Below are 72,089 nucleotides of genomic sequence, written 5' to 3'. Positions count from 1 at the left end.
AATCACGTGCACATAAACCTGTTGACAACCCAAGAAAGCTACCACACGTGACTGGTTGCATTCCAAATAGCAGAATGAACTTCTGATGGAGAGGGGGAAATGGTCACAAGACTAACAGATTGGATCTAAGCTCTGTCGTCCTGCTAAATCCAAGCATAAATGTCGATGGACTATTTAACAATTTACTGGAGGAGAGACCTCTACAAATATCCTCATCCCAAAAATCGGAACAACTCTGTACATCAGTGAAAAAAAAGTCAAGGGTGTGGTGTCTGCACTATCCTCAGCCAGAGTGTTGAGTGGATGATCCAAGTTACATTCATCATGATGCCCACAGACTCACAGATGCTAGTCTTCAAGCAATTTGATCCGCTGCCCGTGACATGAAGAAACAGCTGAACACAGTAGATACGACAATGGCAGTGGGCCCGGACACCATTCCTGCAATTGGACTGAACACTTGTGCTGCACCGCAAAGCGTTTCGCTGGGAAAGCTGTTTCATTCCAGCTCCAACTCTGACATCTCTTGAGCAATGCGGAAAATTACTCATCTTTGTCCAGTCCCCAAAGAGGAGAATAATTACAATCTGATTAATTACCACCCCCTCAGTCCCAACACGATAGTCAAACTGGTGGGAATTCTTTTTGACAGAGCTGTCAAGTAGCACCGAAATAATCAGGTCAGTGTGTTTTCCGATAGTTCCCAATGTGGAGATGGTGCTGTTGTGGAAATACCATTGGATTACTAATCCAGACCACAATAATGCTCTGGCAACTGGTGGAAGTTAAAAATAATTAATAAAATATCGAGACCAAAAATCTGGTGTATTTAATAGTGATCTTGTGTCCAATGTCGATTGTAAACATCGATCCCCTACACCAATATAATTTCAGGAAGTGAATCTCCCGTGCTTTCCTGGTCTGGCCTAAAAGTGACTCCAGACGCACAGGCATTGTGTCTGAATCGGCCAAATAAGACACTCAATTGCATCAAACTGCTCTGAGGTCTTAAAGGATAAAACCGGACAGAACACTTGGCACCAGCCTCGTTATCAGAAAAGGGAATGGGAAACATAGTTCCTGTTGACCCTGCATAGACATCCTTCCTAACATCTGAGAGCTTGCGACAACATTTACACAGCTTTCCCACAGACTGCACAGATATATTGGGAAAGGAGGAGGTCATTCAATACAGTGAGCTTTCCCCATGGTAGTTCATGGCCGAACATCTCCTCAATGCTTTTCCCCATACAATGTTCATATCCCATAATATCTTTAAACATTTTGAAATATAAACCGAGAACAAATGTAGTGCTTTCGGCCCATCAAGTTTGCTCCTCTATTCAATATACAGGCGGTTCTTTGATAATGCTTGTGTATTAAATACGATTTGACTGTTTTCTATAAAGTGAACTATCATCCCTGCTTCCAATCTGTCTCACACTGTCAGAGTTTGATATATTTCAATGATACCTCCACTCATTTTCCTAATCCCTATGAAATACAGGCACAGTCAGCCTAATACTCTGGTCCCATAACAGGCCTGTCATTCCACAGATCAGTCTGGTCATCTTCCACTGCTCTCACTCAATGTCAGGTGTCCGAAACTGTACACAATACTGCACAATGTTCGAGACGGGGTCCCACTAATGACCTGCACAGCTGCAGTAAATGACCCTTACTCCTGTATTCAAATCCCCCTGAAATGAAGGTGAATAAACCATTTATCTGACTACCTGATTTCTGCTCCTGCAATATTTCTTTCATTGACTCGTGTAAAGGGAGATACAGATCGTTTTCAATGTTACAACTCCCCACTTGCTGGGTCTATATACACTGTTCAACGTGCCAATTCCATTCCCAGTAGAAACTTCTGGCTTCAGAACTCACTGCCTTACATGGACTCGGAGGGCTGCACAGAAATAAAACAAAAATGCAGCTAAAGTTCCTTTAGAGATCAACATTTTTCAACTACTCCCTTTGCAAATGATAGGCTGCCATTCTATTGTTCCCATCAAAGTGCACAACACCTCACCTCTCCCATTGCTCTCCATCTACCACGTATTTTCCCAGTCATTCCAATTGTCTCAACTGCATGACCTCACACTCAGAATCCTCTCCAATACTTTGCCCAAAGCTGTAATTCCCAGGATTATTCTTATTCCCTTTCCTGAACAAGGAATTAACATTTGTCGCCCCCCCCCCATGATCTGGCAATACTTCAGTGGACGGTGAGGATGCAAAGATCATCGCTAAAGGCGCCACTTCCTGTGATAACCTCGGGTGCTTCCTGTCTGACCCAGGGGATTTATCTATTGTTATATTTGTACTTCAACCAATCTGCACTCCATCTCGCATTGTCTACTCCCTGCCCAACCAATTGACTGTTTGACAGATTTCCATTTCAGGGCTGCCCTCCTGAGCAAATACAGTTCACAATATCCTGTCAATCACGGAATGGAAAAAAATGTAAAGGCACCAATGACTTCCTGATGAAGGTCTTCTGCCCGTAGTTTTCACTCTCCAGCTCCTCGAGATCCTGTTGCATAACCAACGCCACACTTTTCGACTCTGATCTCCAGCAACTGCAGTCCTAATTTCTCCATTATTGAGGGCTGACTCCTCTGCACACTGAACAGGGAATTAATCACCAGGGATTCATTGTATGTGGAGCTGACTGCTGAGTACTAGAATGTTGCATTTGATGAATTCATTAATTAAAAAAAAGGAATTACAATTCCACAGTTCCAGAGTTACAGTTTGTTTCATGGATTATGCAGCTTGATAACAAACAGTAAACGATTGGTGAACTCCGAGTTACAGTGTATTCCACGTGTAAAATTCCAGGATGATGTTCTTTACCTTAATGTTGCGAATATTATCAGATAGACAGTTGTGATAATGGAACAAGGTGACATCTGGAAGTGTTACATTTTTTGACATCACAGAGACGTGTCTGAGGAAGGTCAGGGCTGAATACTCAATATTCTGTGGTACAAAAATGAGAAGCAGGGCAGGAGAGGGAAAAAAGAGGAGGTGGGATTGCATTGTTAATTATGGAGTCAATGACTGCAGGAAGAAGGGACGATACATTGGAAGAATCTTCTAATGACACTTTGCGTGTAGAGCTCAGGATCAAATCCATGACAGACACACTGCTGGGGATATATTATAGAACCCCACACAAAAGAAAATACTGGAGCAGATATAAAACCAATTTACTGAGGTGTGTAAATATAACAATAGGATCATTATATTCATGCATTTCATTTCCAAATATTCATTAGGGCAGTGATAACTTTATAAGGCGGGGAAGATGTCTTGAAATTTAATCCAGAGAGGTTCTCATATCAACATGGAGCATATACAACAATGGGCGGTGATGTGCTAGCAATCACTGTGGGGAATGAAGCCAGTTAGTTATTGTAGGCAGGATTGGGAAAGCATTGTAGCAACAGTGACTGTTACTCATGCATTTTTAGTTTGTTAAGGAAAAGTCCAAAAGAAAAAACGCCGAAAAATAAAAGATTTTTGGACTGCTGAGGCAGATTGTATTAAAAATAAGTCATGATCTGCCCATAGTACAGTTACTTCTGTGTGAAACTGTAGCAGAAGAGCGTGGGGGTGGGGGTCACATTGTCAAAATGGATTCGATGCCAGTGTCACCACAACATGTTACACTGAAGATGAAATTTAGGGAAACAAGACAGGAGTACCTTGAATGTCTACAAATATTCAAAATGGAATTAAAAATTATAGATATGCTTAAAACAGTTCTAACGTGAGCAGTTCAATGGAGATCCCAGAAGAGTAGCGAACGTATAGGGATAAACTCAAGAAAGTAAGTAGAAGAGCAAAAATGGCAATGATAAAAACATTATCTGGCAATATTTTCAAGAATTCAACGACATTTTATCGGTGTATTAAGGGTAATAGGGTAACAAGACAAAGAATGGGGTGTATTAGGGACCGAGGAAGCAGTCTGTGCACAGAGCCAGAGAATATGTTAAACATGTATGACTTATCAGTCTTTGCTTTGGAGAAGCAGTTCCTGGATTCACTGTCAGTTCCTGACAGTGTGTCTTTGAGCAGATTGACACAGATGCTGAGAAAGAATTGGAAGTTGATGCAGGACTAAAAGTGGGCTAATCCCTAGATCTGGATGTACTGCAAATTAGAATAATGTGGAAGATGAGGGAGGAGATTACAGGCTCTTAAATTTTGTGTTTTTTTTTTGTTTTGGCTCTGGCCACCGAGGAGGTGTGATCGAAGAGGACAAAATCTAATGAAAGTTCAACTTCCATGCAGAGTGCTAGAAAATATCCATGGGGACTAAAGATCACCAAGTCTCACATCAATGGGAGGGACACCATTGTGCAAAATTGTGAAGGCTGCTTTGGCTGGATCACTAAATATCTTCAAGGCTGAGATGGACAGATTTTTATCAAGGGTGTCATCTGTTCTTATTAGAACGACAGCAAAGACCAGAGGAATGCGTCAATGCCAATTGGCTGTCAGGGTGAAGATTTGCATCAGCGCAGTCAACACTACTCGAGGGAAGACCTCTGCAACACATCTTCCATGGGCACGCATGAACCTGATGTCAAGGAGTGCTTAAGGCCTAAATATCCCATCACTGGTTTCCCTCGTTTCCTGGCAGGGGAGATAACATGATCAATAAGGTGGCTCTTCCCAAGAAAATTGTAGTATCAAGTGTCTGTTCTTATTAGAATGGCGAATCGTCACAGCTAGTTCAGATCATCGCTGGATTGTGATTGGAGGACCGTTTGGTTGTGCTGACCTGCTCTTGGTGGATCCGCATGCTGGTTTCAACCTAACACCATATTAGGGACATGGCAACCTTGGAGCTATGGCTTTAGCAACCGCTCACAGCCCAGGCCAGGGCATTCACAGCACAGTCAGGGTTACTGTAAAGAAGGTGGAGGAAGGTACACCGGTCGATCGGACTGTGTCCCTCAAGACGATTCTGCTCGAGTACTGCAGGTTTGATGCAGCAAACGTGTACTGCCTGCAGGATTTCCCTTGGGCAGGCTATTTCGATGTCACCTTCGGGAGCGTGAAGCATTACGAGCAGCTCCTGGAGGTGTTTAAAGAGAAGGACTGTGGGGCTCTGTTCTCCATTTAGTCGATTATCCCGTTGTATGTGCTTCCTGCACAGAGGAGTAGGGTTGTTACAATTCATATGTACAACCCCACGTCCCAACAGCTGATGTCCTGACCTTCCTGAGAAGATATATCCAGGTCGAGGAAGAAAGCACCAATGTGGTCAACCATTTCGGGATCTTGACCAGCAAGTCAGCGTAACCCTGAGGGTCGATGCCAGTAGGAACATCCTCCACCCACACTCCAGCTTTGCAATCAGAGGGAGCCGAGGTTACATGATGTACGCAGGGCAGCCGAAAGTGTGCCAAACCTGCAAAAGGTCAGGAAACATGGCGGCAGACTGTAAGGTGACTCTGCGAATATCCACTACACACTCACCTTTAACAAATAAAAAGTTACAGTCTGGGCTACTTGCTTAAAATTTTTTGAGGGATCGGGCCTGGTCCATAACAGATTGGGGGACCTTTGCAGGAATTAGGCAGCGAGTGGCAGGTGTTAGTGTCTCTTATTTTGTGTGTTGATAAACAGAGCTTCAGATAGGAATGGCTCTTGCAGGAACCAAGGATGTTTTGGAGGTGGAAGAATCGACCTTGAGGATTTTACAAAATGCACATAAGTCCAAGCTGCGGGAATTAGTAGACAAGCTGCAGTTGAAGCTGGCTCCTAATGTGAGGAAAAATGATATGATTGCAGCAGTAGCTCTGCATTCAAACTTGCTGGAACCTCCATCATGATCTGTGCAGATGATTAAACTTCGCAAATAAAGCACCTTGTGTTAGAAGCAGAAATGAAGCAGTTTGTGTTGCGACTAAAATTAGAAGAGAAAGAAAGAGGACGAATAGGTCTAATCCATGAAAGCGAAAAAGAAAAAAAAACAAATGTTTAGCAGGAGAAAAAAGAAAAGAGAGCGCGTTTGACTTTCAGAGATAGACATTTAGAATGGAAAGTCAGCTTAAAAAGATGGAAATGAAGGCTGAAGGTACGTTTTGGGATCTGGGGAGTATGAGGATGCAAAGAAAATGCACATGAACTTGTTCCAGAAGCCTATAGACAACATTTAGGAATCGAAGGAGTGGCCCGGGTCAAACGTATATTGAGTTTTAAAGGATCAAACAAAGTAATTTCGATAGATGGATAAGAACTTTAAAAATCAAGCAAACTTACGATGCATTTCGAGAGTAACTATATTAGAGGAGTAGCAAAATTCGCTGCCTGAAGTAATGTAAACTCCTGTGGAAGAGCAGAGAGGTAAAACAGCAAGGTTAGCACCTGAACTGGCTGAAGATTATGAATTGGTCCATAAAACACAGTTTGGCTTCCAGACTCAATTTCAGTCCATGAGGGATGTAAACTGGGGCAAAGAGAAATCCTCATGTGGAAAGCGATATGTAGATATCAGTGAAGATCATAAGGATAACTTGCCACACGTGTAAAAAGGAAACCCGAGAAGAGGGCAAAGTAGTTAATAAACTCTGCTGTCTCCATGGCAATAAATTAGGTCACAGTAAATAACTCTGTTGTTGCGCTCGAAAAAAAAGACAGATGTAGGAAAACAGGATAAACCTGGGAGTTTTGTTGGAGTGGCAACAGAAAACACATTGGAGGCGAGAAATCTAAACAGAGTGTACAAGCTGATCAAAGGTTGGTCAAGGAGGAAGTGCCGAATCTGCTTATAAAATATACCTTCAAAGGGAAAGTTTATTCACGTAGGCGAGAAGTAGCAGGTAGAGATGATGCAATATTAAGGGACACAGGATCCTCTCAGTCTGTGATGCTGAAAGATGCGGAGATATATACTCCTGAGGGACTATTTCCGGAAAAGGTGCTTTTAATGGGAATTCACTGTGAGACAAAAAAAAACACACATAGTTATGTTAAGCGAGGATAGAGTATTCAGTGAAGATTGAAGAAGTATTGTGATAGGAGTACTGGACAAATCTCAGCTCCAGGAATACAAATTGTCCTTGTAAAGTATGTAGCTGTTTCACCAAAGGAGTGCTGCCTTCTTTGGTTAAAATCCAGTGGAGACACAGGCAACTGAAGCATTGCCTTATCCTGGAATCTTTTCTGAATGTGGGGTTACAAGGTCCCAATGTCACGAGTTCAAACATGAGAGATAAAAAATGTAAAGATAAGTAAGGTGAAGTGGCATTTGGAGAGAATCAGATAATTGAGACAAACCAGGAGAAAATAGTTGATCATGCAAACATGTTTAGTTCAGCTGAACTAATTGAGTTACAGCAGAAAGATGAAATTGTTAAGTAGTTCTATCAAAAGGGCATATACATTAGGAATTCTGAATGTATCCCTGCGTGTTATTATCTTAAAAATGGTGTCTGCATGAGGAAATGGAAATTGTCACAGATTCAAGGAAATGAAAAATGTGCAGAAATTCATCAAATTGAATTGCAAATGGGGTACAGAAAGGAGGTACAGCAAGTGAAGCATGAATTACCACGTGGAGGTCATTTAGGAGTGAGAAAAACACAGTCTAAAATAGAAGGCATTTTTACTGGCCTGCATTGCACCAGCATGTCGTTGAATTTTGCCAGACGTCAGGTAATTGGAAAACCACAGGTGTTAATAAACTTGCACCTTTAGTAACTATTACTGCAGTTGAGGAACCCTTTACAAAAGTTTAATTGATTGGCTATGTCCCCTACATCAAACAAAAATAAAGTTAGTTCAGTATTTGTTAACATTGATGGATGTATCTACGAAATTTCCAGAGGCCATTGCATTATGTAACATAACAGCGAAAAGGATTGTAGAGGAAAAACTCTTTTTTTAACTATATACGGACTACCAATAGAGATACAGTGCGATCAAAGTTTCAAATTGACATTCAAACCATTCAAGGAAGTTAAGGTCTGCTCTGTAATAAAGTAATTCAAATCTACTGTGAACAATCTAAAATCGCAGAGAGCACGAGAAAGGTGACATCAAACATTAACGATCATGTTGAATGCTTATGGTAAGCATTATCCAGCTGATTGGGGTAAGAGAATTCCATTTGTGTTTTTTGTGATCAGAGATGCAAAAAATGAATCGACCAAATTCTGTCCATCTTAATTACGTTATTAAGAGCTAGGACCGTTAACATTGATTAAGGAGTAATGAGTAAATCAGAATTAAAAGGCCACACTATTGGACTATGTCTCAAATTTTCCAGAACGAATAAAAAGCGCTGGGGAGTTGGCTAGATGACATTTAAAAGTATTGCAGAATGCACCTAAACAGGAAGTGGACAAGAAATCAAAACTTTGCAGTTTTGCTATCGGGGATAAAGTAAGTATGCTACTTCCACTTATGCGTGAATCTTGAAAAGCAAGTACTGTTGAAACTTATCAAATGAGAAAGAAAATTGAGTAAGGATACCTACTTGGTAGGGATTCCAGACAGAAAGAAATCTCACAGAGTATGTCATGTGAATATGCTCAAAAGGTATTTCGACAGGGAAGGAGAGCAACGGTAATGATTACAGTACAGAAGGAAGATCCAAGTTCAGAGGATTCGGAATTGGACATTCCTCAAATGAAAGTGGACAAGGATGAAGTTGTCTAAAATTTGGATAAATTATAGGAGAGTAGCCTTCCTGCTGAAAAGAAACGAAATGACCTGAAAAAGTTATTAGTATTATATGGGAAGATATGCGGAAATTAAATGGAAATACTACCTAATTGTGCATAATGTAGAGAAAGGACATGCTGTTCCGATTAAGCAGCATTCTTATAGGCATAATCCTCTGAAGTTGGTTCAGGTTCAGAAGGGGATTGAACACATGCTCCAAGATGGCATAATCGACCTGAGTTGCACTGACTGGAACTCACCCAAAGTCATGGTACTGAATACAGATGGTACCCAACGGTTTTGTTTGAATTATCACAGAGTCAATGCTGTTTAAAAGATGCATATCCAATTCCGCAATTGGAAGGCTTCAGAGGGGAGGATGGTGGTGCAAGCAACTTATATTTGGCATGAAAAACGTGCCGGCCACATTCCAGAGACTAACCAATAATTTGCCAGATTTTCCAAAATGTTCTGTACATTGATGACCTGGCGAATTTTAGTCACTCATGGAAGCATTTTTCAGACTTGTTTAATGTATTTTGGAAGGCAGGCTTGGTGGTAAACCGAGCGAAATGTCAATTTGCCCAAGTCAATGTTGCCGTGAGATGTAAAAGTGTAGGAATTTAGGAATTTGGGGAATTTCCCACACAGTCGACAAGAGAAGCTGTCCTGTGCATCCTGCGATTGAGTGGAATTTATCGAAAGTTTGTGCCTAATTTTAGCAGTATGGCTGCTCCACTCACTGAAATGTTCAAGAAAGGCAAGAAACGTCGGGAAACACACTGTGAAAAGGCATTTGACAGCACACAAAATGTGTTAACCACTGTCCAGTATCAGTTAGATCTGATTAAGCAGAGCCTTTCAAGGTGGCTATAAATGCGAGCGATGCTGGAAAACGATGAGAAGATAAAAAGACGTATTGGTATTTATCCAGCAAGTTAACCGTTTATTGGTAGAAATATTCAACAGCTGAGAAAGAGACTTTGAACTTCGTGTTGGCACGACAACATTTCAGTTTTTATATTACCAACAACACATCTGAGACAACTGTAAGTACTGATCACAAGCCATTGAAGCTTTTGAGAAATTTAAGGACAAAAATGCTAGTCTGTTTAGCTCGAGCCTGTAGTTTTAGCCACTCAATTTGAACATTGTGCATGTGGCATGTCTTGAAAACATGATTGCCAAAGCATTGTCGAAACTTGAATGACAGATCGACACACTCAGTGGTAGGTGTATCACACACTTAATTTGGATGTAGGTTTGCATTTTTATACTAAGTGAATGCATATGTGTGCTTTAGTGTACTAACCACTATTTGTGGTGATTTTGAGAACTGAAGACATCTTTGGATGTGAATGATTCAGTTTTATATAGTCCGTTGGTTATGTTGTGCTTGAATTTATTTTCAGAGAGGTTCTAACCGACCCAAGGTTCCAACATGTCTCAATTTTGAACCGCTCATTGGGATCCTTTGGTTTATACCAAACTGGTAATACCTCAAGTAAAAGGCTTTCAAGTCTTAAAAAAAACTGGTATAATCAAGGGGACGTGGCCAGTTCTCTACCTGCGCAGTTCATTCAGTTCGAAGTTTATTTAAGTCAGAATCTCTGTTGAAACTGGGCGCTCTCCCCGTTCTTCTGTCCTCTGAATTCGTAACCTGTAAGCTTGGTTTGTGTAATTTTTAGTCTTTGTGCCAAATGGTTTGTTTATTTGGAATGTGGAAAGCAATTTGGAGTGGGCGGCACGGTGGCACAGTGGTTAGCACTGCTGCCTCACAGCGCCAGAGACCCGGGTTCAATTCCCGCCTCAGGCGACTGACTGTGTGGAGTTTGCACGTTCTCCCCGTGTCTGCGTGGGTTTCCTCCGGGTGCTCCGGTTTCCTCCCACATCACAAAGATGTGCAGGGTCAGGTGAATTGGCCATACTAAATTGCCCGTAGTGCTAGGTAAGGAGTAAATGTAGGGGTATGGGTGGGTTTCGCTTCGGCGGGTCGGTGTGGACTTGTTGGGCCGAAGGGCCTGTTTCCACACTGTAAGCTAATCTAATCTAATTTGGAACAGCATCATTAAGTCAGGAAAACCTGTCAGGTTCGGATCTGATCTGGAATTCTATATTCAGTTCGTTGTGTTTCATTACTTAATGTTTTAAATAAATTCTGTTTGTTTAAAACTCGGCAGTCTGACCAGCTAATTCAATCTGGGGATATCCATTATACACTTACCTTCAACAATTAGCAAATCTATGGTCGGGGTTACCTGCTTAAAATATTTTGAGGGGTCGGGCCTGATCCATAAAAATGTAAAATAATCTTGTTCATCAAAAGTTATGATTTAACGAGTTAGGGAAGGAATGAATATAACACTGGCTATGAGACAGAAAGGATTGGGGCCAGCAACTGAGGAGACCCGAGAGGAGTACAGTAATATCTCCCAGTCATGAGTATTCAACCATCACTCTTTCTGATAAATGGAAGGAAATGCAAGGGAACAGATAACCTGTGGTACTTGGAATGCCGAGCGACAATGTGGATAGATTAGGACAACTCTAAATGTGATATAAGGAGTTATATTTTATATATAGACTATTAAATCACATGTTATACAGGTTGTTAAGGTTGTTTATATCTTGACAGGATATTCAGAATTGGAAACAGACACAGATAATGTGTGGGGTTACAGCGAATTGCAGCAGAGTAAGAGTGAGAATACAGCTCACTCCGAGCTGGTACACAGATGATGGGCAGCGTGACCACCATCCTTGGTGCTATTATTCTGAGAAATATATTGAAAACGTTCAGAGCCTGGGGAGACAAGCTTAGTCATAGAACACGTAGACAATATCATAATTACGAAACTATTCATATTTTATATCAAGTGTAGCTATCTCGAAAATGTCTTTTAAATCAAAATCAAAGTCTCTAAAATGTCTTTTAAATCTCTTGCTGAGATTTGTGCGTTTATTTTCAAAACGTACAGAGGAAACAGTCTCCAGTGTAATACATGTGTTACTGGCACAAGTACAGCTAATGGGAACAGGAATGGAGCATGATGTCCAAATATGACTGGGTTCAACATCCAGAGCAAGGAATAAAAGCAAAATATTAGAGATAGTGAAAATCTGAAATACAATTGCAAAATGATGGAGAAATGCAACAGATGAGGCAGGTTCTGGGCAGAGAAACAGAGTTCACATATCGAGTTTGATATAAACCTGTTCTGAACAAGTCACATTGGACTCAAAAAAGTTAAATGGTTTTTTTTTCTGCTCCAATACTGCCAGAACTGCAGAGTTTCTCTCCAGCACTTTCAGGCAGAGAGTAATAGTGGGCGGTTGCTTTCGGACTGGAGGCTTGTGACCAGCAGTGTTCCACAGAGGTTGGTTCTGGGTTTTCATTGCTTGTCATTTATATAAATTATTTGGATGAGAATATGAAAGGCATGGTTTGTAACTTTGCATATGACACGAAAATTGGTGGCACAGTGGACAGTGAAGGACGTTTCCTCAGATTACGAAAGGATCTTGATCAAATGGATCAATCGGCTGGAAAATAGCATACAGAGTTCAATCTGGATAAATGCGAGGTGCAGGCAGTAGTGTGTATTTGCTGCTGTATGTTGCACCAGGAATGGGATGATTTTATTCCCCATCTCCTGGCTTCAGCACATCGATGTCCTTCGTGATCTTTGAGAGACCTTACTCTCTTCTGGTTAAGTCTTGCTATTAATGTAGTTGCACAATATCTTTGAATTATCATTTAACTTACCTGCCCATGCTATCCCATATCTCTTTTTGACTTTCCTTATTTCTCTCAAAATTGTGACTCACACTCTTGATATTGATTAAGAGATTCAATGCAATAAAGTTGTCTGGATATAAAGTAAGACACTCTTTTATTCTTAAGTGGATCCTCAATAACTTTAGTCATCCATGGTTCTGTAACCTTACCAGCTTGACCCTTCACTCTAACAGGAACTTAATGCCTCTCAACCCACGTCATCAGACTGTTGACTGCCTCCTCCTTGTCAGACATTATTTTACCTGCTAAAAGTCTACTACCATCAAACTTGGACAGTCCTTGTCCCATGCCATTAAAATTTATGGTACTCCAATGAAAAAGATAAAATTAATGGAAGACGTATTATTTTCCACTAATAGTTATGATTACAAGACTCAAAAGTATTGCCCCATGTTTACTTCAGTCGCTTGCCCTGCCTCTTTCACAAAACCAGGTCTCGTTTTGTTCCTTCTCTGTGAGGATGATCCACGTACTGATGAAGAAAATTTTCTTGGGCATATTTGACAAATTCTTCGTGATTCAACCCTTTAACACTATGGTAGTTCCAATCATATTTTTAGAAAATTAAAATCCCCATTAATACCACCTTATTAAGCTTACATATATCCGAGATCTCCTTACATGTCTGATTCTCAATTTCTTTCTAACTGGTGGAGAGCATATGGTGCAATAACATCAACGTACTCTTTCCTTTCTTATTTTTCATTTCTATCAATATATTTTCAATGGACGATTTGTCACAAAGGAGCATATTGTGCAATCTCTTCAAAGGGATCTTTGCTTTCTTATTTTTAACACTACCCTTGTATTTTACCTGATGATATTTGAGAAATAACTTCGCCAGCTACACCATAATTTATCCCTTAATCTAAAACGGCAGGCCTCCCCCTCTACACCCACCGTATGCCACTTTTTCTATCCATTAAATGACACCTCGCACCTGGAACATTGAATTGACAGTCTTGAACATGTCTCAAGCGAAAGTGAGGAGTACAGATGTGGAGATTAGAGTCGAGAGTGTGGTGCTGGAAAAACACAGCAGACGAGGCAGCATCCGAATACAAGGGAATTCAACGTTTTGGGCAAAAGGCCTTCTTCAGCCATTTCCTGATGAGGGCTTTTTGCCCAAAGCGTCGATTTTCCTGCTCCTCGGATGTTGCCTGACCTGCTGTGCTTTTCCAGCAACATACTTTCGACTTGAACAGCTCTCTACCAACTTTCAGTATTAAACATGACATCCCAATCCTATGTTCTTAAACATGCCCTGAGTTCATCAGCCTTCCCTATGAGACCCCTCACATTGGAATAAATGCAATTTAGTGCTTCAGAATTACTGCAAACTTTAACTCTCTCATCTTTCGTTTCTAATGGACGTACTCGACTCACATTCATAACGTCTCCACCCATCCGTCCATTATCACAGATAATTAGAATAACCCTCTTGCCTTCTCTACCAATATAATTTCTCCCAATATGGAGTGAGCAAATCTCCCGGCTATGATATTCGTTTACACTATACGAATCCTTTTTGAACATGTGTTTTCTATTCCAAAACAAATTCCAATTTCTCAAAAATCTAAATCCCTTAACAACAACCCAGCTCTTCAGCCATTGATTTTTCTCCTTTAACCTTTCGTTCCTCCACCGGTTGGGGTTGGCATTGGCAGTAAACCACAAATTACTACTTCTAAAGTTTTATTTTTTATCTACCTCGCCTCATAAATATACCCTGTACTGCTTTAATCTTTTCCCTAAAAATGTCATTCCTACATATATGTACAACAATCTATGACTATTAAATCTCACCTTTAACAATGTACTTGAAACGTTTAGTCATGCTTAAGCCTTGCACAAACGATCCTAAACTCATGCTCACTGCCACAAAATCTCCTGCTGATGCCTCTGACTGAAAATCGCACTGTAGTAATAATTCTACCACATCGTCTCTAACGCTAACTAATATAAAAATCGTTCCAACAATCCAATAACTGACGGCTCTTCCATTTTCCTCAGAAAAACTACGTCCTTCCAAGTTCCAAAAAATGAAAATCATTTGATAGAGGAATAGTCGCCGGAGACTTTGAACTATCTTCTTATCTTTCCTGACAGTCACCATTTATCTGACTGCTTTGCTGGGTAGTATTATTTTTTTCTAAATCTTCTCGCCAATCTCTCTGTGGCCTAAATAACATTATGCCGAGAAGCAGGATTTTTCACAACACGTTATATATATGTTACCTTTCATTAACGATAGATAATAATGTTAAAATGGAAGAAAAAACATATACATATCAAACATATAAAAATTAAATATAATCAACCCTTGGCTAATTAACTCAATATAAATATTCATCTTCAATATACTTCTAGAAGAAAAGTCTTCTCCTGAGCTGAAAACAGTCAGGACTCTCCGGAATGAATGCACAACTCCTTATTATTTTTTAAAAAAACGTTTTATTGTTTCTAAGCAGAAACAAAGTTTTGCAGGGTTAAAAAAGAAACCTTTAAAAACATGTGAAAACAGGAAGTGTTGGTTTGCCAATGCCATTTCTGAGTTTACCATTATTATCTTGCTGTTTTCATCCTCTAAGACGCCAATATTTAATTTTAACATTCTTTTACTTTTTGTCTTCTGGGAGAAATGTTATTTATAAATTCTTACGCTTTCTACTCATTTTGTTTCATAGCCATTTTGAGGAATACAAGATAATGAGAGGCATAGATAGAGTCGATAGCCAGGGACTATTTCCCAGGGCAGAAATGGCTAACACGAGGGGTCATAGTTTTAAGCTGGTGGAAGGAAAGTATAGACGGTATGTCAGAGGCGGGTTCTTTACACAGAGAGTTGTGAGAGCATGGAATGCGTTGCCAGCAGCAGTTGTGGAAGCAAGGTCATTGGGGACATTTCAGAGACTGCTGGACATGCATATGGTCACAGTAATTTGAGGGTGCATACATGAGGATCAATGGTCGGCACAACATCGTGGGCTGAAGAGCCTGTTCTGTGCTGTACTGTTCTATGTTCTCTGTTCTATGATGTTGTTTTTAGTAACCATTTGGTGGCATTTAAAGCGTTTTTCTTGAATTCGTTCATAGGATGAGAGCGTCGCTGGGTTAGACAGCACTCAATAAGCAACCAAATTTGTGTGGGTTTGAAGTCATACTTAGGTGAGATCAAGTAAGAATTATGGTTTCCGTCCTGAAAGGACACTCGTGAAACATATGGCTATTGCCAACAATGAACAATGTTTTCATGTTCATCAATAGACTCTTAATTTCAGGTTCACATTGAATTTATATGCCCCCATCCACGTGACAGCATTTGAACCCGAGTCCCCAGAAGATTATCCGAATGAGCAGTCGGCGATAATACTACCAGGTAATCACTGCCATGTTATTGTTGACTTCCTTGTTAAGCTATGGGTCACTTTTCATCTTTTTACAATTCCTTTTCCACGAAGGAATTACCACTGTTCTTCAACTGTCCTGCCCTTCAATGTTTTTGCCAAGTCCACTTGGGACAATCCCTTCCTCAGGCCAGGAAAGTTATCATTGCCCAAACCTAAACCTCTCGTATGTGACTGACTTCACTGTTTCAAACTGAATGTGAACCTCCAGCATGCTGTGCCACTCTTTCTAAGATGGTCCTTACGACAATATGATTTATCATTCCTTCCTTATTACATAATACCAAGCCGATTCTCTGGTTGGTTCCATGACATGTTAATCGAAGAAGTAATCCCTCATAGATTCGATGAATCATTCTTTGTGTCTCCCCTTGCAAATTGATTTATCCAGACAATATGCATGTTCAAATTATCCATAATCACTCGTGTGCCCTTGTCTCAAGTCATCATTATACCCTGGTTCATGCTATTCCTTACTTTGAAAGTAGTTTGCCGGGATGGGAGTTTGTGGGCTGGAAATGCACCTATGAATGGGTTTCTTTAAATGTGTTTTATTTCGAACCGGACTGAATCATCATTTTTGTCCCACGTATTAATATCATTTCTTAATACAGCCTTGACATTCCCTTAACCTATATAGACTCTCCATCTACTGTTTCTCCTTGTCTGAATATTGTGCACCCGTGGGCATTTAACACCCCAGTCCTGACCTTCCTGTAAGGACGTTTCAGTAACTCCTACCATGCCATATCTATTTATCTCTGTTTGAGCTGTCAGCTCATTCATTTCATTCCAAATACTACACGCTTTTAGTTAAAAGGTTTTTACATATGTTCAATTGATGTGTCTTTCTTTTTTAATACTTTTGTGCACAGGCTCTCTATCCCTATTTATTGATCCCCAGTAATAGTGAGCCTATCATTTACACCAACTTTCTACTCATATTTTTAAATTGTTATGATTCTTTCCCTCTGCATGGTTATTGTACTGGTCCTGCCTGTTTATTCGATCATCCTCTACTTTCTGTTGCGTTTGTGACCTGCTGCTTTGGTTCCCCGACTCCTGTATTATGAGTTTAAATCTACCTGAATTGCATGATCACACCTCATTTCCAGGTTGTTGGGGCCCCTCCAGTTAAGGTGCACACTTTCATTTTTGTACAGTTCCCACCTGACCTGGAAGCAATCCGAATCATCCAGAAACCGTCCTCCCAGACCAGTTCTTTAACTCGACTCGACTATCTTCCTCTTCCTTGTCTCACTTCCAGGTGCACGGGGAGTAATCCCAAGAATACAACCCTGGAGATCCTGCGGTTATACTCACTCCTAAGTCCCGGAACTTTCTTTGCCGGACCTTTCAATCTTTCATTCTTCTTACCGATGTCGTTGATATCAATGTGAACGACGACCGCTGGCTGTTTCCCCTCCTAATTCACTGTGCCCTCAGCATGGTCGGAGACATTCTTGATCCTGGCACCGACTCATCCTGACCCATTCCCCTACTCGATTACTCTGGATTTACCCATGACCAATGCACCTAACCGGCATGTCACTGAACACGATTGGCAAAAAAGTAAACAACCCTGACCCATTCCACTATGCTATGTTAAATCTGATTTCTCACAACAGATACTGCCAAAACTACTGAGCATTTCCAGCAACGTCTGGTTTTGTCACCGATGATGATTGCATATTCATTAAAAAAAATCGTATGCAACTCAGGCTTGAAACAAAGCTGAATTTAAACTCTCAGGAGAAAACTAAATATTTGGTCGTTCGATGACCCAGTAAAGGTTCAATAAATTACTTCTGTTTGTTCCATGAACGTCATTTGTTCACTTTCCCAATCCATGAATAAAGGAGATTTATTTTTTTACATCTTCTTTGATATCAGAAAACTTGGAAACGTTGCACTTTTACTTCTTCATATAGGTATGCGATTACATCTCATTCTTTCGTCTTAGTCCAATTAAAGATGATTATTCACAAAACAAACAGACAGACACACACACAATGTAAGACTTTGTCGAAGAATGCCAGTAACATTGTAAGTAATTGGAATGATAACTGGAAAGAAGGAAATAAGTAAAGAAAAGATGAGAGAAATGGGTCTTTTTTGGAAACAGAAAATACTTTTACGTGAACTAACTAAGTTGATCAAATTTATGAAAAGCTATGCAGGGCAAATAAAAGATATTGTTATGAAGGTGTAGAGGTATACTTTACCGTTAAGGGAGACAAGAAGCTGGCACAAAATGTTCTGAAAGAAGTTAAAATGTAACATTTGACTGTGAAACCAATAGTGATGCTGAGTTGCCATGGAACAAAAACAAATTCAAATTCAGCCAGGCAGTTTAAATTATGCACTAACACACTGAAATCAAATCTAGATTGAAATATAACGTATTTGATGACATCAATATCAATGAAATGATCCGATGCTTTGTGGTATAAAACTGGACATTTTGAACATTTTGGGGAGAACTGCTAAAGACATCCACAAAGACAGCGAGTTGAAAAGCTTCCTGAAGGCACCTGTCTATAAGAAGTTTGCACAGCAGAACATCAAAGCCGACCGTGAGTAAAATCTACAGAGAAAATCTACAAAGGAGAATCGACAAATCTGGCCTGTTTTGAAACATGATATTTTTTTGTAAACCATTATCGGGGTTTTTGTTTCATCAGACCAGTATTGTAGAGTGAGAGGTTGAAGGTACGTTTAACCCAAGGGAGTTCTAAACAGTTGTTTATTTTATTATTCTCTGTTGGACTTAAATAACAACATTGTTAATTTTATTTTAAATAGTGACTCTGTAAATGGATCTTTGCCTGTCGACACTTAAGATATTACGGCATGAGGTGAACCTTTCTGTGAGGCTGATTTAAATTAGGGGAACGGTTAACCCTGTGTTGTAACAGTTTGGGGGCTTTCGTCCGCGATTTGAACAGGTTTAGGCAGATCCAAACTGACATTTGGGTAGATTTGAATAGATTTTAGGTATGAGAAAAAGGACAGTATATTAACACATTTGCACGTTCGTGTCCGAGATCTTCAAATAAAACGACGGTAAGACAACTTGTTCAATTTCGAAGGCTTGTGGTTGGTTAAAGTAAAAGTGAGAGAAATGGTTCTTAAAAAAATTAAGAGGGGTTTGAAGATGATACTCAATTTTTCCAAGAAAGTTTAGAAAGAAAAATAAAGTCCAAGCCTTTAGAATTAACAAAACATAGATTTGCGTTTAACCAAGGACAAAAGTAAAGCTGAAAACGTCAGGGAATTACTGAAACGCTAAGGTGTGTCAGAGAAACAGACAAGTGCAGTAGAGTGAGAAAGACTTAAATTATATTTGAGGAAAATGGAGTTTAAAGATAAACAAAAGAAGAGAGAAAGAGAGAGAGAAGAAATAGAAAGCAAGAGAGAAGAGAGAGAGGGGAAAGGGAAGGAGAAGGTTCGTATCTGAGCAAAGAGAGAAGAAAAGGAGAAAAAAGAGAGAGAAGGATTTTAGTTGAGCAAAAAGAGCGAGAAGTTGAACTTGAAGGTACGATTCAGTCAACAAAGTCAAAGTAACAGGATGGCGATTAAAAGGGAAGGTGGTAATACGTACAGCTATGTCAAAACGCTGCCACATTTTGTTGAGAAAGATTTTGAAGCCTTCTTTGTTTCATTGAAAACTTGGCTAGGCAGTTGGCATGGTCCAAGTAATTATGGGTAATGCTAGTTCAGACTAAACTGGAAGGCAGGGCGAGTGAGGTATTTGCTCGTGTCAGACGAGGGGTCAAGAGACCCTGAAGATGTAAAACAAGCTATTTTAAGTGCTTACGAATTGGTACCAGAGACATGTAGACAGCAGTTCAAAAACAATAAGAAGTAAACAGGTCTGACATATGTTGAGTTTGAAAGAATTAAACACAGGCATTTTGATAGATGGATGTTTGCTTTAAAGATGAATATCTGTAATGGCTGATTATTCTGTAATGGAGATTATTCTGCTGAAGATGTTGAAAAACTCACTTCCAGAGATAATAAGAATTCACATGGAGGAGCGGAAAGTTGAGGAATTGAGAAGGACAGGTGAATTAGCAGATGAATACATTTTGCTGCATAAGACAAACTTCCAACCAAAATTTCGTCCTGCGAGGAATCGAATTTGGGAGTAGTGGAGATGCTACACTATAAAAGGAAGAGTAGAGGATAAGAGTTTACCACAGGTTGAAGAAGATGCCCAAAAGGGTGGGCATAAGGTGAAAGACCTCAAGTGTTTTCACAGCAATTGAGTGGGACACGGAAAATGACAGTGCCGGAGGTTTCAGATGGGCACTAGGAAAAGTTATATCACTGCCATAAATTGAGATCCGTCAGGTCATAGTGCTGGTCGTTAAGGAAGGCACTGTGGGAAAATATGTGGTAAAAGAAGCTAAGTCAGTGGCACTAGTGCAAGTATTAAAGGAAACATTGCGAGTGACTGACAGAGTGTGAGTTCCAGGAGTCCAGTTTGTTCTTGGGAACGATTTAGCAGGATCCAAGTTGGGAGCAACACTGCTTGTTGTGGAAAAGCTTAGGGAAGACCAAGAAACTGAGAAATTAAAACAGAAGTATACTGGTATTTTCCCAGAATGCACAGTTACCAGATCCCACTGTCATACGTCATAGCATGAAGCACACAAACTAAAGACAAAGATGAAGGAGTTGAGGTTTATTTGGCGGACCCCCTGTTTGACGTAATGGTGCAGGGAAAACTTGAACAGGCAGTGGGTCAGACAGAAGTGTTTCATCATGTAAGGCGAAGTGACTTGCAACAGACAGACAAGACGATAAAAGATATATATGTGGATGCATACTCTGAAAAGAAGGCAAAGATATTCCTGAGGGTAATTATCTGAAAGATAGAATCCTAAGACGGAAATGTAGACCATGGCAAGTTACTGCAGAGGAGGAATGTGCTGACGTGCACCCGATTGTTTTGCCACGAACATAGAGAAGGGAAGCGTTAGGGTGGCACATGAACTACCCAGTGGGAGGTCAACTCGGGTAGAAAGATACAGGCTAAGGGACAAAAAATTTTATTAACCTTCAATGCACAAAGATGTGGTTAACTTTTGTCATGTGTGTCATACATAACAAATGGTTGGTTGACCACAGACAGTAATGAAAGTAGCATCTCTATTGCCAATTCCCAGATTCGAAGATCCCTTCATGTGGATTATAAATGAGTGTGTAGGTCCCCTCCTGAAAAGTAGAGGAGATAGAGAACTGGAGAAACAGGTGATAATAACTGACTGACACAGTGGGAAATGAAATCCAAACGTTGCGGATTTTGATATGCCTCAAAATATGTTAAAAATGAAGAAGTCCTTGAGCATTGGGACAGATTCATAAACTATCTGCCTCAGGAGCATAGAACGCAGCTGAAAAGTTTGTTATTGCACTATGAGGACATACGTAAGAATCACATGAGGAGGGCTAATGCTATTGTACACGAAGTAGTCGTAGGGAATACTGTTCTGATAAAACAAAACCCATATCAGTTTAATCCTCTCAAAGCCAGACAGGTCCAAAAGGATATTGAGGCCATGCTGAAGGAGAACATCATCAAACCAAGCCCGACCGAGTACAGCTCGCTGATAGTCTTAGTTCCCAAACTTAACGGTGTTGGCTGATTCCGTGTGGCTTATTGGAAGGGTCTGTTTGCATATTTTATGACTCTCAGGCTCGAAGACACTTTTCCTCATCTTGTATCATTAATTCTACGTTCTCCTCAATTCATTTCCAAGACAAATATCCTCTGTAAATGCTTTCAATGATCTAATTTCCTGAACTTTCTTAAACAGAAAATTCCTGACATTGATGTGGTGCTGTCGAACACAGCAGCAGCAGGACTAAAATTATATTCAACTACAATCTGTAACTTTTTCCTGGGATAATCCACAAATGAGGCCTCACTCTCATGCCCCTGCCTCCCCGATTAACGAATTCAACACGCAGTGAAACATCGAACAATTCTTCCAGCGCCTTCGCCTCCACGCCTACTTCTTCAACCAGGATTCTCGCCCACCCTCTGACGACACCATCTCTCGCCTCCAACACACCCCATCTACCTGGACACCCCGTTTTGGCCTCTTACCCGCCCTCGATCTGTTCATAGCCAACTGCCACCGCGACATTAACCGCCTCAACCTGTCCACCCCTCTCACCCACTCCAAACTATCACCCTCGCAACGTGCAGCCCTCCACTCCCTCTACTCCAACCCCAACCTCACTATCAAACCAGCAGACAAGGAGGCGCAGTGGTAGTTTGGCACACCGATCTTTACATTGCTGAGGCTAAACGCCAGCTCGCAGACCCCTCCTCCTACTGCCCCCTTGACCATGACCCCACATCCCACCACCAAACCATCATCTCCCAGACCATACATAACTTCATCACCTCAGGGGATCTCTCATCCACCGCCTCCAACCTCATCGTTCCACAACCCCGCACCACCCGTTTCTACCTCCTGCCCAAAATCCACAAACCTGACTGCACCGGCCGACCCATTGTCTCAGCCTGCTCCTGCCCCACCGAACTCATCTCTGCATACCTCGACACGGTCCTGTCCCCCTTAGTCCAAGAACTCCCCACCTACATTCGCGACACCACCCATGCTCTCCACCTCCTCCATGACTTTCGCTTCCCCGGCCCCCAAGGCCTTATCTTCACCATGCATATCCAGTTCCTATACACCTCCACCCCCATCACGAAGGCCTCAAAGCTCTCCGCTTCTTCCTTTCCAGCTGACCAACCAGTAGCCTTCCACTGACACCCTCCTTCGACTGACTGAACTGTTCCTCACTCTGAACAACTTCTCTTTCCAATCCTCCCACTTCCACCAAACCTAAGGTGTAGCCACGGGCACCCGCATGGGCCCCAACTATGCCTGCCTCTTTGTGGGATAGGTGGAACAGTCCATCTTCCACAGCTAAACTGGCACCACCCCCCACCTTTTCAACCGCTACATCGAAGACTGTATCGGCGCAACCTCGTGTTCCCATGAGGAGTTGGAACAGTTCATCCACTTTACTAACACCTTCCACCCCGACCCCAAATTTGCCTGGAGCGTCTCAGACTCCTCCCTCCCCTTCCTAGACCTCTCTATTTCTATCTCGGGCGACCGACTCAACACGGACATTTACTATAAACCGACCGACTCCAACAGCTACTTAGGCTTCACCTCCTCCCACCCTGCCCACTATAGAAACGCCATCCCATATTCCCAATTCCTTCGCCTCCGCAGCGTCTGCTCCCAGAAGGACCAATTCCAATACCAAACAACCCAGATGGCCTCCTTCTTCAAAGACCGCAATTTCCCCTCAGATGTGGTTGACGATGCTCTCCACTGCATCTCCTCCACTTCCTGCTCCTCCTCACTTGAACCTCGCCCCTCCAATCGCCACCAGGACAGAACCCCACTGGTCCTCACCAACCACCCCACCAATCTTCAGATACATCGAATCATCCTTCGTCATTTCCGCCACCTCCAAACAGACTCCATCACCAAGGATATATTTCCCTCCCCTCCCCTATCAGCGTTCCAGAAAGACCACTCTATCTGCGACTTCCTCGTCAGGTCCACAAAACCCACCAACCCAATCTCCACTTCTGGCACCGTCCCCTACAACCGCAAAAACTTGCGCCCACACCTCCCCCCCTCACTTCCCTCCAAGGCCCAAAGGGATCCTTCCATATCCGTCACAAATTCAACTGCACCTCCACAGACATCGTTTACTGCATCCGCTGCACCCGATGTGGCCTCCTCTACATTGGGGCCGCCTACCTGCGGAATGTTTCAGAGAGCACCTCTGGGACACCCGCGCCATCCAACCCAACCGCCCTGTGGTTGAACACTTTAACTCTCCCTCCCACTCCGCCAAGGACGTGCAGGTCCTTGACCTCCTCCATCGCCAGACCATGGCAACAGGACGCCTGGAAGAAGAGCGACTCATCTTCTGCCGAGGAACCCTCCAACCACAAGGGATGAACTCAGATTTCTCTAGCTTCCTCATTTCCCCTCCCCCACCTTATCTCAGTCCCAACCCTTGGACTCAGCATCGCCTTCTTGACCTGCAATCTTCTTCCCGACCTCTCCACCCCCACCCCCTCTCCGGCATATCGCCCTCACCTTAACCTTCTGCCACCCATCGCATTCTCAACGCCCCTCCCATAAGTCCCTCCTTCCTACCTTTTATCTTAACCTGCTTGGCACACCTAGCTCTTTCGTGAAGAAGGGCATATGCCCGAAAAGTCGATTCTCCTGCTCCTTTGATGATGCCTGACCTGCTGCGCTTTTCCAGCAAGACATTTTTCAGCTCTCACCTGGAATAATCCATGAGACTGCCATTACAACCAAGCCAATCTATGTTTCAGTGCTGTACGAGTGAACATGCCAGTTTCAGAACCATGTGTGCCTAAACCTGATGGCAACCCGCTGAAACTACCACAACTGACTGCATGCACTCCAAACAGTAGAACTGACATCTGATAGACAGGGTGCAATACACCCGTGGCCAACTGACCAAAGGTCCTGCCACATTCAGTCATAAATATCGATGGACCATGAAACAGCTCACTGTCGGAGAGGGCTCCACAAATATCACCATCCTAAATAATGGAACAGCCCCGTACATCAATGTAAAAGACAAGGATGCAGTATCTGCACCATCCCCAGCCAGAAGTGTTGAGTGGATGATCTACCTCACCCTCATCATGATGCCAAAAGAATCGCACATGCCAGTCTTCAATTAGTTTGATTCACTCTACGTGGCATGAAGAAACAGCTGAACACAGTAGATATGCGAAAGGCAATGGGCCGTGAGGCCATTCCTGTAATAGGACTGAAGACTTGTGCTGCACAACAGGCCGTGTCCCTGTGGAAGCTGTTTCATTCCAGCTCCAACTCTGACATCTCCCTAGCATTGTGGAGTTTTTCTCAGCTCTGTCCAGTCCTCTAATGGGGAATACATACAATCTGACCAATTATCACCCCCTCAGTGCCATCACGACTGTCAAATGGTGGGAGTTCTTTTGACACAGCTGTCAAGCAGCACAGAAATAACCTGCTCAGTGTGGTTTCCGATAGATCCCCATGTGGAGATGGTGCCTTTGTGGAAATGGCACGGGATTGCTAATCTAGACCAGGCTAATGCTCTGGCAGATGGTGGATGTTAAAAACAACTAATAAAATATCGAGATTTGAAATCTGGTGTCAGTAACAGTGACCCTGAAATCAATGTCCATTGTAAACTTCAATTTGCTTCCCCAATGTACTTTATGGAAGTGAATTCTGTTCTGGTGAATTCTATGCTTTCCTGGCCTGGCCTAAAAGTGACTCCAGATACACAGACATGTGATAAACTGTTCAATGGTCTCAAAACCGGTCAAGAAAGACACTAAATTGTACTGATGTGCTTCGAGGTTTGGAAGGGTAAAACCGACAGAACATCCAGCTGCAGCCTCAGTGTCGGAAAAGGGAATGGAAAACACAGTCCTGTTGACCTCGCAGAAACTTCCTTCCTAATATCTCTGAGCTTGTGACAGCCGTACCCCAGCTGTCTCCTGATCCTTTTAGTGTCTAGAAATCCATATTTATAGCCCGTGCTTTGGCTTCCACAGCCAGATGCGGTAGAGGATTTCCCAGGGTCACCGGTCTCTGAGGGCACCATTCTCATCTCAGTACAGAGCGGCCTGCCTGCACCTAATACTGTGACCTCTTGTTTTAGACAACCCAGCCAGGGGAATTATCATCCTTGCTTCCAATCTGTCTCGCCATGTCAGTGTTTTAAATATTTCATTGAGATCTCCACTCATTTTCCTAAATCCAAAAGAATACAGGTCCAGTCGCGACAAACTCTGCTCCCTCAACAAATCTCTCATCCCAGAAATCAGTCTGGTCATCCTTCGTTGCACTCCCTCAATGTCAGGTTTTTCCTTTATAAAGTAAGGAGACCAACATTGCACGCAATACAGCAAAATGTTCGAGATGGGCGTCTCCCCAAGGGCCTGTAGAGTTGCAGTAAGACAACCTTACTCCTGTGTTCAAATCCCCCTGAAATGATGGTCAACACAGCCTTTACCTTCCTACGTGTTTTGTGTTTCTGCAATATTGTTTTCATGACTGTTGTACGGGGAGATCCTGAACATTTTGCAATGCTGCAGCAAGCTACTTGTTGGGTCTGTGTACGCTGGTTAGTGTGCCAATATCATTCCCAGTATTGACTTCTGGCTTCAGAACTTACTGCCCTGAACTGACCATGGAGGTCTGCGCAGAAGAAACCAAAAAGGCATAAATCCCTTTAAAGATCAAAATGTTTCGCCCAATCCATTTTCAAATTATAGGTTGCTGTTCTATTGTTTCCACCAAAATACACACTGTCACATCCACCTCCATTGCTCTTCATCTGCCACGTATTTGCCCATTCACTCTACTTGTCTCAATCACTTTGGAGTTTTTCTTTTTAAATATACTCCTCGCCCACTCACTATCCGACATCATTTAGCGCCATCAACAGACTAGGTTATACTGCATTTGATTCTCTCAAACAAATGTTTGTGATGGATTGGGAATAGCTGGAGCCAAAGCACCGATCCCTGCGACACCCAAAGATCCTTGCACTTCAAAACAACATGTTCTATTCCTGTTCACTGTTTCCTGTCAGCTCTACCATTTTAGCCCCGACCCTATAACATTTGAATTTGCACACAAGGCCAGAGGTTTTACCAAAATCTTTCTGAAAATCCAAATGCACTGCATCCATTGCTTCACCGTATGTATAGACCAGTTAGTTTCTCAAATAAAGTTCCCATTTCATGTTGACCCATTACATAAGAACAAGGAAAATTAAGAAGAACATGGCTGATCATTTCATGGCCTCAGCTCTACTTGCCCGTCCGCTCACCATAACCATTATTTCCATTACTGCTCAAAACGTTATCTAATTGATCTTCAAACACATCCAATGACAAAGCTTCAACTATTTCACTCAGCAGGAAATTCCACCAATTCACAAACTTCTTGATCAAGACATTCCTTCTGAATTCAGTCCCGAATCTGCTCTACCTAATTTTGAGACTTTGCCCTCTTGTCCTAGCTTCACCTACTACTGGAAACATCCCCTCTAATTCTATCTGATCTATATTCTTCATAAATATATGTTTCTATCAGATCCTCCCTCATTCTTTCAAATTCCAATCTATATATAATTCCAGTCTACTCCTAATAGGCGAACCCCTTCAACTCCGGAACCAACCTAGTGAACCTCCTCTGTATCCACCGCAGTGACAGGACATCATTTCTCAAGTGAGGAGACCACAACTGCACACAATACTCCAGGTGTGGTCTCACCAGCACTTTGTACAGCTGCAACATAACCTCCTGCTTTTAAATCAATCCTTTTAGCAATTCTATTTGTCTCGTTAATTACCTGTTGCAGCTGCAGACCAAATTCTGTGATTCATGGACAAGGACACCCAAGTCCCTCTGCACAGAAACATGCTGCATGTGTTTTAGCATGCAAGTAATAGTCCTTTTCACTGGTATTCCGATCAAAATGGATGACTTCGCATTTATTATAATTGTACTCCATCTGCCAGAACTTTGCCCACTCACTTAAACTATTTATGTTCCTTCGTAAAGTTTCGCATTCCTCTACACACTTTGCTCTGACACTCATTTTAGTATCATCTGCAATCTTTGAAACACTACACGTGATGTCCAACTACAAATCGTCCATGTAAGCTGTGAATAGTTGCAGTCCTCGCACTGATCCCTGAGGCATACCACTAGTCAATGATCAGAAACCAGAAAAAAATACTCATTTCTTCCCACTCATTGCTTCTTGTTAGTTAACCTATCCTCTATCCATGTTAATGCATTACCCGTAATGCCACACATCTTTACCTTGTGCAACAGCTGTTTTGGCGACACTGTGTCGAATGCCTTTTGTAAATCTTGGTACACCGCATCTACTGGGTCTCCGTGTCCCAGTCTTCATAGATTTCCAGTAATTTAGTTAAGCATGACTTTCCTTTCATGAACTGATGCTGCGTCAGCCCATTGGGACGATTCCTGTCGAGGTGCATTGCTATTTATTCCATGAGTACACATTGATGTATTTTCCCCACTACACTTAATGGCTAACTGGTCTACAGTTCCCCACCTTTGTCTATATCTCTTTTTAAACAGTGGTTCCTGTTTTCCAATCTGCTGGAACTGCACCAGTGTCAAATGAATTTTGAAAAATTTCCACAAATGCATTTACTATTTCTCCCACTAACTTTGTTAGTAAATTGTGATGCATTCCATCAGAGCCTGGAGACGTATCTTCCTTTAGCTCCGTTAGCTTGCTCAACACCATCTCTTTCGTGGGAATGATTGTTTCCAAGTCCTCACCTACCTTTATCGCTTTGACAATTACTGGCATGTTACTAATGCATTTCACAGACAAGATCGACATCATATGTGCTCAAATCCTCGGCTATTTCCTCATACCCCATTACTGAATCGCACTTCTCACCCTCGAAAGGAAAATTGCTTACCTTAGCCACTGTTTTAGTTTTATATACTTGTAGAATCTTTTGGTAGCTGTCTTTATATTTTGAGGTAGTTTACTCTCATAATCTATCTTATGTTTTTTTCATAGCTTTTTTGTTGCTTTCTTTTGACGTTAATATTTTTCCAAATCTTTTAGTTTCCCAGTGGTCTTTGTCATTATTTATGCCAGCTATTTGATAGCTTCCCTTATTTCCTGAGACATCCACAACAGATTACCCTTTTCCTACAGTCCTTCCATTTCCCCGTTATATACTGTTGCTGAGCACTTTGAAAAATCGCATTGACAGCCAGCCAGTGTTCATCAACGGTTTCAACTTTAAGTCTTTGCTTCCAGCCAACTTTAGCCAACTCCTCCCTCATCCTATTGTAGTCTCCTTTGTTTAAGCACAGTACTCTGGTATTGGATTTTATCTTCTTACCTTCCATCTGTATGCTGAGTGCAACCATACTTTAAGTCACAATAATTTCTCCCAATGCAATTATTTATTAATCTCATTCTATATCTCTCGAGACTAAGGCTTCCCAGTCTTGCTGGGAAGATTTGACTTGTTTGTTTTTTTTTTGCTTCTGTGAAGACAGAACTAATGTATTTGTTTCATAGTTCTGTCACTTCCTTGTTGTAATGCTGTATTCTCTGTAACGAATTTGCACTTGTTTTCTCTTATCTTTTCCTTTGACAGTTCACGCTTATAATTCTTGTTAATAATCTCTTCAGAAACCCACCAATTCATGTTCACACCATGCAATCACAGGAGCATAGACTCTGTTCTGTCAGAAATTTTAATTAGAAAAGGACATCAGATCTGTATACAATACTCCAGGTACATTCTCTCCAACACTCTGTGTAACTCGTGCAGAATGTCTTTACTTCTGGTCAGAATGAATTACTGTAGAAGCTTCAATCTGTACTGAAACCAACACGTGGTAGATATCACAGTGAGTCAGTCCGTGGAAAGAGAGCATGGAGCTCTACACCGCCTATATACTGATTCTCTTTAAACAAAATCAAACCTAAATTTTACCTTGCTCAATTTGCGTATGTTTCTCTCAATACACTTTTTTTTCTCTGTTAACATACTGCATGAGTTCTTGAAAATCCTCCTGAGTGTCCAACTATACCATATTCACTGGTTTTCTATTATTTTCATTCACAAGGGTTATCTTTAAGCAAACAGTTTGCAAATTTTGACTACCCTTTCAGAAATCTAGAATCATTCTCTTGACGTTTGCTATTGATCTCTAAGTGTCCAATATCAGATTCTTTACAATAAATTTCAACAGATTCCCTACTGTGGGTAACAGGTTAGCCGGTCTGTAGGTCACCACTCTCCCTCCTCTTCCCTTCTTAAATCCTTGGAATGCATTCATAATCTTCCAAACTGGAAATGGAAACATACAATGATCCTCAATGCAATCAATCTGTGCATTGCTGCTTTCTCTAAAATTTCAGTATGAATTGGATCTAGTCTGTTAGAATTATGAATCCTCAATCCACATATGTTTTCAAATACTACCTCATCTCTGATATGGATGATTTTAGCGTTTAGTTACACAAGTCCCATGATCACTTGGTATTTCCTCCATGAAGACTGATACTAAGTAACTGGTTAGTTTCCCCGTCATTTTTTCTGTTCTCTACAATAACTACCACCTTCTGATCACACAACACCATTTCAAAACAGTCTGACCTCTAGCTCGGTGCTCAACATACTGTTAAAGCAACCCATCTCACACACCCTCATGAAATCCATTTCCACAGCATTAAAATTCATTTGGGTTAACACTGTTCAGATGTAACTTGAAGCTGTCCATTTTTATTGTAGTATCCACAAACCTGGATATGTAATTTCCTGTTTTGTAATATAAACAGTATTTGTATCACAATTTTGGCTTTGAGATATAACTCCCATCAATGTTTCCTTCTGCTTGCTGTTTCTGTGCTCCACCTTACCAGATTCTGTGGAATCTGAGTGACATGGGTTCTGGGGAGAATAATGGCAGATTCAGGCGAGATGTTTAGTGAGACATATCCCAACATTGATGTCATCTCACCACATCTTACCCATTTCTCTCAAGTGTCATTATGACATTTTCACCAGATGTCCCGCTATGCTGTTGGAGTGAAGAAGGACAATGATCTTTCAACAATGCTATGTATTCTCTCAAACAGCTAAGACTGCTCTAACCTGGTTGGGAACCTTACAGCAGGCTGGTGAAGTGTTGCTGCTGATGTACAGGATCTCAGTGAGATCACATCTGGAGTAGTTTGTACAGAATTAATCTCCTCACTGGGGAAATTGGCATTAACCAGAGATTATTCCCTCAACTGATTTGTGCAATGACGGTGTGAAAAGTAGAATTCCTACAATGTGGAAGCAGGCAATTTGAACCATCGACAGCACACTAATCCTCCGAAGACCATCACATTTAAATCCCACTATTCCCCCTGCCCCTAATCCAATCTCTATAACTTGGCATGTTCTTTGACTAATGCACCTTACCTGCATATTCTGGGACTGTGGAAGGAAACTGGAGTACCTGATAGAAACCTTTGCAGGCACAGGGAGAATGTGAGACAATGACTCGAGACTGAAGTTCAGCCTGGATGCCTGATGCTGTGAGGCATCAGTGCTAACCACTGAGCTACCCACTGTGGGCAACACAACATGCCTGCGCAATTCAGCCCTAGAAATGTGACTTAACAGCAGGGAGATTCCGTAAGTCCCGAAACCTGTCACTGAGCAACAGAAGGAGGACATTGAGACCTTGAGCGGCTTGGTCAGGAACAGGAGCAAGACATGCAAGCCTTCGAGACAATACTGTAGGAACACCAGGTGGACATTCAGCCCATCAAGTGTATAAAGCAGGAACATAATGAGCCCATTCAGCCACGCATGCTTCTTACACAGCAATTGGAGGAGATCATTTACAACCTTGTGAATTGAAAGGGAATGTTGAGGTTATGGAAAGGGAAGAACTTCGAACAGCCAACTTCACTAGGGAATGGAAAGGGATGAACAAACTATTGGGAATGGAAGACAAATTGTTAGAATCAGTAATTAAGGAATTATTAACCGGGAATGTTCAAATCAAACCTCAATCCATCGCAGTCAACATGATTTACTGAAGGATAAATCAGGTTTGAATTTTTTGACCTATGTTATAAAAAATATCTGACAAACAAGGTGGATTAAGGGGATCCTGTAGATGTCTTAGTCCTGGATTATGAAGGCATTGCATAACATGCCTCACAAACGAGCAAAAGCAAATTGGATAAGGAAAATGTATTTTGTTGAAGAGGCGCTAAGAAATAAAAGCCATGATATGGAGGTGTTGGTTGGGACTGGGTTGGACAACGTCAGAAATGGCAAGATACCAGGTTATAGTCCAACAGTTTGATTTTGAAAAACACAAGCTTTGTTCCCGCTGTTCGTTCATCAGGTGTTAGTGAGAGCAGAAGACCTTAGACATATAATTTATAAGGGAAAGATCAGAGGGTTGTACAGAACATGAACATGCATTTAACACATCGATGATGTCACCCAAATCTTTTATCAGTTCGAATGGAGGTGCGGGCTTTGATTGATTAATATGCAAACCTGAGAATTTATATCAAATCACTGCCTGGAGATAACTTAAGGTATTAACAACGTAAAAGAAGGGACTCCTCCGGACTGACTAGGTTATTGAGACGTGAGGTCTTGTTTCGAGTCTATCTTTGTCTTCTCCTGGAGTCAGACTGATTTTATTTCCAAAGCATGAGTTTATAAAATACCGCATTGACGGACTGTATATGAATTGTATATTGTTGACAAATATGATATATTGATATGAGAGAGGAGAGTGTGTGAACGTACAAGTGAGAGACGGCGAGTGTGAGTTTGCGTGGGGAGGAGAGGAGGAGGTGCATGGGTGTATGTAGGGGGAGAGCGAGAGTGGGTATCTACCTACGTTAAGACACAGACGGATTTGGCAGATCCCTTTCCCCACACACTCACTCCGTGGTTTCAGAGCTTCTCCTCTCTGAATATCTGCTCATTTTTTGTTGTTCATGTTACAGACCCAGATGCTGTAACTACAGTCCCTATGCTCCATCCAGATTTTGGTCACCAAATCATCAGGTCTCTCTGAAGGTGAGAGGCAGCTCACAGCACGACCTCCAGCAAACCATCCCCAGCCCATCCACTAACGTTTCAATAACAGGAGACAGTCAGAATCTTCTCAGTTACAAGTTAGATGCCTCGTCCTTTATAATGATAGTCGAGGGATTCCCTCGTGTTACTGACTGCACGGTCAGCTGAGAGCGACAAACACAGGCGTTCAGTGGACACGCACGTCTCTCAAAGCTACTGGAGCCTCCTGTCCAACATGGATAAGTACATGGGACATATCAGGAAGTGAACAACAGCCCAATACACACAATTTCATTGTTTCAGAGCTTCACAATTCCAGCATTCGATAGACTCAGAAGCCAAAAATAAAACACCAGGGAACGATACAGAAGAACAAACAATTAATTAACTGATAACATGTTGTGAAAATATGAATAAGGAGACAGGGGAGTGAGAGTAACTGGAGAAGTGAGACAATGGTGGGTCCAATCACAAAAATGAGAACATCAAAGGAAAACATTGGCAGATCAGTTGAAATGCTTCGTTACATCAAAATCTGAATCTGCCTCACAGAACCAACCCAGGCACCATAAGCAGGGACAAGATACCAGCCGGAATGGAGAGCTGTGCAGACCATGCTAGTGGAGTACTCCATAAACTGGACTACATGTCCAGCAAGAGGACCATTGCAAACCTTTGCCACTATACTGCTACTATACTTGCACTACAGAAATTCTTTAGACGGGAAGATTTGCAACCCATGCATCAATATAAGACAAGTGATTTTGTGTGTGTGTGTGTGTGTGTGTGTGTGTGTGTGTGTGTGTGTGTGTGTGTGTGTGTGTGAATGTGTATGTGTGTGAGAGAGAGAGAGAGAGTGAGAGCGAGAAAGAGAGAGTGTGTGTTTTGGTGGCAATAAATATGAAAATTGTTGTTTGAGAGAGAACACACGTGGAGGAAATCAGTTTAAATGAGAACAACTGACAAGGGTTCGGGAAATCAATATAGAGACACTGAGGATTGTGCCACAGACAGAGGAAACGATGTGCTTCAAAATATTAAATTAAAGGCATTACCAGACCCAGCAACAATATAAATCGATCCTCACAGAAGTGATGGGATTTTGGCGTGAGGTGAGAACCGAGCCATGGAATATCGACACAGTTTTTTAGGTTTGAATTTGGGAGTGTCAGCAAAAGATTATTGGGATCATTAAGACTACATTTCATAGGTCAGGCTTCAAATAGCATATAGAATAAGCCAGTGAAGTATATTCAGGAGATGCTAATCCCCCGAAGAGGTGAGAGGCCACTCTAGATTTGGTGCTCGGAAACGAGCCAGGGCAGGTATCAGATCTTGTGGTGGGAGAGCATGTTGGTTATAGTGATCATAACTGCCTCACATTCTACATAGGTATGGAGAAAGAGTGGATTACGCAAAATAGGAAGATATTTAAATGGAGAAGAGGAAACTATGATCCGATTAGACATGAGTTAGGAAGCATGGACTGGAAACAATTGTTCCATGGTAAAGGTACAATAGTCGTGTGGAGACTGTTTAAGGAACAATTGTTGTGAGTGATGAATAAATATGTCCCTCTGAGACAGGCAAGAAGGGGTAAGATAAAGGAACCTTGGATGACGAGAGCGGTGGAGCTTCTCCTCTAAAGAAAGAAGGCAGCTTACATAAGGTGGAGGAAGCTAGGGTCAAGCTCAGCTCTAGAGGATTGCAGGCAGGCGAGGAAGGAGCTCAAAAATGGTCTGAGGAGAGCCAGGAGGGGGCACGAGAAAGGCTTGGCAAAACGGATTAGGGAGAACATAACGGCATTTTACACTTACGTGAGGAATAAGAGAATGGTCAAAGAAAGAGTAGGGTCGATCAGGGATAGCATAGGGAACTTGTGTGTGGAGTCTGAGGAGGTAGCGAAAGCCCTAAATGAGTTTTGTGCTTCTGTCTTTACGAAAAAAACGAACTTTGTAGTGAATGAAACCTTTGAAAAGCAGGTGTGCATGCTGGAGTGGATAGAGATAGAAGAAGCTGATGTGCTGAACATTTTGTCAAACATTAAGATTGACAAGTCGCCAGGCCCGGACCAGATTTGTCCTCGGCTGCTTTGGGAAACGAGAAATGCAATTGCTTCACCACTTGTGAAGATCTTTGCATCCTCGCTCTCCACTGGAGTCATACCTGAGGACTGGAGAGAGGCAAATGTAATTCCTCTCTTCAAGAAAGGAAATAGGGAAATCCGCAGCAATTACGGACTCGTAAGTCTCACGTCTTTCGACTGCAAGGTGTTAGAAAGTATTCTCAGGGACAGGATTTATGACTATCTGGAAGAGCATGGCTTGATTAAATGCAGTCAACATGGCTTTGTGAGGGGTAGGTCAAACCTTATCGAGTTCTTTGAAGATGTGACTAGAAAAATTGATGAGAGTCGAGCTGTGGATATGGTGTATATGGGCTTCAGCAAGGCATTTGATAAGGTTCCCAAATGTAGGCTCATTCAGAGGGTCAAGAGGAATGGGATACAGGGGAACTTAGCTGTCTGGATACAGAATTGGCTGACCAACAGAAGACAGCGAGTGGTCGTAGAAGGAAAATATTCTGCCTGGAAGTCAGTGGTGAGTGGTGTTCCACAGGGCTCTGTCCTTTGGCCTCTACTGTTTGTAATTTTTATTAATGACTTGGATGAGGGGATTGAAGGATGGATCAGCAAGTTTGCAGATGACACAAAGGTTGTTGTAGGCTAGAGCGGGACATTGAAAGGATGCATAGATAGGCTGAGAGGTGGCAGATGGAGATCAACCTGGATAAATGCGAGGTGATGCATTTTGGAAGATTGAATTTTAAAGCTGAGTACAGGATACGATTCTTGGCAGTGTGGAGGAACAGAGGAATCTTGGTGTGCAGATACATAGATCCCTTAAAATGGCCACCCAAGTGGACAGGGTTGTGAAGAAAGCATATGGTGTTTTGGCTTTCATTAATAGGGAGATGGAGTTTAAGAGTCGTGAGATCTTGTTGCAGCTCTATAAAACTTTGGTTAGACTGCACTTGGAATACTGCGTCCAGTTCTGGTCCCCCTATTATAGGAAAGATGTGGATGCTTTGGAGAGGGTTCAGAGGAGGTTTACCAGGATGCTATCTGGACTGGAGGGCTTATCTTATGAAGAGAGGTTGACTGAGCTCGGACTTTCTTTCATTGGAGAAAAGGAGGAGGAGAGGGGACCTAATTGAGGTATTCACGATAAGCAGAGGCATAGATAGAGTTGATTGTCAGAGACTATTTCCCATGGCAGTAATGACTAACACGAGAGGTCATAGTTTTAAGCTGGTTGGAGGAAAGTATAGAGGGGATGTCAGAGGCGGGTTCTTTACACAGAGATTTGTGAGAGCATGGAATGCGTTGCCAGCAGCAGTTATGGAAGCAAGGTCATTCAGGACATTTCAGAGACTGCTGTACATGCATATGGTCACAGAAATTAGAGGCTGCATACATGAGGATCAGTGGTCGGCACAACATCGTGTGCTGAAGGGCCTGTTCTGTGCTGTACTCTTCTATGTTCTATGTTCTATTACAAATAGGAATGGTTAAGCTATGGGTCAAGAATCAGCTCATGGCCAAAGGGGTCAACATAGTTGTGCCTCGACTGTTTCAGCCTCAGATAATGGCCAGGGATGGAATGAAGTCAGAGGAACGAAATGGTGGTTGTAAACAGAACAGAAGACAGTGATCTCCAAGCGTTCAATATTTAAATATTGAATTGTGGTTCATAGCTGAAACTGAGTAGGTCAACCGACAAGGCACAGTGCCAGAACGAAAGAAGGAGAGAAAGAATGAACAAGTTCACAATTGTTGTTCATGGTGGTTGGACAGTGAATATTTACAGAGTAGAGTAAATAAAAATAACAATAATACAGTCACACGTGATTAATGCAAATAATAAATGGACAGTGAAACTTACTACCAACAATAGCCAGGGTAGGATAATAAAAACATTGAATAATGTCAAGTGCATATTCGATCCGCCATGGAAATGGCCACAAACGATATGTAGAAATAATCCATACATAATAAGATAACGTCCTGTCCATTGTTGTTACATTCCAAACTAATGTTCTCAGATTCAGATCTCCCATTCTCCTGTCTCTGTAGCTGCTGATCCCTGCTAGTGCTGTTGGTGATACACCCACTCATACTATGGGATAACACATTGAACGGTGCCTATTTTATCATTAAAATATGTAAACCTTCCACTGGGATATGTATAATCTATGGAGACTGACATTAATCACAGTCACCAAACAAACAGGTTTAGTTAACCAGTTCCTCACATCCCGATAAAAGGGAATATTTACTCAGTCTGGATTGAGTGGATGACGGTTGCTGAGGGGTAGATCATAAAATCTTCAATCTTTTTAATCTTTCTTCCTTGTATGTAGGAATATTGCTGGAACATTGCAGGGTTGTATGTGTTCCACCCTGTTTATAAAAGCAGACAGGGGTAGAATAACAGACCAGATGCATAAAATGCCTGGTACGTAATTTTCTCGATTCCTTGAGTAATGCTGCTCGTAGTTTGAAATGCCCTGGCATCAAACCATTTCATAAGCTCGAGGCAACATTCAGTGCATTGAAATTGCTGCTCAGGAACAGGGAGAAACAATTCTGTCCCCATGTGCCTGCTATAGAGATATAGGAAGACATAGGCCTTTCGGCCTATTACAGAGGGACAGGAGGAACTGATCAGCCTCTCGAACCTGTTATTCGTTCACCTTCTCAGACCTGTATAACAAAAGGAGAGTCAGTCAGCATGATTGCTCAATTACTGAGAAAAAGAAATATCAATGTAACATTCTGACTTTGATGCTATTTTACAGAAACAGCAAAAAGATTTCAGTCAATATGAACCGAATGGAATGTGAACAGGCCATTCAGCCCTTCAGTTCCATTGCATAGGAGCAGCAGGAGAGCACAGAGCTATTGGAGCCTGTTATTCGTGAGCAGCAGGAGGAGAGCACACAGCTATTGGAGTCTGTTACCCAATGGCAGCAGGTGGAGAGCACACAGCTATTGGAGCCTGTTACTCAGGATCAGCAAGAGAAGAGCACACGCTATTGGAGCCGTTACTCTGGGGCAGCAGGAGGAGAGCACACAGGTATTGGAGCCTGTTACTCAGGAGCAGCAGGAGGATAGCACAAAGGCATTGGAGCCTGTTACCCAGGAGCAGTAGGATAGCACATAGCTATTGGAGCTTGTTACTGTATCAACATACAGTATGTGGAACAGTTTCATCAATGGAATGAAGGAAGAAATAGCGAAAAACGTAAACGACACATGTATTACCTGGGACACAGGAAAGCTGAATTTTATAGAACAACATGTGATACATGCTGAAAAATTGCTTACCCAAGAGGAGGATAAGCGGAAACTAAAGATGAAACTGCAAGCACATAAAGTTCAGCTTACTATGATGCAAATGGTCGCCCAACCGTTGGAGGCATGTGCTACAGGAAGAGAGAGAGGCAGAGGTGGAGGTCACAGAAGACAAAGAGTTCGTGGAAGAAGCGCGGCCAGAGGTAGATCTGGCGGGTAATTTGTTTGCAGAGCAATGGACCACTGGGCGAGCCAGAGCCCACACAGACAGCCTCAATCGGCCCTGGAAGCTGGACAGCAGGGTGATTGACAGGGGAAGGCTGAGGTGGAGGTGGGCAGCCCACTAACGGGGAAACTTGCCAATTCTCCTTCTTGTTATTGGAATTTTATCCTTTAAATCTGATAGCTCGTGACTCGTAGGAAAACTGGGGTTGAACTTGATCAGTACTCCGACAGGCTTGCAGGTAATTCAATGGAAAGATTTACCAGTGCAGGCTGTAAAATATGACCCACAACCCCTGATGTATGTCTATGAGTGCGATTTAGCCAGAGAGCAATAAGTTCAGTGAGCAGTTCATTCACTCTGGAAGAAAACAACCATGTTGATCCTATTAACACCGATTTTCTTGCTAGATATATGCTGCACGGCACAGTACACATACACCGTGATGGCCCTGACAAACCATATGAGAAGGATTTGTTCAGGAGATTGGTTAGGGTTGTTACTTTGCGATTTTTATTGGAGTGATCACAAATGTGCAGTCAGTGTGAACTTATCTAAGGTATCTGTAACAGCAAGTAGACCCTACCTTTTTGATGTGGAAGGCGCCGCTCCTCACTGGCGAAGGCGTCTGGTGACATGTGGCAGGATTTGGCAGCATGGATGCCAAAGGCACAAATAATGAAAGATTGGTTCTTCAGGGACGATTTGGGTGTTTGGTTTAATGCAGATATGCGGACATATAAGAAGAAACTAAATTGGCTAACTCAGGCAGATAGGACAGTCCAGGAAAACTCCACTAGCCCTGCAAAGCCTCGGGAGATCACCTGGCGTTTCCCTCCGATGGAAATCTCAGAACCAAGATTAAAAGTGGCCCCTACAGAGTTGTGGGCAAAGTACAAACATGATGTGGGGCGAATACCGGGCTGTGAGCTCATAACGATAAGCCCGAAGTCTGAGTATCGTCTTGCAGAGCACAATACCTGTTAAAACCTGAAGCCATAGAAGGAATTACTGCAGTGTTTGAATCCCTCCTAAAGCCTGCAGTGATAATTCCTTGTAAAAACTCACAGGTGAGAACCCCCATTTTTCCCGTCAAAAAGGCAAACACTCCCGGTGAACTGGAGGAATGGAGGTTTGTTCAAGACCTTCAGGCTGTCAATAACGCTGTTGTTCCGCGCGCCCCACATGTTCCCAAATCCGATACAATATTGGCTCAAATTCCACCGGACAGCAAATGGTTCTTTGATGTGGATATCGCAAATGCCTTGAGTTCTGCAGGCTGATCCCTCGGGGCAAGAATGAAGACAGCCTGTGGCCCAGAACACTGCTTCTGTAAGGACCTTGGGGAGTAGTTGCGGCGTTGCTAGTTGTACTATACAGTGCTTTGTCTTAGTGTGTCTTGTTTTGTTTCGTTGTTTATAGGTCATTGTTTACGATTCCGGGTTGAGGCGATCGGTTTGCGAGTATCTATGGGACTGACTGAAGCGCCAGCCCCCAGGACAGTTCGATCCTGTTCCGTTGTGCAGGCCGTACCCCGTCTTTTCCCCCCGCAGGGGCCATCGTGAAGCTTCATGGTAAACAAGCAGCACACCCCCAACCCCAAAAACCTTCTGAACATTTACAGATGGATTTTATTAAACAAACACTCAGCGAAGGGAAAATGTATTGTCTGATAATAGTTGATATGTTTTCCAAATGGGTGGAAGCGTTCCCCACGTCTAAACAGGATGCCAGTGCAGTAGCCAATGCGTAGCTAACTGAGACAATTCCGAGATGGGACATCCCTGAAAGGCTTAGTTGTGACAATGGGACACAATTTGTCAATAATGCCTTACAGCAGATCAGTGATTATTTGGGAATAAACATGGGACAGCACTGTGCCGACCAGTCAGCGAGCAGTGGGGCAGTGTAAAAAGAAAATGCTGCCTTGAAAAAAATGACAAAATGTTGAGGAACTCGGGGTGACATGGAGAAAGGCACTTCCAATTGTGCTAATGTATATGAGATCTAGGAGGAGAGGAAGAGCTAATCTGAGCTCGTTTGAGACTGTGTTCGGCAGGCCGCCCAACACAGGAATTGGCACAAGACGAAAGGTAAGACAGGAAACAGGCCACTGTGAGGACGAGATGTTATGTTACTGTATAAAACTCTCTGCACGTTTGTCTGAAATACAGAATCAAGTGAAAGCAGCACTACCCCAACCAGCAGGAGGGAAGCTGCATGATCTAGAACTTGAAGACTGGATAGTGGTGAAAGACCTCAGGAGGAAAAAAAAATGGAAGATGAAGAGATAGCTGGGACCGTTTCAAGTGCTCCTCACAACACAGACAGCAGTTAGGATCGCAGATAGAGACACATGGATACGCACCCGCCATTGCAAGCGTGTAGCTGGGTCTGAGGAGACATCAGACACCACCGGAACTAATGAAGTGCAAGTAGTGATTCGAAGCCTCATACGAATATGGGCCTGCTCCAGCTCATACTTTTAGCAAACACCCTGGTAGGACTATTCGTAAGGGCTTTGCGTGGACCCCAGCCTACCATGGTTTTAACGAATGTGACGTGTGAACAAGGGCTGTGTACGGGGCATAACAGAGCAAGTGTTGAAAGCACCACCAAGGTGTGTTTCGGGTAGATAGTGTCTGAGGAAAGGCCTGGTGTTTCCTAAACATTTTCTGATGTATAGTTATTCTGGCTCTTTTTTTAATGTTGCTGTATTTGTCCTTGTTGTCATAAAATGACAAAAATGGGAAAATGTAATGGAAAATTATCCACTTACTGAGAAATTTGACAGAGAATGCTTTTCTTTAAATCAATGCTGTACTGAACCTTGTAAACGATGTTTAGATGAAGGTTTGCAGTTAGCTGATCTCTGTTTGGATTCTGAAAACATTCAACTCGACCTTGCAATAGTCGAACTCTGTGAAAGCTGAAGAACTGTTATGTCTAGAACCAGGGGATGAGAGGATAACAACTTGAGTTTCACCAGTCTTTGCCCTTGAGAGTGTGATAAGGAACGCTATAAGGCAGGCGTCTGTATAATGTTTTAGTATTCCTTGCATTGAGTCATCTGACTTAGTATAATGAGTCAAAATCCTGCAGGATTTTTAATAAAGACCCTTTCCTTGTTCTTGCTAATAATTGAGTCAAGTCGATTTAATTTCCATGACACGGGAATGGCCACAGAAATGAAAAGCCTAACGTATGAAGTCTCTGGGATTAAACTCACTGAAGTTGCGAAGGATCGGGGGTTCTAATTGAATCATACAAAGTACTAAATGCCTGGTCAGAGTGTATGTCAGAAAGATGCTTCCATTATTAGGAGGGAAAGGACCCAATGACATAGTCTTAAAGTTAAGGGAAGATATTTTATATGGGAGATAAGTAGAAAGGCCTTCAGCCAGAGAGTGATGAATCTATGGTAAGGATGGAAGTTTCCTTCCTTAAAGGACATTAGTGAACCACATGAGTTTTATCTTACAATCGATTCATGATCACTATCAGTCTCTTAATTCCACATTTGGTCTCAAGTTCCATAATCTATCATGGCAGAATTCAAATCCAGGTCATCAGAACATTACCTGGGTCTCTCGCTTAACAGTTCAGCGATAACACCACGAGGTCTGTGCCTTGCCTCGTCCTCCAGAGTGTGACTAATCTGTGTAATATGATTTTCCCGAGATTTTTCCATCATGCTCTTATTGATTTACTTGTCAAATCATGGATGACTTTTTTCCAATCCGCAATTCCTCTTCCTCTCACCAATATATTTTAATTGAGAGGTTATTTAATATCTCCTTGCGTCATGCCTTTTTTTTATCTGTCTTGCCCTTCATTTTTTTTTTCCTGGCCAGTCTACACAAGCCAACTCCTTCCTTTGCTCAATATAGTTATCATTGCCCAAAATAATAATCATTGCCCAATATAATTATCATTGCTCAAAACTAAAACCGTCATATGTGACTCTGTCCTCATTCATTCATTACAGCATGTTGCAGTTACTGCTTACAAGAGGATCCTAAACTGCAAGATCTTTTATCAATCCTTCCTTGTCACATAAAATCAAATCTGAAGTAACCCGTTCTCTGGTTGAATCCATGAAATGTTGCTCTCAGAAACATTCCTTCATACCATCTATGAATTGTTCTTCGAGGCTACCTTTGCCAAGTTGATTAATTGAGTCAATATGCATGTTCATCCCACTGTTGTGCCCTTGTCACCAGCCGTCATTATTTCCGACCTCAGAAATACTTAGGGGGGACAGTAGCAAAACATTATTCTTCCCAAGAGGTATCTTCTCTTGCTTTTTATTTACGCCTGGACTGATTAACATACCGTTCCCTCGTTCAATATCATTTCCTAATGCAGTCTTGATATCATCCTTAACCAATACATCAATTCCATCTCCTGCTCCTTCATTACTAACCTTCTGGAATAGTGAGTGCCCTCGGACATGTCACAGCCCAGTCATGATCTCCCTGTAACCATGTTTCTGTAATCCGCACCAGGTCATACCCACTTGTCTCTGTATCTATTGTCAGCTCATCGATATTTTTTCCAAATACTGTGTTCTTTTAGGTACAAAGTTTTAAATACGTTTTCTTTGGTTTGTCTTTCCCTTCTTATAGCTTTTTGATCTCACACACGTCACTACCTCGCAATCTCCACACTGTCTAACCTTATTTGTTAATCCCTGAAAATTTTGCGCCTCATCCCTATCATTTATTCCAATGTCCAACTCACATTTTGTATTGACATGATCCATCCTTCATCGTGGTCATGAGACTGGCTATGTCTGATGTCTTATTCACCTCTAGCTTCTGCTCAGTTTCTGACCTGCTGCTTTGGTTGCCAACCTCCTGGTTTATTAGTTTAAATCTATCCAATTTCCACTTGCAAACCTCACTACAAGGATTTTGGTGCTCCTCCAGTTTAGATGCAACCTGTCCATTTTTGGAAGCCCCCACCTGTCCTGGAACAGATCCCAATGATCCAAAAATTGTCACCCTCACCCTGTACGAGCTCTTTAACCACATGTTAAACTATACTACCTTCCTAATCATTACCTCTTTTCCACGTCGGACTGGGAGTAATTCTGACATTACAACGGATTGTTCTCTCTCTCTCTCTCTCTCTCTCTCTCTCTCTCTCTCTCACACACACACACACACACACACACACAAACAAACACACATCACATTACTTTGTACAAGAATACCAGTAACCTTATAAATAATCAGAATGACAACTGGAATGAACGATTTAGTTAAAGGTAGGTTGTGAACAATTAAGGTTACTCTTCATTAAGCAGAACGGACAAAGTTGTGAACTTATTGCAGTGTTCAAAATTATGGAAAACATTACAGGTTAAAATACGAATCCTCTGTTTCTGTTCATTGGCATTATAGCGTCTAGCAGTCGGAGTTTCAAGATTGTCAGCACAAGAGCTAGAAGTGAGATAAGGAAAAACTTCTTTATTGAGAGAGTTATTAGCATTTAGAATGCTCTGTCTGGGAGAGTTGTGAATGAAGATTCAAAAGGGAACTGGATATATATTTGTAAGTTACGAATGTAAAGGGCTGCAGAGACCAGGTGGCAAATGGGAGGAATTTGGAAGACATTTCCGGAGCTGATGCATACACAGTGCCCCAGTAGCCTTCTTCTGTCCATTAAAGTTTTGTACTCTATCATATACAGATGCAAGTCAACATTAGTATCTGATTATTTCCTGTTGCAAATGCTGGCAAATAACTGACCACATTTGCTGCAACATAACCATTTAAAATGCAAGTATTGCAAAGTCAGCTTGATGATGAAGAATAATTAGTACTCAGCACATGAATATTTTGAATCTTGTAATCCAATTATTAAAACAAATTATTATTTTCTCTGGCACAAAACACTTTGCAAATGTTTGACTTTTCACTCATTCGGAAATACGTTCATCGTTTTTATTCACTAACCAAATTTTGCATTAAACGCCATTCATTCTTTAAAAATTGCAAGATTTCAAATTATTGTTCTCTGCAATGTAATATCATAAATCATTCATTTACGTTAACATTTACAGTCCATGTTGAATTATTGTCATTTCTCAATTGTTGGTAAATAGCTGAAACACTTACACTTAAGTGAGAAATTAAACTGATTGCTACTTAAATATATAAGAATGCTATTTCTATATGATTGTTCAATCATTTTCTCAATCTGACTCTATAATCGGTCAGACACCAACCACTTTCTAAACGTTGGTGCGACAATGTATTTGTTTGAATACCGACAATGAACATGTAATTGTGATCACGTCTATGTCAGATAACATATTCTTTGTTCAATATAAAACAAAATGTACATTCTTTATTTTTGAATCATAAAATGTTGATAGGCGTTAGTTCCATAAATATGACATCAAGCTAATTGCTTTAAGAGAGGATGCAATTATTGTTCGGTTGAAAGATCATACTTCACATCTCACTTTTGCGCAATTCATGAAACATGGCAAATATCTGATTGTTTTTCGGATCACTGAACTCATCACCTTGCAATCATAGCCTTCGTTGAAAAAAGATTAAGAAGGATCTGAATTTAGGCAGAGTGTTACTGAAATCTTAGTGAGATACTGGCCTGCACTAAATGTATCCAGAACATTACCACGTGGTTCTGGGCAGTCATTCAAGCAATATTTCACAGCAAATCATTTGGAATCCATGTTGGGCCATGTGGAAACTAGCCAACAGGCTATCACTGGGCTCCATGTAAGTACAAGTGCTGTACAAATTAGACATGAATAACTGGCTAGCAACCATGTTTGACAAATTCATTTTCAGTCAGACCCTGGACCAGGGAGCAGATGTTTGGATATGGAGTGTCAGAAATATAACACGCAAATTACTTAGGGGGATGACATCTGGCCTACCTCCCAGACTCCATACATCTGCAACCTGGACAGGCACTGAGTGGAGATGTGAACAAGGTGAAAGAGAATACAGCAGATGCTGGAGGTTAGAGACGTGAGGGTAGAGCTGGAAAAGCACAGCAGCTCAGGCAGTATCCAAGGAGCAGGAAAAGCAAATTTTCGGGCAAAAACCCTTCATCAGCAATAAGAAAGGGAGCCTTGAGTGTGGAGATTTAAATGGTAGGGAGTGGGGCTCGGTAAAGGTAACTGGCAGTGCGATAGTTGGATGGAGGTGTGGGTATTGGTAATACATCGCAGGGGAGGGTGGAGTGGATAGGTGGGAAGGAAGATGGACTGGTGGGCACGGTGGCTCAGTGGTTAACACTACTGCCTCACAGTGCCTGGGACCAGTTACGATTCCAGCCCCAGGCGACTCTCCGTGTGGAGTTTGCACGTTCTCCCATGTGTCTGCGTGGGTTTCCTCCGCGTGTTCTGGTCTTCTCCCACGTTCCAAAGATGTGTAAGCAGGTGAATTGGTCATTCAAAATTGCCCATAGTTATAGGTGCATTAGTCAGAGGGAAATGGGTTACTCTTCGGAGGTTTGGTGTGGACTTGTTGGGCCAAAGGGCCTGCTTCCACTCTGTAGGGAATATAAAAGAAGTACCCTTTCCCACTTTGAATAAAAAGATGGGACAGGTCGTGAGGGCGGTGCTAAGCTGGAAGATTGGAACTGTGAAAAGGTCGGAGGAGGGGAAATGAGGAAACTGGTGAAATCCACATTGATACCATGGGATTGGAGGGTCCCGGGGTTGAAGATGTGGTAGTAAGGGAGTGGCGATGGATGAAGCCCTGGACCTGCATGTCCTCAGCAGAGTCGGAGGGGAGTTGAATCGATCGGCCACAGGGCAGTGGGGCTGGTTGGTGCGGGTGTCCCTGAGATGTTTTCTGCAGTGCTCTGCGAGTAGATGTCCTTTCTCACCAACGTAGAGAATACCACATTTGGAGCAACAGATACAGTAGCTGACATGTGTGGAACTGTAGTTGAAACCTTGATGGATGGGGAATGATCTTTGAGGCTTTGGGGGGGAGGAGGTGTGTGCACAGACCGTGCAATTCCTTTGGTGGCAGGGAAGGTGCCTGGAGAGGAGGGTGATTTGTTGGGGACCTGACGAGCACATACCTACCTTGTATCCTGTATTCTGCATTCAAAGTCAATCATCCAGAGTAAATCGCTTCACACTTTTCCAGGTTGAAATCCAACTTTCACTTATCAGCCCAGTTCTTCATCCTGTCAATATTCCAGTGCAAACTACTACAGCCCCCACACTATCCACAATTTCCACCAGCATTTCCTTTCCAACGACAAATGTAATAACCCACCGTTGCAGTCCCTCATCCAAATCATTTATAGAAAACACAAACAACAGAGCCCAGAACCGAGCCCAACAGAACACTACTTTTCACCGAGCTCCAGAGTGAATAGATTAAATTGCTTACAGTGAGGAAACAGGACCTTCAGCCCAAGTCCACACGGACCTGCAACCCATCCAGACCCATTCCCCTCCATCTAACACAACAGGCAATTTATCATAGCCAATTCATCTAACCTGCACATATTTGGACTGTTGGAGGAAACCGGAGCACCAAGTGAAAATCCACGCAGACACGGGGAGAACGTGGAAACTCCACACAGTCAGTCGCCTGAGGCGGAAATTTAACCTGGGTCTCTGGCATTATGAGGCAGCAGTGTTAACCACTGTGCCACCGTGCCGCCCACTTCTCACACTTCCCATTACCACCACTTTGTGTCTCTATGGGCCAGCTAATTCTGTATCCAGACAGATAGGTTTCCCTGTATCCTATGCCTCCTTACTTTCTGAATGTACGTACCACGGGGAACGTGATCAAATGCTTTGTTAAAATCCATGCACACCGCATCCACTGCTTTACCTTCTTCAGTGTGCTTGATCCCATTCTCAAAGATCCCATAAGGTTTGTGAGGCATGACTAGCCCCTCACAAAGCTATGCTGACTATTTCTACACAAACTATGATTTTCCAAGTAATCATAAAGTCTATCTCTCAGAACCTCCTCCGCTACTTTGCGCAATACTGATGTAAGACTGACTGGATTGTAATTCTCACGATTATCCTTATTCCCTTGCCTGAACAAGCGTGTAACATTTGTCGCCCTCAATCATTTGGCACTACTCCAATGGAGAGTGAAGACGCAAAGATCATCGCCAAAGGGTCAGAAATATCTTTCTCCTCTTCCTGTAGCAACCTCAGATGTTTCCCCTCTGGCACAGGGGATTTATCTCTCCTCATGTTTGTACTTCAATCAATCTGTACTTCACCTGAAATTGTCTACCACTGTCGAACCAACTGATTGACTGCTTTCCATTTCAGGGCTATATATCGTGCTGCTTCACTGAGCATGTATGTTTCGCAATATCCTGCAAACCATAGAACATACAACATAGAACAGTACAGCACAGACCAGGCCCTTCAGCCCACGATGTTGTGCCGACCACTGATCCTCATGTATGCACCCTCAAATTTCTGTGACAATATGCATGTCCAGTAGTCTCTTAAATGTCCCCAATTACCTTGCTTCCACAACTGCTACTGGCAACGCATTCCACGCTCTCACAACTCTCTGTGTAAGGAACCCACCTCTGACATCCCCTCTATACTTTCCTCCAACCAGCTTAACTATGACCGTGTTAGTCATTTCTGCCCTGGGAAATAGTTTCTGGCTATCGGCTCGATATATGCCTCTCATCATCTTGTGTACCTCAATTAGGTCCCCTCTCCTGTTCCTTTTCTTCAATGAAAAAGGTCCAAGCTCAGTCAACCTCTCTTCATAAGATAAGCCCTCTAGTCCAGGCAGCATCCTGGTAAACCTCCACTGAACCTTTTCCAAAGCATCCACATCTTTCTGAAAATAGGGAGACCTGAACTGGACGCAGTATTCCAAGTGCAGTCTAACCAAAGTTTTATAGAGCTGCAACAAGATCTCACAACTCTTAAACTCAACCCCCCTGTTAATGAAAGCCAAAACACCATATGCTTTCTTAACAACCCTGACCACTTGGGTGGCCACTGTAAGGGTCGATGTCCCTGCACAACAAGATCGCTTTGTTCCTCCACACTGCCAAGAATCCTATCTTTAATCTTGTCAATGTCCTGCTGCAGCCTACAACAGCCCTCTATTCTGTCACACCTCCAAACTTTGTGTGGTCTGGAAACTTGCTGACCCATCCTTCAATCCCCTCATCCAAGTTATGAATAAAATTTACAAGCAGTAGAGGCCCAAGGACAGAGCCCTATGGAACACCACTCACCACAGACTTCCAGGCAGAATATTTTTCTTCTAATACCATTCACTGTCTTCTGTTGGCCAGCCAATTCTGTATCCAGACAGCTAAGTTCCCTGTGTCCCATTCCTCCTGATCTTTTGAATGAGTCTACCATGGGGAACCTTATCAAATGCCTTCCTGAAGTCCATATACACCACATCCGCTGCTCGACTCGCATCAACTTTTCTGGTCACATCCTCAAAGAACTCGGTAAGGTTTGTGAGGCAAGACCAGCCCCTCACAAAGCCGTGTTGACTGCATTTAATCAAGCCATGCTCTTCGAGATTATCGTAATCCTATCCCTCAGAATCCTTTCTTCCACCTTGCAGACGATAGACGTGAGACAAACTGGTCTGTAATTGCCGGGGATTTCCCTATTTCCTTTCTTGAAGAGAGGAATTACATTTGCCTCTCTCCAGTCCTCAGGTATGACTCCTGTGGAGAGTGATGATGCAAAGATCTTTGCAAGTGGCGAAGCAATTGGATTTCTCGTTTCCCAAAGCTGGTCCGGGCCTGGCGACTTGTCAATCTTAATGTTTGCCAACATTTTCAGCACATCAGCTATCAGCTTCCTCGATCTCTAACCATTCCAGCATGCACACCTGCTCTTCAAAGGTTTCATTCGCTACAAAATTCGTTTCTTTCGTAAAGACAGAAGCAAAATACTCATTTAGAACTTCCTCTACCTCCTCAGACTTCACACACAAATTCCCAACGCTATCCCTGAACGGCCCTACACTTTCTTTGACCATTCCCTTATTCCTCACGTAAGTATAAAATGCCTTTGTGTTCTCCCTAATCCGTTCTGCCAAGACTTTCTTGTGCCCCCTCCTGGCTCTCCTCAGACCATTTGTGAGCTCCTTCCTCGCCTGCCTGTAATACTCTAGAGCTGAGTTTGACCCTAGCTTGCTCCACCTTATGTAAGCTACCTTTTTCCTTTTGATGAGAAACTCCACCGCTCTCGTCATCCAAGGTTCCTGTATCCTACCACTTCTTGCCTGTCTCAGAGGGACATATTTATTCATCACTTGCAACAACTGTTCCTTAAACAGTCTCCACATGTCTATAGTGCCTTTACCATGGAACAATTGCTCCCAATCCATGCTTCCTAACTCATGTCTAATCGCATCATAGTTTCATCTTCCCCAATTAAATATACTCCCATTTTGCCTAATCCTCTCCTTCTCCATACCTATGTAGAATGTGAGGCAGTTATGGTCACTATCACCAAAATGCTTTCCCATCACAAGATCTGATACCTGCCCCATGGCATGAAAAATATGGGAAGGCACGAATGCGCTCGTGACGAAGGGGTGAAGCGCAAATCTTTGACTCTCCTGCTCCTCAGATGTTGCCTGACGGACTGTTCGTTTTCAGTGCCACACGTTTCGACTCTGATCTCCAGCATCTGCCGTCCTCATATTCCCTAATACTGACGGTTATCCCACCTGTACACTTTGCAGGGATTAGCAGAAACTCATTGTATGTGGAGCAAACGGCTCAGTTCTGGAAAATTGCATTTGATTTATGCATTTATTAAAAACTAAGTTGCATTTCAACAAATACGAATTCAATCCCAGAATTACAGTTTTGGTTCATGAATTGGGCAACTTCTTACCGAACACTGACTGATTGAAGAACTCCGATGTACAGAGGATTCCAGGTGCTATACTCCAGGGTGAATGTGCTTTACCTTGATGCTGAGGATATTATCGGATAGACAGGTGTGATAAGGGAACAAGGTGATATGTGGAAATGTGACATTTTTGCCATTAAAGAGATATATTTGAGGGAGGTCAGGGCTGACAACTCAATATGCTATGGTACAAGACCTATAGGCAGGACACGAGAGGGGTAAAAGAGGAGGTGGTATTGCATTATTAGTTATGGAGTCAGTTAAACAGTCAGGAGGGATAATATCTTGGAATTATCTAATGAGGCTTTGTGGATAGAGCTCAGGATCAAAAGCATTGCAGAGGCTTTGCTGGGGCTATATTATAGACCCTGGGATAAAAGAAAATACAGGAGCAAATATATAACCAATTTAATGAGATGTGTAAAAACAGTAATAGGATTGTTACATATTGGCATTTAATTTCCAAACATTCATTTGGGCAGTGATAACTTTTCAAGAGGGGACAAATGCATTGACATTTATTCCAGAGATCTTCTTATATCAACATGTAGCAGATACAACAACGGGTGGGTCGATGCTGGGCCTCACTGTGGGGAACGAAGCCAGTCAGGATATTGTAAGCAGAATTGGAAGAGCCTTATACGGCCAGTGACCGTGACATCATATATTTATTTTTGTAAAGGAAAAGATTAAAAAAAAAACACCATCTGGAAAATAAAAGTTTAATGGATTGGGGAGACCCAATCTATGAAAAAAAAATGACAGGAGCTGGCCAAAGTGCAGTGGTTTCTGAGTGAAACTGTAGCAGAACAGCGTGTGGCGGGGGCATGGGAGATAACTTGATCAAAATGGAATTAATGAAAGTCTCCGTCCGACATGTTACACAGAAGATGAAAATTTGGAAAACAAGCCCAGAGAACCTCGGATGAGAACAAACATTCAGAACAGAATTCTAAACGAAAGAGAGACTTAAAGCAGGTACAAAGTGAGCATGTCAATGGATGCACTAAAATAATATAGTAAGTGTAGGGCTAAACTTAAAAAGTCAGTAGAAGAGCAGAAGGGGGATCGGCATAAAACATTAGTGGGTAAGATTAACATGAATCCAAAGACATTTTATCAGTTTATTAAGAAGAAGAGGATAACAACAGAAAGAAGGGGGAGTATTAGAGACCAATTGGGGCAGCCTGTGCACGCACCCACAGAATATGTTAAACACGGCCTTCATATCGGTCTTCAGTTTGAAGAAGCCGTTCCTGGATTCAAGGAGAATGACCGTGTGACCCTTGAACGAATTGATAAAATAGCCAAGGAAGAGTTGGAAGTTTAATCATGGTAAACAGTGGGCAAATCCCCAGATCCGAATAAGCTGCATCTGAGGCTGATGTGGAAGATGAGGGAGAAGATTACAGGCTCTGACATTTTCTTTTTGTTGCCTCTGGCCACAGAGAAGTGTGATAGGACACGATAACATCTAATGTCGTCAGAATTCACAAAGAGTACCAGAAATAATGCACGAGATTAAAAACCACCAAGTCTCCCAACAGTGAAGGGAAACAATTGGAGAAATTCCTGAGGGTTGTTGAGGCTAGATCATTAAATATCTTGAGGGGCTGAGTCGGACTCATTTTTAAACAAGGGTTAGTTATGGGGAAAATGCATGAAAGTAGAATGGGGCATTATCAGAATAAATATAACCGAATTGAAGAGGAAAGCAGACTCAGTGAGCGGCATAATATTGCTCCTACGTCTTTTGTTTTCTTTTTGCAATAGCCCGGTATTCGAACATCAACCTCCCTCCCTTTGGAGTGAGACACAGTTTGGATTGTGTCTCACTCCAAACTTTGGAGTGAGACACAGTATATAGAGGGGCCTATTCGTGAAGGAACAAAATTCCACCTCCTCGTAGGAAATATGATAGAACAGGTGATGAAGGTGATAGTGGGGGAGGACTTTGGAACCAGTGACATTAGTCTTAGTAATTTGCACGCAGTTTGGTACAGCAATAAAACTGGTCCATAGCTTCAAGTTCTAAACTGGGACAAGATGAATTTAGATGGAATTACATAGGTGTTGGGAGATCTTTGTCGGAATAATTTGTTTGCCTGCAAAGGGACCGCTGGCAGGTGGGGGGCCTTTGAACGTGAGATACTAGAGTTCAAGGTGTACTTGTTACTGTGGGGATGAAACGAAAATTGGCAGGAATGGGGAAACCTGAATGACAAGAGGTATTTAGGCTTTGACCGGAATAAAAGGCAGCTCAGTTACAGGCAGCTGGGATCAAATGAATCCCTGGAGGTATATAATCGATACAGGAATTTACTGAAGAAGGAAATAAGTAGGGGAAAAGGGGGGTGCATGAAAGAACCTTGGCTGAGAAGATTAGAATGAATACAAAAAGGTATCTTAAGTATATTATAGGAAAAACAATAAATAGTAAGTAAATAGGATCCCTGAAAGACCAAAGTGGACATGTATGTGTGGAACCATAAGAGATTGGAGATGTCCTCAACGAATATTTCTCTTCTGTGTTTAACATGGAGAAAGAAGTGAATGCTTAGGAATTTGACCAAGTTCGTGGTGATTTCATAGGTACAGTCCTTATCACAGTAGAGGAGGTACTGGACGTACTAGAATGCTTGAGTTTGGATAAACCTCACGTTCCTTACCAGATATGTCCAAGAACACTGTCGAAGGCTAGAGAAGTATTTATGGGGACCTGGCTGATAAGTTTGATCATCATTAACCACAGTTGAGATCCACGAAGACTGGAGGTTAGCAAATATTGTGACCTTACTTAAGAAAGACTGGGAGCAAAAGCCTTCGAACTGTGGACCAGTAAGTGGTAGGTACGTCACTTGAGAAAATTCTGAATGATAAGATGTACATTAATTTCAAAATACAAGATTTGATTAGAAATATTGAGCATGGCTTTGTGCGTGGGAGATCATGCTTGACAAATTTCTCAAGTTATTTAATGACATGACCAGGAAGGTTGACTAGGCGCTAGACGTGAAAAAGTGTGGAGCTGGAAAAGCACAGCAGGTCAGGCAGGAACAAGAGAATCGATATTTCAGGCATAAGCCCTTTATCACGAATGTCCAAAACATCGATTGTCCTGTTCCTCGGATGTTGCATGACCTGCCATGCTTTTGCAGTGCCACACTTGTCGACTCTGATCTCCAGAATTTGCAATGCTCACTTTCTCCTCGGGTAGTAGATTTAGTCTATATGGATTTCAGTTGCACCAGGTCAAAATAAGGCTTTTCAGCCCCTGAAGCCTGACATACCGTTGCAGGAGGAGGCCAATCAGCCCCTCGAGCTTATAACACTGGACCCAGAATAGATCATACAGCATCAGTATCCTGTTATGCAGCAACACGATCAATCTATTCAGCTACTTAAGGGCAGGAACACAGGAAATGTAACACCACAAACTGACTGGACTCTGGGATATACTGGAATAACAGGAGGCTATTTAGCTCCTCAAGCGTGCCCTTCCCTTTAGTCAGGTCAGTGATGATCTGCTGTCTGCGGACATTTCTCTTTCATTCAAATTCTTTGTAGGACTCGACTCTCCCAAAATCCATTGACACGCTCCGCACCCCCTCCCAAACATTTCAGTGATGCAGCTGTCTGGGATAGAGAGGCCCCAACAGACACTATCCTCTCAGAGAAGGAAACACTCCCCACACATATACCTTGGCCTATTGATAAGAAAAAAAGATATTAACACAGCGTCAGAGTGACTGGCCCTGACATTACTGAAAGATTTGACTGAGCAATGTGTCAAAGGGTTTGAGCAAGGTTCGTACTGAATGGGAATCTGTAGTAGGTGCCATTTTAAATGGCCAGGCCAGCTGCTCAGTTGTATCAAAGACCATAATGTCGCAAAGAAATTAAACCGGACAGAAGTAAGCACTGACTACTTACAGCCCACCGTCTGAAGTGGTCAGGAAGGCAGCTTCCAATGCCTTCTCAAGTTCAATGAGGAAAGGAAATTAAATGTTGTCCCATCATTCTATTAATGGATAAAAGAAGATGAGCATACTCAGGGAAGTGACAAAGGGACATTACTCACTTTAAACCTGGGCTTTGATGTACACCTTAGATGGCGTGATTTTCGTTAATATGGGGACAGGAGAAAAATAAACAAGATTAATCTTGATTTTTACTTCCATCTCAGTTGATAAGAAACTATCCCCTTGTTTGCTTTTTGTATCTCTCTCTTTCTCTATCTGTTCAACTCAGTCCTTCTCCTCTTCACAACAGACATCCCTGCCAACAACAGCAATTACACTATTCCCCAGTCATGTTCAGTTCTGATGTATGGTCAGTGGACTCGAAATGCCAATTCTGTTTTCCTCTCTATCCGAGGCTGACAAATCTGCTCAGTTTCTCTGGCACGTTCACGTTCTATTTCATTCTGATCTCTTGCATCATTATTTGTTGTATTTAACCTTTAATTTTGTTATTAGATGGGATGTCGGCATCGCTGACAGGGGCAGCATTTGTTGACCTCACTAAATACCCTTTCCTGTGAGGTCATTCTTTCATGCAGTATAGAGCCAAACAATTTGCTGTGAGTCTGAATTAAATCTTAAGCCCGACTAGATAATAATGTTAGATTTCTTTACCAAAGGATAACACTAGAATAGATAAACTTAGCGACATGGTGCTGGTGGTGTTATGGTTGATATTGGTGAAATTCACTTTTATTTTTAATTACTGTCATTTGAATTTCATTTCTGACATTCTCTGAGGTAGGAGTTAAGCAGTTTCTTTAGTGTAGTAACTTGGGCCACTGAATTACATGTCTAGCAACATTACTCCTCTGACACACTGTCCCTATCATGGATTTACTTTAGAGACAATAACAAGGTTGTGGCGGAAACATTTGTAACAGAAAGAGTGATTAAGAGAGAGCTGGAACTATGGAGTCTGAGTTTTACTGCGGCACAATAATGGTTTATTTAGCAACCACACTAATGTCAAGCTAGGGACTGGGGATATGATGGAGCTGGTAGTGGGTAGGTTTGGTGATGGAGAGAATATCAAGATATAAATCAATTCAGGGCAAATTGGCACTTCGGGATTGTGATCAGTCTTGTCCTCAAATTTTTGTGAGGGCAGGGATGCAGCCAGTCCTGAAATTTGCGGTAATGAATGGATTTGCATGTGAAACTGAAGACAATAGTTTCCATTCTTTCCAAATATAGATAACAGAAATAAAATGAGTTCACCATGGCTTATGGGATTAATATATAGATAGAGGTGGCGAAACTTACCAGGAACACCAACAATAGCGAGAATGGGATAGTAGCCCAACTGAATAATCAGCAGTACACCGTATATCCGAAATGATAACACGTGCCCAAACCAGGTAAGATAGAAATTAGCCCAGGATAAACTCCTGTCCGTTGTTACCGCATTCCACTCTACTGTTCTCAGATTCTGGTCCATTGGTGGAACATTCCAGTCTGCTGTTCTCAGATTCTGATACATTGCTGGAACTTGCCGTCTATCCTCAAATTCTGATCTCTCGTCTTCCAGTCTCTGCAGTTGCTGATGTTTGTTAGTGTTGGAGGTGAGGCATCTGAAGCTATAATGGGATCATGCAATGCAAGAAGCCCCTTACTAATAGAAGAGGGAAACCGTCCAATGACACAATTAGGATCCATGGGGACTGACATCAATCACAGTCAATAAACAAACAGATCCAGTTAACTCCTTTCAGTATGGTGCCTTCAGTTCACAATAACAACTGGATTGAATTGAATGTTGACATCGCTGGCTATTGGTCATATCTCCCATTACCGATTGCTGTCCTGAAGTTCGTTGTGAGGGAGAATGATGGATGTATTCTTACAGCAGGCTAGATGATTCAGCAGTGTTGTCCATTTGCAATGCTATATCCGCCTGAACGTCCCACCACGACCATCCACACAAAACACAAACGAAATGTTGTTATTGTGCTGATATCTCCTCGACTAGAACAGGTACCAACTAACAAATTCAGAACGGGCTTATTTGCACGCCAACACACAGGAAGTGTGGATCTGCCTGGGCATTCCTCTGCCTTCACTAATGAGACAGTTTGGCATTTTCAACACTCAATGCGAGTCAGCACTGTTTTATGCAAACTGACAAATACCTTCGTACATTTTATTGGCTTCAAATCAGTAGGACTTAAATTTTGTGATTGCAGTCCAAAACCAAACGTGGCATGTAGTCACAAAGTTGCTCCTTTTACAAAGTTATATTGTTTTTGTTCTTTTTTTCCTTAAAGAGGATCCAAACAACTCAAAGTTCCAACGCGCCAGAGGTTTGATAGATTCATTAGGGTCCTTTTGTTTATACATAACAGATACTGCCTCAGCCAGAAGGCTTCAAGTTTTTAAACAGAAACATGTATAATCAAGAGGACATGGCCAGCTCTCTAGCTGGACAGCTCGGAGCAGGTCTGGGGTTTCTTGAGTCAGGGTCACCGTTGTAACTGGATGCTGTCCAACTCCTTCTGCCCTTCTGACTTTATAATCGGTTAGCCTTTTTGTCAGTTTTATTCTTTGTGCAAAGCTATTCGTTTACTGGGATTGTTTTTTGGAACAGCATCCTTAAGACAGGATAACGTGTCAGGTTCGGATAAGATAACATATTCAGGTTTTGTATTTTCTGTTCCTTGTGTTTCATTCTATAATTTGTTAAATAAAGCCTGTTTGTTCCCAACTCGGCATGCAGACCAATTAATTCACTCTGAGAATATCCACTCGAAAATAACCTTCAACAGATAGCGTGGTTATGGTTATGGACACCTCCTTTAAAATGTTTTGAGGGGTCGGGACGGCTCCATAACAGATTGGGGGCCCTTTGTGGGATTTCGGCGGTGAGCGGCATGTATTATTGTGTTTTATTTCGTGTGTTGATTTGGTGGGGAAACAGAACTTGAATAGCAATGGCTCTTGCAGTCACCAAGGATGTTTTGGAGGTGGAAGAATAGACCTTGGGGTGTTTTACAAAATGCACATGAATTCAAGCTGTGGAAATTAATAGACGAGCTGGAGTTGGTGAGAAACATTTTAAGTATATTCACGCCTTGCCTAAAGTGCTGAATAGTATAAGGAAATCTTTCTCATTTAATTTGAAAAAATGGTTAAAAAATTGTAGTGGCCAATGGCCATGTGAGTATTGTTGATCCAAACCAAACATTATAGGTAGAGCTCATGAGGTATTCACAACACTATCAGACGAGAGATCTGGGGAGTATGAGGAGGTAAGGAAAGTGCATATGACCTTGTGCCAGAATCCTACAGACAACGTTTCAGGAATCGACGGCGGGGTCCTGGTAAAACCCATATTGAGTTTGAAAGGATGAAACAAAGTAATTTTGATGGATGGATAAGAGCTGTAAAAACAGAGCAAACCTCCGATGCTCTTCGAGAGACAATTAATTTGGAGGAGTTCAAACATTTGTAGCTCAGCTAAAGTAATTGAGTTACAGCAGAAAGATAAAAGGTTAAAGCAATTATATCAAAAAGCATATGCGTTCGGTATTTTGAATGCATCCCTGAGTGTTATTACCCTTAAAATGATGTCCTCATGAGGAAATGGAGACTATCACATATTCAAAGAGATGATAATTGGGCAGAAGTTCATGAAATCGTATTGCCCATGGGATACAGAAAGGAGGTGATGCGAATAGTGTATGAGCTACCAGCTAGAACGCATTTAGGAGGCAGGAAACCACAGGCTTAAATACAGGGACATATGTATTGGCCTGGACTGCAAAAGGAAGCAGTTGAATTTTGGCGGACGTGTCATACATGTCAGGCAATTGGAAAAACACAAGTGATAATAAAACCTGCACGTTTCTGAACAATTACTGCATTTGAGGAGCCTTTTGCATAGTTTTAATTGATTGGCCAGCTGCCCCACCTCAAACCAAAAAATTGGGCAACAGCATTTTACAACAATACTGGATGCATCGACTAGATTTCCAGAATTTATCGCAAGATGCAATATCACAGCTAAAAGAATTGCAGAGGAATTACTCTGTTTAAAAAAAAAGATAAAGACTACCAATAGAGATGCAGTGAGATCAAGGTTCAAACTTCACATCCAAATTATTTACTATAATGTCTTTGGAATGAAGCAATTCAAATCTACTGCGTACCATGCAAAATTGCAGGGAGCGCTAGTAAGGTGACATTAAATATTAAAGACCATGTTGAGGACTTATGCTCAGGATTATCCAGATGATTAGCGTAAGGGAATTCTATTTGTGCTTTTTGTGATCAGGGGTGCACCAAATTAACAGAGCAAATTCTATCAATTTGTATTAGTTTAGATTAAGGAGAAAATAGTAAATCAGCATTTAAAGGTCACACTTTAAGGAATGATTAATAGCGCTGGGGAATTGGCTAGACAGCACTTAAAAGTATTGCAGCATGTAATAAAACAGAAGGTTGGCAGGAAATCAAACAATTGCACTTTTACAAACGGGGATAGGGCATTACTGTTACTTCCAGCGATAGGTGAATATTGAAAAGCAAGTGGACCTTATGAAATACAAAGGATATTGAGTGAGGTTAATTACTTGATAAGGACTCCAGACAGAAAAAAAATCTTACAGCGTTTGTCATGTGAATATGCTCAAAAGATATTTTGATAGGGAAGAAAGCAAGAGGAGAAACTTTTAATGTTTGTGTCACAGAAAGAAGAACCAAGTTCAGAGGCTTCTGAATCGGACATTCCTCAAATTAAAGTGAACAATGAGGTAGTTGTCTAAAATTGAGATATATTATTGACTTACCTTCCTGACAAAAATTGAAATGACCAGCAAGAGTTTTTATTATCACATGGGGAGATATGCAGTAATTAACTTGGAAGTACTAACCGAACTGTGTATAATGAAGCTATAGGAGTTGCTGTTATGATTAAACAACATCCTTCCAAACATAATCATCTAATGTTGGCACAGGCGTAGAAAGAGATTGAATGCATGCTCTGGGTTAGCATAATCAACATGTGTTACAGTGATTGGAGCTCACCCATACTCATTGTACCAAAACCAAATGGCACCCAACGGTTATATGTGGACTATCATAAAGTCAATGCAGTTAAAAAGATTGATGTATACCCAGTTCCACGTTTGGAAGACTGTGTTGAAACTTTGGGACAAGCAGCTTACATTTGGTGTGAAACATGTGCCGGCCACGTTTTAGGGACTAACCAATAAGTTACCAGATATCCAACGTGTGGTGTATTGATGACCTAGTGGTTTTTAGTCATTCACGGAAAGAACACTTACAGCATTTATCAGACTTCCTCTATCGACTTCAGAAGGCAGGCTTGGTGGTAAACCTAGCGAAAAGTGAATTTGCCAGAGCAAAGGTCACCTTCATGGGCCATGCTATTAGACATAGGTAAACGGTGACACGGGATGTAAAAGTGAAGGTAACTGGGGAATTTCCCATACCGTTGACAAAATGAGCAGCATTATGCTTCCTGGAATTGTGTAGATTTTATCGAAGGTTTGTGCCTCATTTTCGCAACATTTCTGCTTCACTTGTTAAAGAAAGGCAAGAAAATTCAATGTACAGAGGACAGTCAGAAGGCATTTGACAGCATGAAATATGTGTTAACCATTGGCCCATTAGCAGACACACCTGATTATACAAAACCACTCAAGGTGGCTTTATATGTGAGTGATCTGCGTATCAGTGCTGGACTACTGCAGCAAGAGGGCAAGAAGACAGAAAGACCTATTGGATATTTCTCCAAGAAGTTGAACGTTCATTATTCAACAGTTGAGAAAGAGATTGTGAGCTTTGTGTTGGCACTACAACATTTCGGTGTTTATATTACCGACAACACATCTGAGGTAACCATGTACACTGACCATAACCCATTGAAATTTTTGGAGAAACTTACGGACAAAAATGTGAGACTGTTTAGCTGGAGCCTGTAGTTACAGCCATTCAATTTGAAAATTGTGCACGTGGCAGGTCTTGAAAACATGATTGCCAATGCATTTTCCAGACTTGAATGACAGATCAAGACACTCAGTGATGGAAGTACCACACACTGAGTCCGGATGTTGTGCATATTTGCATGTTTATAGTAAATGAACATACATGCGTATTTTAGTGTACTAACCACTATTTTTTGGGTGGTTAGAAAACTGAAGCCATCTTTGGATATTGATGATTCAGTTTTATATCAAGAGAGTTGTCACAAAGCTGGTCCCTAAACAGGTTATGTTGTCCTTGAATTGTTTTCAGAGATCTTCTAAACGACCCAAGGTTCCAACATGTCTTAATTTTGAATGCTTCATTGGGGTCCTTTGGTTTTTACCTAACAGATAATGCATCGGGAAGAATGCTTTCAAGTCTCTAAAAACAACTGGCATAATCAAGGGGGCGTGGCCATCTCTCCAGCTGCACAGGTCAATTCAGTCGTGGGTTAGTTGAGTCAGGGTCATTGTTGAAACTGGACGACCTCTCTCTCCTTCAGCCCTCTAATTTCATAACCTGTAAGTTTATTGTGTGTAAGTTTTACTCTTTCTGCTCAGGGTTTTGTTTATTGCGATCGTAGCAAGTAACTTGGAACAACATCATTAAGTTGTGGTAACCTGTCAGGTCCGGGTAGGATGAATTATTCAGATATTGGATTTTCTGTTCGTTGTGTTTCATTCCTTACTTTTGTAAATAAATTCTGTTTGTTAAAAAGTTGGCAGTCGGACCAGCTAATTCACTCTGGAAATATCTACTATACACTTAACTTCAGCAAATAGCAACATTACGATCTAGGCTACGTGCTTATAAATGTTTTATGGGGTCGAGCCTGGTCCATAACACTGTACAATAATGTTGTTCATTCAAAGTCATGAACTGAAATTCAAAATGGCGGCGACGCAGCAAGTGTAGTATTCTGACCAAGACTCAGGCAAACTTGGGTGCCCGCCTCCACCACATCCTCTAAACCATTTAAAATAACTTTTACCCAGCATATTTAGGCATTTTGCAACAAGCTTGAACAGTTTGTTGCTGTGCTTAAAATGACGAAAGGAAAAAATGCCTGCAGCTCGCAACAGGCGGAGACCCCTCCCCCACACTCTCCAGCAGCAGCCAGACGTCCGCGGCCGCCTCGCGGGACTTACTGGCAGAGGCTGGTAACAAGCTGCAAGAGAGAATCGTCGCCTTTATCGACGAATCCAGGAGCAGGTGAGAGTCGTTCTCAGTACGATCGAGAAATTGAAAAGCTCAAACATCGTGTTGGAGGGGCGGAGCTAAAGGCCGAGACCTCGGAGACTGCGGCTGAATCGGCCGTGAGCCGGGTCCGGGCTCTGGAACAGTGTGTTTGGACCTTGGAGGAGCACATCGACGAGTTCGACAATCGGGGTCATCGAAAATATATCCGGTTGCTGGGCCTTCCTGAACGGGAAGAGGAAGGCCAGCTGGCAGTTTTTTTTTTGGAGCAGTGAGTCCCTGAAATATTAAAGCCAGAGTCTGGACCAGGCCAGACGTGGATTAATTAGGCTCACCGGTTTGCTATACGCAGGCCCGGGTTGGACCAACACCAACACCCGGTCCTGTTCGGCTCCAGTGCTATAGAGATAAGCAGATGCTCCTGGAATTCTCCAGAATAGTGGGGAAGGATCCCCAGGCCATGGTGTACAAGGCCTCTAGGATTATGCTATTTCAGGATTTTTCTCCAGCTGTGGTCCGCAAAAGAAAGACATTTGATGAGGTGAAGAAGCGTCTGAGAGACTTAAACATCCAATATTCCTTGTGTTACACTGCAACACTGCGCTACAGCTGTGAAGTATCCGTTTAAAGCTTTAGATCACCGGAGAAGTGTAAAGAATTTCTGGACTCTCTTAAATAGACTGTAAGAATTAAACTGTATGGCTAATTATGCTATTTACCACCCCCACCCCCATCCAGGTTTAAGTTTTCTTTACCTTTTCATCCCCCTTATTGTTTAATATCCCCTCCAGGGAGTAGGGAGAGGGGCTTATTTGTTATCCACTACGTGATTTTCTTATTTTTTACAGGCTGGGTCGTTTGGTTGATTAGTGTGTGGGGGAGGGGTTTGCTGAGTCCTTCCTCATTTCTTTTTAGAGCGGGATTTTTTTTCTCCTTCTATAATTATACTTAGTTATTTATTACTTGCCGGGATTGTAACTTTATAGTTTTTTATGTTTATAATTTGTATTATATTTACTAAACGTATTCAAGTGTTGGTGGGCGTTGGGGTGGGGAACTCACTTTTAACTTTGGTTTTATGTTACACGTGAATTTATTTACTCTATTATGTGGTGCCCGGGTCGTGGGTGGTGCGCTGGTTGGGAGAGGATATGGTGAGTTTATTGACAGGTAGTGATTCCCCCTGGAACAAGGTGGAAAATATCCTTTTAAATGTGTTTTATATATTTCTTATTTCGAAATAGATTTTAACTATATTGTCGGTAAGAGGTTAAAGAATTTTTACTTGTGTGAATTTTCTACGGTCTGAGCTCGGGGTGTTTTGGGTGGGGTTCTTCCTCCCGGGGGGTGTCGGTCTTGCCTGGACGATCATGGTTAGTCCTTCGATTAGCTGGTGCACCTGGAACGTCAAGGGGAATAATTCACCAATCAAAAGGTAGAAAATACTATCAAACCTCAAAAATGAAAGGGTTGATATAGTTCTCTTACAGGAGAAAGACTTACTGGATAAAGAGCACTTCAGATTCCAACAGGGAGGATTTGATCAGGCCTTCTTTTTATCTTTTAGTTCCAAAAGTAGGGGAGTAGTCATTCTCATTCGAAAGAACCTTCCGTTCAAAATCTTATGTCAGATAAAAAATGAATCTGGACAGTATATACTGATTAAACTCCACATAAATGTAGAGGAGTATGGAATTTTTAATCTTTATTGTTCCCTGGCACACCCGTTCAAATTTATAATGGAAGCATTCTACAAACTGATGGCTTTTGGGGCTCATCACACAATTACAGGAGGAGATTGTAATTGTACTTTGGACCCAGAGATAGACAAGATACCCACGAGTACTGCCGGTATATCTCTTAGATCCAGACAATTGGCAGATTTGAATAAGGAGCTAGGGTTAGTAGATGTGTGGAGGTGCCTTCATCCGCAGGGCAGAGACTTTACTTTCTACTCTAACTCACATAAGTGTCATACCAGAATTGATGGGTTTTTTTGCTCCTTCGACCTTTCTGAACTCCATATTATCCTGCAAATTAGGTAATATAATAATCTCTGATCATGCTGCAGTATATATGGAAGTTAACACTAGGGACGATGAGACAAGCCCCTGACATTGGCATATGGATTCCTTCTTAATGATGGAGAGTAAATTCGAAAAATATTTCTCTCAAGAATTCAAAACCTTTTTGGAAATTAACTCAGGCACGGCCAGTAACCCGTCTATGATGTGGGAGACCAATAAGACTTATGCGCGAGGTCTCATCATTTCATACTCGGTGAACCAGAAAAGAAAGGAGAACAATAGCGTCTACTCGAGGCTCAATTGAGGGCAGCTGAGACAGCATACGTTGATAGGCCCTCTATTGCGAGATTACAAAGAATTACAGCCCTGAGGGCAGCTCTGAATTCTGCACTTACCCAAACAGCAAAGAGGGAAATATTATTTGCAAAACAAAGATTATATGAATACAGTGATAAGCCTGGTAGATAACTAGCATATCTCGCAAGGATAAAAAAGGCCCCTCAAGCTATCATGTACATTAGGGAAATTGCTGGTACTTTGCCTCATGACCGGAAAAGGATCAATACAGCCTTCAGAAAGTTTTATTCTGTTCTGTATAAATCAGATTGTGAAGACAGAGCGAAGAAGATGGAGTCCTCTTTTAAAAGCCTGGCCTTTCTGGACTTAATCCCGAAAGATGTGTCGGTCCTTAATGTTCCCCTGGCAACCCAGGAAGTACTTGATGAAATCAGGCAGCTTCTGAGTGGTAAAGCACCTGGCCAGGCTGAATTCCAGGCTGAATTCTTCAAAGAGTTTGTAGGAGTACTGGCTGGTCCACTTATAAACATATACAAGTATTCATATAGTCAGGGCTGCCTCACGCCTTCGATGAGAGAAGCAAATATTTCTCTCATCATTAAAAAAGGAAAGGCCCCAGAAGATTGCACATCATGCAGACCAATATCTTTGCTAAATGCAGATTTTAAAATTCTTCCTAAAACATTAGATTTAAGGCTGGAGAGGATTTTACTACACATCATAAAAGATGATCAGACGGGATTTATTAAGGACCGTAGATCATCTGATAATATTAGAAGGGTTTTAAATGTGATGCAAGTCTGTCATGAGGAAAGAATACCGGGAATAATAGTCTCTTTATATGCGGATAAGGCATTCACTCAGGTTGAATCGTCATATCTGATTTACACACTGGAAAAGTTCGGTGTCGGAGAGATATTCGCCAAATGAGTCTCAATATTGTACAACAACCCCAAAGCAGTCGTGATTACTAATGGTTTATGATCAGATAGCTTCAGTGTGGGTAGCAGCTGTCATTAGGGATGTCCTCTCTCACCGTTATTATTCACGCTGGTAATTGAAACACTAGAAGAAGCTATACGTGCTGACTTTAATATAATGTGTCTGAGGGATAGTTCGGGTAAACATAAAATTACCATTAGCACAGATGATGTTCCCTTTTTCTTAGTAATCCTTTGATATCCGTGCCCTGCTTGATCCAAGTGAGCAATTTATTCAGTGCGTTCTCAGGTTACAAGGTCAATTTCGTAAAATTGGGGGCCATGCTAGTGCTTTAGCTAGTATGTCCAATTTATCAGACGGATCTTGCTTTCCCTTTCGGTGGTCTCTGGAGAGTTTTTATATTTAGGGATTTTTATCACCTCAGTATTTGGACAGCTGTACAAAGCCATTTTTGTGCACCTATTAGAGAGGATAAGGCAGGAACTTCAACGTTGGGGGGGATCTCCCGATATTTTGGTTTGGCAGAATAACTCTAATTAAAATGAATATTTTACCTCGTCTCTTATACCCTATGCGAATGCTCTCTGAGATGTTGCCCAGGAATTGTGTAAACTATATGGTTGGATTGGTTCTTTCATTTGGAATAATAGATGTCCCCCTATTATATTAAAGAAGCTGCAGCTTCCACAAACAAAGGGAGAACTGGATTTTCCAGACTTTAGGAAGTATCAGCTGAATTCTCTATTAAGCTACATAGCCGACTGGGTCTCGTGTGACAAGCAATCAATCTGGCTGGACATTGAGGCTTCTCAAGCAAAGTGTCCCCTCATTAATCTCTTACATTTAGATAAAATGAAAGTCATGATCGATCATTATAAAACCCTAAATATAATTAACGATTGGAAGATAATGCGGCATGACGAGGTAATTCACAAAAATAATTCACCTTATACTCCTATAGAGGGAGCATGGGATTTTCAACCGGGGTACACAGACGCTACATTTAAAATCTGGAGGTCCAGGGGTATCTCTTACTTCGGGGATCTGTTCGATGGGGAGTTTATGATGTCATTTGAACAGCTGCACAAGAAAATGTGGACGGACTAATTGTGACCTTTTTCGAGATTTCCAAATTCGAGATTATACACAGAAGAAGACCACATTATTGGATAGCTCTTATAAATTGGTTGGGGAAAGAAGAGTGTTATGGCCAATGGGTCGACCCTGGGTCAGTACTCTTTATCACTCATTACAGAACGAAGTATCAAAAGACATGGAAAAATTGTTTAAAACATGGAATCAGGAATTGGGGTTGGAAATCCCTTTAGAAATGTGGGACGACATCTGTGAAAATGCCAGAAAGTTCTCCATTTGTAATAGAACTCAGGTTATTCAATTAAAGGTACGCCATAGGACTCATATACTACCGGAATGACTGATAAAATTTAGGGCAGGAACATCTCCAATGTGTCCTCAATGTAAAATAGAAGTGGACACTCTCACACACTGCTTATGGACATATCATAGGTTCCGTAAATACTGGACCAGAGTAGCAAATGCGCTGACAGAATTCTTGGGAGTGGGAATTGGAGTAGATCTAGTATCGCTTTTCCTGGGCTATTCGAACCTGTACTCCATGGATGTGCACAGGAGGAACTTATTTCCCATTCTCTCCTTTTGTGCAAGGAAAGATATCTTAGTAAATTGGGTAGCTGAGGGCACTCCAGGAAAATGGAATTTGCACAGGTTAATCATGGAATGTATTCCCCTTGACTTCCTTACGAATATGGAGCACCATAAAATATGGTGAACAAATAGATACAGATATTTCGGCCATATTATCAGGGGCTTTTATCTAGGTGAGGTAGTGGTTCTGGCTGGTCCGGGGGCTCCCCGTGAGAGAAATCCCGTATGAATACCGGTTTTATTATGACTTGATGTTAATTCATTATTTAATTACAACGTTATCTTTTTTTGAAGTAACCTAAGATATTCTATTGTATGCTTTGGTTACTTGGAGGTTAGATTAGTTCCTAGTTGAGTGTTTTTTTTTTTATCTTTTGCTTTTTTATGTGTTTGTTGTGTTTTGGTAATTACGTATTTAATATTTAATAGTATATTAGTATTTATATTTGCTTGTGTTTTTTTGTAAGTTTGTAAAAAGTTGTTTAAAAAATGCCTTTTTTCTTCAATAAAAAGATCTGTAAAATAGGCCTGGATTTATGATTCAGTGACGGAATGAATATGATAATGGCTATGAGACAGAAAGGACTGGGGCCAGTGACTGAAGAAACCTGAGGGAAGTTCAGTAATATCTCACAGACACGAGTGTTCAACCATCACTCTTTCTGACAAATGGAATGAAATGCAATGCAGAGCAAGAGAACAGATGCCCTTTTGTACAGGGAATGCTGACCGACAACGTGAATAGAACAGTTCAATTTTAAATGTGATGAACAGAATTATATTTCATATATAGACTAATTAATCACATTTTATACAGGTTGTTAATATTGTTTATAACTGGACGGGATATTCAGAAATAAAAACAGACACAAATAACAAAGTGTGTGGAGTTACAGGGAGTTACAGCAGAGTAAGAGTGAGGATACATCTCATACTGAGCTGATACAGAGATGATGGGCTGCATGGCAACCATCTTTGCTGAAATTATTCAGAGAAACGTATGGAAAATGTTCAGAGACTGAGGAGACAATTTTGGTCATAAAACGCACAGACACTGTCATAATTAATAAACTGTTCCTATTTTTCTTCAAGTGTAGCTGTATCTCAAAGGCCTTTTAAATCGAAATAACTTTGATGAGATCCACGCATCTTTTTTTCAGAACTTAAAGAAGGAAGTAGTGCCAGAGTCTTATACAACTGCAACATGACCTCAGTACTCCGGAACTCAATTCCTCTACCAATAAAAGCCAGTACGCCATATGCCTTCTTCACCGCACTATTACCTGGGTGGCAACTTTCAGAGATCTGTGTACATGGACACCAAGATCCCTCTGCTCATCCACACTACCAACTATCCGACCATTAGCCCAGTACCCCATCTTTTTGTTTCTCTTACCAAAGTGAATCACCACACACTTAGCTACATTGAACTCCATTTGCCACCTTTCTGCCCAGTTCTGCAGCTTATCTATATCCCGCTGTAAACTGCCACGTCCTCCCTCAGTGTCTACAACTCCTCCGACTTTCGTATCATCCGCAAACTTGCTCACCCAACCTTCTAACCCCTCATCCAGGAGTCGTGCCAGAAGATTGGAGGCTAGCAAATTGGTTCCCTTGTTCAAGAAGGGGAGTAGGGATAACCCTAGTAACTATAGGCCGGTGAGTCTCACTTCTGTTGTGGGCAAAATCTTAGAGAGAATTGTAAGGGATATGATTTATGAACATCTGGATAGGAATAATGTGATCAAGGATAGTCAGCATGGTTTTGTGAAGGGCAGGTCGTGCCTCACAAATCTTATTGAATTCTTTGAGAAGGTGACTAAGGAGGTGGACGAGGGAAAAGCAGTAGATGTGGTGTATATGGATTTTAGTAAGGCGTTTGATAAGATTCCCCATGGTAGACTACTGCAAAAAATACGGAGGTATGGCATTGAGGGTGAGTTGGAGGTTTGGATTAGGAGTTCGCTGGCCGGAAGAAGATAGAGGGTAGTAGTTGATGGCAAAGGTTCATCTTGGAGTGCCGTCACTAGTGGTGTTCCGCGAGGATCTGTTTTGGGACCATTGCTGTTTGTCATTTTTATAAATGACCTGGAGGAGGGGTTAGAAGGTTGGGTGAGCAAGTTTGCGGATGATACGAAAGTCGGAGGAGTTGTTGACAGTGAGGAAGGACGTGGCAGGTTACAGCGGGATATAGATAAGCTGTAGAACTGGGCAGAAAGGTGGCAAATGGAGTTCAAAGTAGCTACGTGTGTGGTGATTCACTTTGGTAAGAGTAACAAAAAGATGGGGTACTGGGATAATGGTCGAATACTTGGTAGTGTGGATGAGCAGAGGGATCTTGGTGTCCATGTACACAGATCTCTGAAAGTTGCCACCCAGGTAAATAGTGCGGTGAAGAAGGCATATGGCGTACTGGCTTTTATTGGTAGAGGAATTGAGTTCCGGAGTACTGAGGTCATGTTGCAGTTGTATAAGACTCTGGTGCGGCCGCATCTGGAGTATTGTGTGCAGTTTTGATCGCCATACTACAGGAAGGATGTGGAGGCACTGGAACGGATGCAGAGGAGGTTTACCAGGATGTTGCCTGGTATGGTAGAAAGATCATATGAGGAAAGGCTGAGGCACTTGGGGTTGTTTTCATTGGAGAAAAGAAGGTTTAGGGGTGACTTGATAGAGGTGTACAAGATGGTTAGGGGTTTAGATAGGGTTGTCAGTGAGAATCTTTTTCCACGTATGGAGTCAGCTATTACAAGGGGGCATAGATTTAAATTAAGGGGGGTAGGTATAGGACAGATGTTAGGGGTAGGTTCTTTACTCAGCGAGTCGTGAGTTCATGGAATGCCCTGCAAGTAGCAGTGGTAGACTCTCCCTCATTATGGGCATTTAAGCGGGCATTGGATAGGCATATGGAGGATAGTGGGCTAGTGTAGGTTCGGTGGGCTTCGATCGGCGCAACATCGAGGGTCGAAGGGCTTGTACTGCGCTGTATTCTTCTATGTTCTATGAACCGAATCCAGTGTAATACATGTGTCACCGGCACAAGTAATGGGAACAGGAATGAAGCATGTTGTCCAAATATAACCGGGTTCAACATCTAGACCAATCAAACAATAAAGCAAAATATTATAGATAGTGGAAATCTGAAAGGCAAATGCAAAATGATGGATAAATGCAACAGATGACGCAGGATCTGGGCAGAGACACAGAGTTAACATATCAAATCTGATATGAACCTGTTCTGAACAAGTCACATTGGACTCAAAAAAAGTTAATTCCATTTTTCCCTGTCCCGATACTACCAGAACTGTGGTGTTTCTCTCCAGAATTTTCAATTGGTGCAATGTCAGGAAACATAGAGTAATAGTGGGTGGTTGTTTTTTTGGAATGGAGGCTTGTCCAGAGCAGTATTCCACAGAGGTTGGTTCTAGGTTTTCATGGTTTGTCGTTTATGTAAATGTTTTGCATGAGGATATGGAAGGCATAGCTAGTACGTTTGCGGATGACACCAAAACTGGTGGCACAGTGGACAGTGAAGAAGGTTTTCTATAATTACAAAAGGATCTTTATCAAATGGGGCAATAGGCTGGCAAATAGCAGAATGGAGTTCAATGTGGATGAATGCAGACAATAGTGTGTGTTTGCTGCTGTCTGATGCACCAAGATTGGGATGATTTTATTCCCCATCTCCTGGGTTCAACACATCATATCCTTCATGACATTTGAGCGGCTTTACTCCCTCCGTGGTTACCCTCTTGCTCGAAAGTAGCACAATATCTTTGGATTATCCTTAAACCTTTTGGCCCATGCTATCTCATATCTCCTTATTGCTTTCCTGATTTCTCTCGAAATAATGCCCCACACTCTTTATATTAATTAAGTTTATTCAATTGAATGAAGTGTCTATATCTAAAGTACTATTTTCTTTGAATCTTGAATAAAACCTCAATGACTGTAGCTGTCCATTGTTCCTTAACCTTACCAGCCTTACCCTTCACGAGAAGAGGAACATAATGCCTCTCAACTCTCGTCGTCACACTGTTGAACGCCTCCCACTTGTCAGATGTCGTTTTACCTGCCAATAGTCAACTCCAATCAAACTTGGAAATTCCTTGTCCATTAAAATTTATGATTCACCAATTGAAACAAAATCATGAAAGGCTTATTCTTTTCCATAACCATTGTGGAACTAATAGAGTTATGACTGAAATACCCAAAATATTCCCTCACATTTACTTCAGTCACTTGCCCTGCCTATTGCGCAAAAGTTGGTCTGGTTTTGCTCCTTTTCTATTAGGATCATCTACATATTGATGAAGAAAATTTTCGTGAACACATTGGACAAATTCTTCACCATCCAACCCTTTAACACTGTGGTAGTCCCAGTCAGTTTTCGAAAATTAAAATCCGCCGTTATTATAACCTTATTAAGCTTACATATATCCGAGACTTCCCTGCAGGTTTGTTTCGCAATTTCTTTATTACTGTTGGACAGCGCATAGTACAATACCATCAACGTACTCATTCCTTTCTTATTTTTTAATTTCTACGAATATTTTTTCACTGGACAATTTGTCACATATGAGAATTTTGTGCTACTTCTTCAAAATGATATTTAATTTCTTATGTTAATACTACCCACATATTTTAACTCGATGATTTTTCAGAAATATCTTTCCAAGCTACAGCAATAATTTATTCTTTAATCAAAAATGGTAGTCCTCTTCCTTCCCACCCACTGTATGACTTTCTCTATCTCTTCTATGATAATTACACCTGGAACGTTGAATTGCCAGTCTTGATCATCTCTCAGGCGAAAGTGAGGACGGTAGATGCTGGAGATTAGAGTCAAGAGTGTAGTGCTTGTGCGAGATAAGCGGCTGTCCGGCCCCATGTCCGGCACTTTTATTTCCCTTCCCAGGAACAAAGACACGGAGGAGTCTGTCCAAAACTTTTCATTCAACTTTGCAAAGTCGGGTGTTTTTTCCCGTGGGAACACACACAAGCAGAGTAATCTCCACGCATCATATACACGTATATGTGGGCTGGGTCTCCTACTGCTGTCTTGACCAATGAGTGCTAGGGTTCCCCACTGTTTTACTTATTTGTGTTCTGGTGCCTGCGATTATTTTGTTATTCACTTGGCCAATCAGTGTTCGAGCTCCCCGTTCTTTCCTTATATGGATGATGTTGTACAACTGTGGTTAAGGGCGGTCTCTCAACTATCGAGGAAAGCTGTTACAATTGTTTCATTCATAAAAACATGGGGGAGGTCCGGCAACAGTTTCGAGTGTCTGCTTGTGTTTACTATAAGGTAGAAAAGACGAAAATGCAGCTAACCGTTTAAAAATTACACTACCCCCTACAAATCCCCCGTGTCTTTTCTTCTGGCCTGTAATTTGTAAACCGTAAGTTTCTTCTCCAGGGCGTTTAATAACTCCCGAGCTTGTTCATCAAACTGCCCGTCTCTAATACTACCCCCGCCCAAGAGGGATTCACGTTGTTCCATCTCGAGATTCATTCGTTCAACCTGCCCATAGGGAACATCCCTCTTAGTAAGGGCGGCTTCGATCAGTCGTTGAGTTAATCCCCGGATGCAGGGAATAACGCAACACCCAAGGGCAGTGAGTACCCTGCCACCACTATACATGAGACAAGAAAGGAAACGACCACCCCTGTCCATTTACCGAACCAAGCTTCCAACCAGTCCAGAGTCGATGCCCGAGTTTTCGGCCAGTTCGTCCACCAATGTGGTGAGTCCATCCAGGGCGCGGGTGATGGACCATCAGGGGCTGTGTTGTTGCGGATGAAAGTGCAGCACTGAGCGCCTATCATGACACAAAC

General features: G+C 42.0%; 1 pseudogene; it reads left to right on the top strand.

The window, feature by feature from the left end:
• The first annotated feature begins 20,621 nt into the window (after positions 1–20,621).
• On the top strand, positions 20,622–39,761 carry LOC148147114 (uncharacterized; annotated as a pseudogene).
• The last annotated feature ends 32,328 nt before the right edge of the window (positions 39,762–72,089 follow it).

The sequence above is a fragment of the Chiloscyllium plagiosum genome, unplaced genomic scaffold, assembly GCF_037043375.1.
Source record: "Chiloscyllium plagiosum isolate Xiang-an unplaced genomic scaffold, Cpla_swu_hap1 HiC_scaffold_18, whole genome shotgun sequence".
In the NCBI taxonomy this organism is placed as follows: domain Eukaryota; kingdom Metazoa; phylum Chordata; class Chondrichthyes; order Orectolobiformes; family Hemiscylliidae; genus Chiloscyllium; species Chiloscyllium plagiosum.
The sequence above is the reverse complement of the archived record's forward strand: the minus strand, read 5'-3'. Positions and strand labels throughout refer to the sequence as shown.